This window comes from Myripristis murdjan, chromosome 3 (genome assembly GCF_902150065.1).
Source record: "Myripristis murdjan chromosome 3, fMyrMur1.1, whole genome shotgun sequence".
Classification (NCBI taxonomy): domain Eukaryota; kingdom Metazoa; phylum Chordata; class Actinopteri; order Holocentriformes; family Holocentridae; genus Myripristis; species Myripristis murdjan.
In genome coordinates, this window is record NC_043982.1 from 4,170,464 (window position 1) to 4,242,552 (window position 72,089).

The 72,089-nt window shown below is 40.2% G+C and overlaps 1 long non-coding RNA gene across 1 annotated transcript; it reads left to right on the forward strand.

Moving 5' to 3' along the window:
* Positions 1 to 4,208: 4,208 nt before the first annotated feature.
* LOC115356918 (uncharacterized) lies at positions 4,209 to 52,637 on the forward strand. The gene is made up of 3 exons (XR_003928041.1): positions 4,209 to 4,312; positions 5,135 to 5,262; positions 52,536 to 52,637. It is a non-coding gene; the product is annotated as an uncharacterized LOC115356918 (long non-coding RNA).
* Positions 52,638 to 72,089: the final 19,452 nt, after the last annotated feature.

The window sequence follows — 72,089 nt, forward strand, 5'->3', positions numbered from 1 at the left end:
ATATGCCAGTGGATCCTGATTAGCATAGGTAAACCTTCCGTCAATCCCCATAAAAGGGAATGAGAATGCAGGTCCATGTGCACACAACAACAACAACAACAACAAAAAACTTCAACAACTCTGAAATGGATGTACCGCTGCGTGTTTTTTTTTTTTTTTTTTTTTTTTTAGAAGAAATTTCTTAAGAATGAACTGATAATGAAGTTGTAGTTGTGCATGTATGGGATGATGCAATCTTATGTAATTGAAAATTCCAAAAAGTGAATGTGGTGTAGTATGATCGACGTGAAGGAGGATTGCAGAATTCATCTCATCGGAGTTCTTTAGGTTTACGTGATTTTGAAATAATTTTATCTGTGCCACAGTTTTCTTGTTGAAGCCTTGCTGAGCACTTAATACTGTTGCAGTTCTATTCCCTTCATTTAAAAACATTAAATATGGAAATAGATTCAGCACTATTGTATTGCAAATGTGAAATTTGCAAAAGCGTAGCCAGATTTGCACATTTATTGACATCTGAGCCCACGGACTGTCATGTGGTCTGCTGATAAAAACAAGAGTAAACTACTCACCCTTGTAGTGATACCCATAAGACAAACTATAGCCCATGTGAATGTAAATATTTTTTTTTTTTTTTAAAAAAGCATTTATTCATGTTTCCCCCATTTCCCCTTTGTCCTCAGATAACTTCATATGTTATTGATGATACTCTGATGTGTGCTGGGAATGACATGATAAAGACTTGTCAGCTTCTACAAGTAAACAGATTGAGTCAATGTGGGTTTACCATGCAGTCATGTCTTGAGCTGTGAGAAAGAAGAAGAAGTCTTGTAATGGCTTGAGTTTCTTGATGTTGAATAAAAGGAAAGATAATGCTCAGATTCTCTTCTGCTGTTATCATCACTCTGTGATGTTCAGCACATTCCGTGAGTTATTTTGTGATGAAGCACTGTAATTAGCTTTGGCGTACCCACTTTGCTTCAGCCTGTCTGATCTACTTGTAGTTAAGTGAGTGACTTCCTGCTTTTCCCAGAACACCTTTTTTTCAGCCCCCAGAGAACAGATCTTTACTTGTTTTATTCAGCTGTGGGTTTTCACTTGTAGGTGGACAGAATGATAGTGATAGTAAAACCAGCGGTAGTAGTGGAGTGAGTCACCCCTTACTCATAACACAACATGTCTTGTGGCAGCATTGCATTCTGGACTGCGGAGGCTGCTGTCCGTGGGGAACTTGGTATCTGTGCCTCTTCTACACTGGATTTCTCTGTGTGTAATTGTTGAATGCCAGGGCAAAATTGCATCTCAAAGCCCTAGCTCTTTGATTATGGGGGACTGACACAAAAACCTGACATTTAGTGTGATTATTATTATTATTTTTTTTTTACATTCAATTCAATTCAATTTTATTTGTATTGCATCAAATCATAAGAGAGGTTATCTCAAGGCGCTTTACAAAAACCCAACAGATATTCACCAAATCCATGGACCAAAATCTCCACCAAGAGCAAACACAGGGCGACAGTGGTGAGGAAAAAAAACGTTTTAACAGGACCAAAAACCTCAAGCAGAACATCAGCCCACTGATTTGATGCATTGTTCCCTAGTTTGAACCATTGCTAGAAACATCTGTGGATATATCCCTGTCCCCCTTTTCACACTTAGCCCTATGCTTAGCCTAAGGCTAACCTAAGACCCTGGGCTCTCGTTAACCTTGATTCATGCTTAAGGATTCACATTGGAAAATCAAAGCTCAGGGTTAATGTCTTCAGAGCACTTGTAGCACCATTTTGATTGGACAACAAAAGTTCTGTTGCTTCTGTTGCTGTTGTTCGAACCTTGAGTCTAACCTCGATTCCCACAACAGACCTTAGCCCTAACTTTTTGGGGATGTCCCCAAAAATCAGTGCTAATCCTGCTCTAGAGGGGGGTTGAGTAAGCCCTTGGCTATGAGTGGGGATGTCCAACATTCTAAGTGTAATGACTGTGAGCCAGTGGCTATCAGGGGTCCTAGCCCAGGGCAACTTGTGTTATGGAAAGTGTTAAGTTTTCCTTTCAGTTCCTAACTGGCCACTGCACTCTGCTACAGTGAAGGTGAGCTATGAGCATGTGGCAGGTGGACTGCTGCTGGGGGAAATAAAAGTTACATGCTTCCTTTTGTAAAATAAACTGCAAGCAATTCAGAGCTGGAAGACAGATACTATAAATTTGTAGACTGCCTTGAAGGTAGTAGGAAATTAGATGTGTTTGCAACTTTGGCCCCCTTTTCTCCAGAACAAACTGCCTGGAAAGGTGAGACCTGTCTGGCTCTCTGGATGGGGGTTAGTAAATGGACTGCATTTCTATAGTGGTTTTCTAGTCTCCTGACCACACAAAGCACTTTTTTTCTGCCCATCAGGAGTGGCTGTGGGGATACAGGGTCTTGCTCAAAAACACGGACATGCACTCTGAAAGAGCCAGCGATCAAATCATTATTATGATTATTATCACCAAACAACAAAATGGACCCAATGCATCATGCATCACCAATAGCTATTTTTGTTTTAGGGTGGATTTTTCCTTTAATGCACACTAGAGGTTGCAGTCAGTGTACAATCCCACACTGATCTACCTATGCGGCATAAAGCCTGCCAAAGAATACCAGGAATATACCAGAAGTTAAGTGATTTTGTCTTCAAAATAAGATCATGAAGTCAATATAGTAATGCATCCTTTCCTGTTGTCCGGTATTTTGTGGCAGTTTGTTTTTGCACTTTTGCAAAACCAGTTTGGCATTCTGAACAGAGCTATGTGCAGAATGCCAGGCTGCGAATTAAACACCCAGCAGCATATGATCAGAGAAGTTCTGGGTTTCTATGTTTCCCTCAAAGCTGAGAGCCTCGTGACCTGTGTGAAATTAGAAAATGTACAAAAAAGTTTTGGAAGCAACTGATATGATGCAGGACCACAGCTCAGTTTTGTGAACTAAAAGGATAATATGGGAAATCCCTTATAAAAATCTCTCAGTGGTTTTATTATGTTTTTTGGCAGAAAGTTAAAAGGTTAGTGAATATATGTCTAATTTTAATTCAGAATATTTAATCCAATTTCATTTACATTTTGCAGTCATTATTGAAAGATGACTCTTCATGAGTTTAAAAACCTATTACTTACATTTTAAGATATTTCACGTAAGTTATTATACTGTATATGATTGTGCAGTGACAATAAAGATCTATCTATCTATCTATCTATCTATCTATAAGTACCATAATAAAAAGCCTACATAAAAACTGTGGGAGACCATGGTGAATTTTTTTTGTAAGGCATTTTAAATATGTTTATTTTTCATGCAGTTTTTTCTTTTCTTTGATTCAGTCACTGATTTTTCTATGTGTTTGGAAGGTGTAAGCTATTTTTGCTGAGCACAAAAGAAGTGCTCTGTATCTCAGTGGTTAGACTTGTAAAGGTATTTAATTTATTGAAAAACTGTCCTGTGTCAAAGGATTTGACACAGGAAGCCAGTGAGGTGATTTAAAGACCTCTGGAATGTGCTTCACTTTCTTGGTGTTGGTGAAGACTTGGTGTTCTGGACAAGGTGTTGCTGCCTATTTGATTTTTTTTTTTTTCCTAAAACATGGGAAGACACCATTACAATAGTCTGGCCTGCTGCCAATAAACACATGAACAAGTTTTCATGCATCTTGTTTCGACAGAAATCCTTTAATTGTTGCTGCCTTTCTGAAGTGGTTGATGTTGTAGGCGTCTTTATGTGGCCGTCGAAGTTTCGAGTCCATAATTAGGCAATACCAGTATTTCTGGATTTATTTGTAGATTTTAGAGGGATGGGTTCAGTGTGAGCACTGAACATTTAATCTTTCTTTCTGGGACCAAAAACAATAATTTCAGTAACAATTATTCAAATATTGACTCCATGTCCTTGTTGCCTGCCAGCTAGTAGCCTTCATTATTAAACATGTACATACTTTAAATAGCAACAGCCTACAAAGCTATTTTTATGTCTTTCATTAATTGTATTTGTATGTTTTTACATGATTTTGTCCCTACCCTACTACCTGTTGCTGTCATTATACAACAGAGGTGTCTGTCCAAGCGATCTGATTGGTCAAAAGCTGTGCGTTATTAGGTATGACATCATCACTTGAGTGTTACCTCATTACAACAGATGTCAGGTGATTATCTATCACCTCCAGGTGTGTCTGCTGCAGTGAAACAAACTGAAGCAACCGACTAAAGCCATGCTGTTGGCAAAAACATCTTTCCAAATATAACTTTTGGTTTATATTATGAGTCTGAAGAAGAGAACGAAAACAAGGTAAATGTTACTGTTCATGAAATTATGGATTAGTTAAAATCCTGGTCATGTAGCGGTCACAGAGGATGAGCTGAACAAACTGCAGAAGAAACCCTACATATGACTAGACAGTAACACTGTGACAGATGTAACGCTGCACAAACTGGACACCTCTCATGTTGCTAGCTAACGTTAAACAAGTTTCAGTTTGGGGAACTATTAGTTTTGGCATAGCATTAAAATGGTAATGCTATGCCAATGCTATGCTTGTAACCTGTTGTGTTAGCTCACAATGTCAATGACTGCTTAATGAAGTGCATATCTTTAGTTTTTCACTGAGCAGTTAAGTTAGCAATGTTACAGACTGATTGGAGATCAGGCAAATCAGTGAAATTCAACATAAAACAGTTGTCGCCCCAAAGTGGAATCTTTGGACAGCTTTTTCCTATACCTGAGATAATACATTAACAATATATATGCCCAAATATTGATATATCTTAATGGAAGTTTGTTTTTATCTTCTCAAATAGGTGCAATTGAACATTACTAAACTTGAAACTGCGACCGTTGAAAGTACAATTTCAAAAAATGGCCAGCAGTTGTGTGAGTGATTGTTTGGCCAGAACTGGATACAGTGTCCGTAATGCTGATTATTCCTTACATCTACCCCAACTCATTTACTACAGCACACGGCCTTTCCAGTTCTATTGCTTAATTATGTCACTGTCTACACTGTTGTTTGACTGCTTACGGTTTACACATTTATGCAACATTTCATATAAAAAAAAAAAAAAAAAAAAAAAAAAAAAGTTATGGTCTAATGTTGGTGTTTTATTTTGAAAGCCATGGCCGGAAGCTTGGTGTTGCCTGCTGTGCAGCTTGACGGCGGAGCAGTCCAGCGGGTCGCGGAGCGCTCACACGCCACGGGCCGGATCCGCAGCTGGGCGAGCCGTTGGACGGTACCGGGGACGGTGAGTAGACTCAACGCATCAGAGAAGACCTGAAACTGAGACTTAACACATTTAAAGGGAATTCACTGAGGAGATTTATAGTATCATTCTGTAATTAAAGTGTTACTGAATTCCCTCCCGAAATATCAGTATAATGATCCTATAATATTCCTTTAGAGAATTATAATTTATTTGCGGCGAGCAGTGCTGTTTATAGTGATCTTAAAATACTTCATAGTGTTTTTTAATCTTTCATGGCGTCTCCATGCATTATGTGCGTTTACCAGGCTATTTCTGTTGGAAGTTATACTTTTTTTTTTGTTGTGATATGAACAGCCCTAATATCTTTCCCCTATTTTGTCCCCCTTTAGTGGATAACTACAGTGCTTTTTCATAAGAGTTGCTTCATAGGCAGGCTGGTCTCTATTTATAGTATGTATGAGTTTCTGAATGCCCATATAATAAGCTAATTAATATTTCTATAATATCCCTACATGGCACTCAGTTGTCAGTTTACAGTGATGTTGTCATACCTTAGGTATTTTAAATCTATGATATCACTATAATATTCCTAAAGTGGTTCATATTCCATAAGGTTCCTGCAGAACTGACTGATGTTCCTCTAACATTGTAAAACAACATGAAAGCACAGTTAGTATGTTGGATTATTTAAAACTTGCTGTCCACATGCTTGACTCTGAATGTGAAGTCGTCCCTTTGGCTCTTAAAGTAGATTTGGCTCCCTGCTGTTCTCCTGTACCTCTGTATTGTTCCGTGGATTGCTGCCCAGACTCCATAAACTCATATCTATTTAGTGTCTTTCTCGCTTTACTGTGCAACAAAAAATGGTTTGAGTCAGCAGTTTGAGTCGCTTATGTGTGTGCATGGGCAAATGGTAGCTTTTTACACAGGTCTAAAATGGTGATATGAATTGTGGTCAATGGAAACACAAGTTCTTCTGCACAATTTATTGTTCAGGAAATGAGAAGGAAACATGACAGATGTTTGTGGTGGGATGTGAGGTTCTCATGCTTTGGATTAGGGCTGGGCAATTATAATTCAGTGTTACTGCCCAAGTCTTTCACTAGAATCATATTGTGATGCAATACGATCAGCTGTTACGTTTGAATGAATTATAGAAAAAGTAAATGCTAAATGAAATCTTTCACAAAGTAAGGTCTTAAATTAAAGGGGGTCTTTCTTTTTTGTGTGTTACTATGCAGTTCAGTGTGATGAACATCAAATAGATGAGTGAATATAAGTTTACATTTGATGCCAAATGTATGTGGATGTAAAAATCTGTTCTGAGCATAATGTACCATTTTGTACATATTGCTCAGCTCTACTTAGGATGTTGTTTGTGTGCAGTGGCCAATATTGTCTCGTATCTCTGAAATGTCAGTTTTCAGAAACTTAAAAAAAGAAATGGTTTTACATTGATGACACTGTATTTTTCACATTATGCGATATTATGTGATAGCTTTTGAAAGAGTTCAATGATTGCAAGGGGTCAGTTACTTCTCTCATTCCATAAAGAAGCATGGATGAAAACATGAACTGAGCATGCAAATTTCGGCTGATGATACCAATATGCACCATGATTGTCATCAGAAATCATGCGACACGATTGTTATATTGCATATTGCATATTATATTGCATATGCTATTCTACAAACCAGCAGAATACTGACTTTTACGAGCGTTTTCAAAAACCTTTTGTGATTTCATTTTTCTTTATCCAGTCTACTCATCTGTGACTCATGAAGAAATGATTTGTTTTCCCACAAAAGAAATTCCAGCTGTAAAAAAAAAAAACCCTTTGAGTAATGTGACAGTAATTAGTGAATGTGTGCATGTGTGTGATGCTGAAAGAAGTGAGGTGCTCACGTACTGTGTTGACACCAAGATATGAATAGTTATGTTTGTTCCACTGACTGAAGGTTATTATCAAAGTTTGCTGTGCCCATTCTCCTTCATGGACAAATGACAAGACTACGCACTTTTCTTGTTTTGCTACATCCCTTTTCTTCTCTGTTTTGCTGTCTCTCTCCTTTCCACTGTTTTTTCTCCTTCTTGACTCGCCATCACTTCATCTCACTCTGTGTCTTACTCTCTGGTCCCAGAGGGGTTGAGTGGGCAGATTTTCTCATCTCCATTTCTCTTGTTCCCCCTCTCTCTCTCTCTCTGGAGGGATAGAAGGCAGTGGGGGTGGAGACTGAAGTAGACACAATCTAAAATGCTGCAAATAGGTTTTTGATGTGCTGGTGAGGGGCTGGACCAGATTTAGGGGACAAACATTAAAGGAAAGAGCTGCCTTCTTCCACTGTTACCATCAGCCTGTGATGTTCAATGCAGACGTCTGTCAGTGAAGAACTTGCGGTCTCTGCATTTCTCTATGATAGATTTGTCCCTGTGTATAGTTGAACATGGGGGCAAAATGACTCTTGACAGAAACCTTTACTCTTTATTTCTGAGGGATGGCAGGGTGAGGTGCTCGCACTGCCGGCATCACGTCAGTGCATCAAGCAGTAAATGATATCTTTTCCACTTTAAATAGCAGGTGTGTTCACGCTATTTGCGTCCATCAAACACTTGACGCTGACTCTTGCTTTGACCTGCCTTTGACAGACATGCCTGCTCTATTTTTTGACATGATGCCTAGGGTTTGTGGGACTGTTACTTAGTTACTTACTGTTACTACTGCTGCTTTGCTAGCATCATCCAGCTATTCAAAGGCAACACTGCATTGTTGAGGTAAAATGGGAAGTGGCTGGTGTAATAATCAATCACAGAATTATTAAAGGTGCTGTAACATCGTGTGAAACTTGAGCTTGCACCAATGGTGTGATTAGCTTCATTATAAGACTTCACTTAATATTACTCTTAACAAGATTAACCTATGTTATGATAAACTGATGGAGTAAGAGGCAAGTAATAATCCAAGTGAAACTCAACTGCCTCCAACTTTGAATGGCAAATCTCTTGCAGTCTGTGTTTTGGCTGCATATTACCAGGTTTTTAATGGCAAAATCAGAAATCTGACAGATTGGAATCTGGTTTTAAAGTCTGTTGTTTTACCTATTGAGTAGCCCTGCCCAGAGTATGCATAAATCACAGTTATAGCATGTTATTAAGAGGGAACTGCCAGAAACTGCTGCCATTACAAAAAGATAGTATGCCACTGTCTAATAATCTTTTGATAGCCTAAATAACTTTAACAGAAAATGCCTCTAGCAACACAAACAGGGATACTGTGTTTTTAGGGTCTACATTACCTTAGCAGAGGATGCTGCTAAAACCCAACCCAAGCACATTCAAAATGTGCTTGGGTTGATTCCCTCCCAGCTTCAGAGCTGCTGCTCTGCAGCTGACCCTGACCTTTGACCTCCCTGTGGAAGGCAGCAAAAAGAGAAGAGAATTTCCCTGCAGGGGATTAAATGATGAGGTCACTGGGGAAATCCAGCTCAATGGCAGGAGGCTAACAGTTAGCATTTGGAGCATCCAGCCAGTATCCAGCACTCAGTAACAATGAGAGGAAGATAGAGCCACTACTGCACTACAGAACAGCTAGAGGGCAGGTGAGATAATGACAAATGCTTCAAAATGAATGAAGTGAACTATGCCTTTAAGCAGAGTGGCTGTTTGATCCCAGGTCCTGTAGTTGGAAGGATATGTCCATTATCATATGCTTCCCAACACTACATGTGCACTCCGACAGCAACTTCATCCTATCCTCCCTACTTCTTCACAGCTCAGTGCTTTCTAAGCCAACAGATGCGTGAGCCTGCCCTATCTTCACGGATGCTCTCATCTCATCGCCTCTCTGCAGTTTACAAGTAGATTCCTGGTGACGCTCCGATCCCATGGGGCACCACTGATTGGCAGGGCCCCTAATTGTGACCACCTCTTTGTGAATAATAGATGCTCGTCTAGCTAAATGGAGTGATGAAATATTAAGAGGCTGAGAACATGCCACGCAAGTCTATTTTTGAATACTACACAACCAGGAAACAAACTTGGGCTGGAAGGGAAATCAAAGAACCCTCTGTGCTTGCTATCTGTGGGAGTTTATGTTGTTTTTACTTGGCTCGAGGCTGTCAGATTAGCACGCTTGTCTCGTGAAAGAAACTCCTGCTGGAAAACTCTCATGTCTTTGCTTTGGCAGATGTTTGACACTTATTTCCTCGTGTCTTTCTGATAAACAGAAATTCACTCTGAAGCAAATTGCAGTGTCAAAAAATGGATAACAATCTGGTCAAAGTGATGCATAGAAAAGTGCAGTCCACAATGGTCATATCAAAACCTCTCTCTCTATCTCTGTCACATTTTTCATCAAAACTCTCTTCTCTCAGTTATCAATATCAGTTTTCAATTTTACATGCTTTAGTAATCATTTGATCTTCTCTGCATGCCTTTCTGAAATTGTTCTTTCTTTAATTCTATAATTTCTCCTCTCTTGTCCTTATTAGATCATTTCCATCTCTCCCGCCACACATTGAGCCTTTATCTTCATCTGTATCATTGTCCATGTGTTTTCTTTCTCTTGCTATCTCCACTGATGCAGTGTATGCGTATTTATTCTGCTTTTTATCATTGAACAGGTAATTGGAAATCATTGTTAATATGAGGAGAGATTATAAATTCATTAACAAAGTAAATGTTAAGAACCTCCCATCTTTGAAATTGGAGTATATTATGACTGTAGTGTAGCGTGGGTGCATATGTGTGTGTGTGTGTGTGTGTGTGTGTGTGTGTGTGTGTGTGTGTCAGTAAACCATTTCTAGTGTAATGAAAGCAACAAGATTGTTCTCAGCTCTCCCACACCTGGTACAGGACAGAAATAGATGCCATGGCGACAACTAGACTGAGTGTATGTGACAGCCATATTGAAATACGCTATACTGTGTGTATGTTTGTGTGTGTGTGTGTGTGTGTGTGTGTGTGTGTGTGTGTGTGTGTGTGTGTTCAAGAGTGAACTGGCCAATCTCAACTAGTGTAGCCTGTGGTGAGTCGGTGTATGCAGGCCACTGTCGCTGTGTCTTTTTCACTGAACAGTAAATTGGATCTGGGAGTGGATGTGCTTGTTCACGTTGGATTTGTCAACCAGCTTAAGATATCAGCCCTTTGTAATTAATTAATTAATTATATTATATATTTGGTTTGGTTTTCCACTGAAATGAAGTGAAATATTATTTATTGTTTAAATATTTGTGCATAAATATTGTTTATTCATAGGTATATTTGATTTCTGCCGCTTGAAAATGACCAAAATAAACATTCATTCATTCAAAAGACCATGCCAGTGATGCTGCCTGTTTAGGGTAACATCCACAAAATGTATAGAGTTCATGTCTCTACTAATCTTTTTCCAAAGCAAGTCGTCCACATGAGTTTTCCTAAAAGCAGCAGCACTGGTGTGTTTTGATGACTTGATGTTGGGCGGAGTGAAACGGTCTCTCCACCAGAAAATAGTTCCTGGGGAAATGTTTGCTCTACGCAGCCAATTATCAGTTCTGTGGCTTATGAATGCTGATGACTTTGTTTGTCGCAGGCGCAGATTATAAGGTGACTGTTCATTGGCTGTTCAATTCAAATTAGATATTTGAGTCATATTGAATTTGTGATTTGAAATCTTCAGTACCCCCGGATGATTTGCAAAATGTTTTCTTGCAATGTAAAATGTGGGTAAATTGTAGTAAATAGGTCGAACATTCAAGATCACTGGTGGTCCTTTCAGATATTAGCTCTATGTAATTAAATCTGTTGTCTCCCTAGCAGTTTTGTGCTGCCTTCATACTCACTACAATGAGGCATTGTGTTGTGGCAGGTGGTCTAATTATATATTATCTCCATAAAAACATCGGAAAGCTTTTAAAGACCTACAAAATGATATAACAGAGAAAGCTGTGGGAGTCCTGCTATACCTGTTAGCAAATGGAAGCAAGACAAAAGGAAGGATGAAACTGCTGTCGTGTTTTGCATCCGTAATGAGGCTTGTTGCACAGAAAGCATTGATATTTGGGAAAAGAGTGATGTTAACCCATTTGCTTTTTCTCCACCAAAGGCAGAGAGGCGCTTCCTAGTGGGAGGGTGAGTTCACAAAAATAACTCACTATGCTTTTCCAGAAGCCAGAGCAAAGCATTAGCATGCTCCTGATGATGCGGGAGACCTTTGTGGTATTCATATAGATGTCCCATTAGTGGGAAACCTGCAGCGCCACGACAAGCGCTGCTCCGCTCACCACAACAGGCAGGAGCTCAGTGATTCAAGGCAAGCAGTCCTCTGAGTAACAGTGGTGTGGTGCATTTGAGGAGATTAAAGGAACCATTCTTGAATGGTACACAACCTGTGCTAAAAAAAAATATATATTGCTGCATTTCTAATCTGCATTCTTAAAATGATGACGATAATAATGATAATAATAATAATGAACTTTGTATAGCACTTTTCAAAACAAAAGTTAAAGTGCATCATAAAAATAAAAAAATAAAATGATCAATCAGGAATAAAATAAAATAAAATAGTGGTTAGTAAAAATGGTATGACAGGTTAAAAGAAATTATCAAAATGCATTGTGTAAAGGTGAGTTTTAGGCATACATTTAAAATGCAACACCGAATCAGCCAACCTGGTTTCCTCAGGCAGGACAGTCCAGAGCCTAGGGGCCTTTACTGCAAAAGCCCTGTTGCCCTCAGACCTTTGCCAGGACTCTGGAATAACCCCGAGGGCCCTGCCTGAGGATCGCGGCTCACAGGGGGTCAAGAGATCTGAAATGTAGCCAGGAGCCAGACCTGTCATTGCTTTAAAAGTAAGATCTTAAAATCAATTATAAAACAGACAGGTAGCCAGTGCAGGAATCAAAGGCAGTCAAAATAAATGCTGACAGGGCGATTAAAGCAAGAGTCATATCCTGTGTGCTGGTAGTTGGAAATATAGGCACTTTATGACCCATTTCTGTGTAAAAGGTTCGCCCGCACCTCGCCTAACAAATACAAATAGAAGACTGGTCTATTTTTACGTGTGTAGAGTGGATCCTCGTGGTGCATATGCAGCACTTACATGCAGTGCACTCTCACGCCTGAGGTAGCCAGTTCCATTAATTATACTGGAAACAGAGAATTGCAGCATCCGCTCCACAAATGCTCTGCATATGTTAAGCGTTAAAGAGTGTTTTCTAATGCCTTGGCTTCATTTAACATCAAAGAGCAGTCATTATCAGGAAACAAGGCCTGATGTGATGTGACTGTTTTTGTAAGTGTGTTACGAGGTTTCTTTGTGTCACGTAGACAGGGTGTATTTTCTACTCTTTTCTTTCAAACTACTTTCAAAAATAGCATAACGATTAATAGTCTGTAACCACTCTCAAAACGGTGTGAGAGAGCAGTGAGAGGGTTGCGGGGTCTGGTAAATGAGAAATGAACAGTGTAAAGAATGTGAAAAGAGGGCCCGTCTTTGCTCCTCCAGGCCCTCTGCACTCTGTCAACGGAGCAGATTTTAATCAACTGTAGCCGTAAAGGTTATGCTTGCCATGCTAAATATATTTGACAGGGTTTTGACTAACTATGTCTCCCAAATAGCCATGGCTAGTGTAATATCAGGCTTATAAACCTCTCCACGGGAGTCAAAGAAAAGGATTTGGTCCAAATTTTTTATATATTCAACCCTCCTGGCAAGAATATTGACACAGCATATTGTGCGTGTTTTTTTTTTTGTTTTTTTTTTTTGAGAGAGAGAGAGAGAGAGAAATGTGTATATATGTGTGTGCCTCTTGCTTGTATGTGTTTTACTGCAAGATAAAAGCAACAGCACATGGAAGATATTGAGCTGAGGTACAGCAGATAGGACATATTCCACCCACAAGAATAAGTGAGGCCACCTCCAGGGGGTGACTTTAAGTGCTAAAACTGGGCTGCAGCTCGGACTTTTCCAGAAACTCAGCTCTCTAAATCAGTCCAACCAAGTCTGCAAGGACCCCCTGTCCTGCAGGGTTTTGTTTCAGCTCTGATCTTTCACACTTGATCAATTTAAGGGCTTTATGCTGATTGGTTGAAACAGATCCACCTGAGCAGGGTGTGCATGAAGGTGCACAGGCCTGAACTGTGTCAAGTGAGCAAGAGTAGAGCTGGAACTAAAGCCCACTGGACGGGGGTTCCTTGAGGATTGGGTTGGGAACCACTGCTGTAAATTATAATAGAGTTTATAATACAGTGCTATTGTAAATCAGTCTAACTTAGCAGCTTTAGTCATATACAAACATCAGGAAGTCAGGCTAATTGTCGCTCTGTGCAGGGCCTCCAACTGGCAAGCTATTAAAACTAACTCTGAGGATCAGAGCTAGGTAAATTCTTCAGACTGGGGGTTCTTTCCAGCAGGGCTCACTGATAAATGAAACTTTAGCCAGATCCCACTGTCAGAAAACAAAACACATCTGCCCCTCTTAGAAATGCCTTCAGCACACAACATTGCTCTGGACTGAGTGTTTTTGAGTTGTTTTGTAGTTAGCAGTCAACAGTAGCGTCTATAACTTCTCTCTATGGCTCTTATCACGTCCTTACAATGCTGCTGATTGGCCTGGTTAGTTTTCAACTGAGAAATCACACCTGAATTGGGCAACACCAGACGTGGAAGCAGGCTGGTGATCTGTGTTTGGTGCAGTGCAGGACCACTATAGCTATGTATGAGAGCTTAGCATCAAAGATAGAGACAAAAAAAATATCTATGTGTGTATGTGTGTGTGTGGGAGAAAATAGTTATGTTTTCCTTGATGCAGCATAGGCCTATATGGTCAACCTCACAGAGGAGTTCAAATGCACTAAAGTGAGAGTGGAGATGAGCCTGGTAATAAAGGGACAGTGTGATTTCAGCCACTGTCCTAACCCTGACAACAGAAAAGAAATGGACAGCTAAAACAGGAGAGTGTGGAAAAATGGAACATCAGCTGAAAGAACACGTGGGAGATGGAGACGAGCAGGATATCTTTCCACATTTAAGCAGTCAGTGATGTCCTCCTACCACTACAAATCTAAGCCAATGGCTTGGTGAAGATTCATCATGCCCCCTGTGTTCAACAGCTACAGTTAGACACATCCTCACTGGCTGTAACGTGAGCCTCTCCCAAGGAAGGTACACCTGGAGACATAATCAAATGCTCAAGTTCCTGGCAGTGACTCTGGGAAGCAAGAGAACAACCAACAATGCCTTGTAGCCCAGAATAACCAACCCTGTTATGCCAATTGCCTTTGGTTCAGTAGAATAAAGACAATGGAAAATGCCACCAAGGACCAGGTTTGGACAGCTGGCAGCCCAGGGCTGGCAGATGCTGGTGGAAGTGGAACAACAGCTTATGGCTGCCACCAACTTGAGGGCTGATCTGGTCTTGCGGTCCAGCTCTCAGTGCATCGTGTATTTTGTGGAGCACACAGTCCCTTGGTAGGTGCTGAGCAGGAGGCCTTGGAAAGATAGAAACTGTGATATAAAGAGGTTGTAGCAGACACAGAACAGCAGGGCTGGAGAGCAAAGATCAGCCCAGTAGAAGTTGGATGAGGGGGCTTTGTGGCAACATCAGCTGTAAGACTGCTGAGGGACCTGGGCATCAGCGGACAAGCCCTACGCCAGGCCATCAAGGAAATATCAGGGATGGCAGAGTGGAGTAGTCAGTGGCTCTGGCTGAAGAGGAAAGACCCCAGCTGGTCTCCTAAACAAGCCGTCAAGGGAGATGCAGATCAGCCTGGTTTTTGGGACACCAGACTGCACCACTGAGTCCACTGGAGACGTTGTGGGACCAGTCAGCAAAATGTTGGTGAAAGTAGAAGCCCACTTGACGAGCCCAGTAACATCTCTGCCCAGCCTTTCTCAACATTGGAGTATCACAGGTGAGCGCTCAAGTCTTCCATTACCACCGGGAGCATGGACGTTTAATACACAGTAAAAAATGGGGTGTCAATATTTCAGTGTAAACCTATTTTAACCTAGATAGAGTATTTACAACTATATGGAGAGTAAACCAACTCCAAGAGTATAGTTAAAAGTCAGTGTAAAATCCTGCAGACCTGCAGTGAAAAATTCAACTCTACAGAGTGCTTCCAACCGCCAGTAGACCTACGAAGAAGCAGCAGAACTCTACAGAGTGTTGATTAGGCGCCTGTCTGCACGAGGGGCTCGACGCTCCGCTAGCATAAGGAGAGAGTAGTGCCACTGTCGGGTAAGTAACGTTATCATTCCTATGTTGGCAACATGGTTTAATAATTGTTTTTCAACTAAACAGGCGTTTATAGTTTAATAGATGTCGACTTAGGATATGTTGGCAATATGTGCGTTCTGTTTGATATTGTCGAGTAGCTATAGGCTATGCTAACAGTTCAGAAGTTCGACATGTTCTCATTGAGTTAAGATACACCTATCTGTAAAATGTTAACAGCATATTTTTTTCTGAATGCTGCTGGGATATGGATACATACTGCTTGTCTTATGGCAACGTTTTAGCAACTAAATTATTGTTTATTAGTATGCTAATCGCTAGCCAAGCTAATCGCTAATTCGCTTGAAGAAAATGGATTATATCACGGCATAGCGGCAATTAATTAGCTTGTGCCAGAGACGGTTGATAAGATAAGATAAGATAAGTGGATGAATAAAGTTATTCTGCTGCTTGTTCTGCTGCTACAATAATTTGCTAGCACTAGCAGCTACCTGTTACTGTATTGTCTTCATACGGCAGCAGCAAAGTAATATTAACTTTGAAGTAAAAAATAACGTAACTTCTGAAGCACATTAAAAGGTAACTCTTGGTCTAACTATTTTTTTTTCTTGGTTGTTATTTTTTTCCCTTTGTTTATTTTAACAGAATATGCTGCTGCGTGTTTTGTTTGGCGGGGAGCAGAAGTATGTTAGGCTGTCTGACCTAACATTTGATGCCTTCAAGACAGAGGGTTAGTTAGTACATCAGGATAAAACAATATCACAACTTTTTACTTGGTTAATACACCTAATTCATCATACGAATTCATCATAAAACCTTTCCATCTGAACTACTTAAGTTGATAATTGTTTCTGCTGTGCCTTAAAATGGATGGGAATGACCTATTGACTTGAGCTTCAACTCAACAGCATTTTGTGAAGACATGAGGCTTACTTAGTTGGTGCTTTGATTCTCATCAAAGGAAATGGTCTTTCAAAATTTGTAACAATTTCTGTCATATCTTCTTTTCCTTTTACTTAAGTGTGCCTAAAATTTAAGATACCAGAAGGCAGGCAGCTAGATATGAAGGTGTATGACCAATCTCACACAGAGGTTGACGAAGACGTTTTTGAAGAAATAGTGAAGGAGTCACCTGGAACCTTCCAAGTCATGTTGAGCAACGAAGAACTTGGTAATCACTGACAGTTCACAAATGTGTTCATATTAAACTTAAAGGTGTGGATTGGAGGATTAGCAGTTCCATTTAATATGCTTCTGTTTTGTTCATATGCCTTAATGCACAGATGCTTCTCTATCATCATCATCATCATCATGCTCAGCAGCATCTGACGATACAGTCATTCTGAACTTCACCATGTGTGACCCTCCGGAAGAAGTAGCCGCTGCTGCTGAAGGAAGTCAGCCTAAAAGGCCATGCCACATAAACTATGAGGCAAAAGCGGTGGGTAGTGGACATTTTTGTTAAGTCTAATCTGGATGTTGTTCCATTTGATGGGAAGTGTTTTTATGTAATTATTTTCCAGTCTTGCGTATGGTTTAAAATTTTCTGTCTGCATATTTTATTTCCATTTAAGTTGATTGAAAATATCCTAACAACAAAGCCCGGTGGTGAACACATCATGCAAGAGTATGCAAGAACCAAATCTCTGAAAGATGCTACCAGAAGACAGATGATAAACATACTTGCTGCTGAGATGACACAAACACATGGGTAAGAATCATACAGCACATGTAGGCTGTAAAGAAACATAGTTAGTTTTTGATTGTTTTTAATTGTCTCTAATTGAGTGTCATCATTGAATTCATACATTAGGACATCCCCCCCTAAAAGTGTCAGAGTGAAGTATGCGCAGGGGATAGTTGCTCTGTTTCCATATCTGGAAGACCCATATTCACAACATGGATATGTAAGTAAAAAAGGTCCTTACAACATTAAACACATAATTGCCCTTAAAAATGTTGATGGCATAATCAGTCTGCATGTATTTAATTACATAGGAACATTTCTACGATCCAGAGAGCGGTTCAGGATACCTTGCATGGCGGCTGAAGACCATTCAAAGAAAAACCGCAGAAGAAAGAGGTGCCTCAGTTAGCAAATCTCCCAAAAGTAAGTTTACTTATCAGTTACATATGATATTGATTAAATGTGTAGTCAGGAGTCACTAAAATTGTGTTTTCTCTTAAGTTGGGGGGCCAGGCCATGGTCAACCCAGACCCTTCACCGCTGACAAAGTGTTATCTGATGAGGATGTGGAAGCAGCTATTGCTGTTTTGAAACACTCTGCTGATGAAGACACTGTCCGTGAGAAGATGAAAGCTACCTTCATGTATCGTCATACACTGGTCAATGATGAAAAGAAAGCAGCAGATGTCTTCTCAGTCTTTCCACGGTTTCTGGACACACCAGGACTGGTAAGACATCTTTATTTGTTGAATCACTGAAATATCCCATGCAGCATGCAGTTTCACTCATCACTCCTTTCTATGCACTGTATTTTTGCATTACAGATAGAACAAGATTTCAGGCTCCTGTTTGGTGAGGTCACTGCCAACAAATTCTTGGAAAGGTGGCCCACCAATTTCAAAGCAAAAGTTATAAAGGAAAGCCATGGACTGGTGCCCACCACAGAGCTCTTGGAATTAATGCGCAGTGCTGAGTCAGCTGCTGAAGTTGAGAATGGTATGACTGGAGCTGTTTTTAATTGCTGTTGTTGGTTATATAGGTAATTGTGCCAATTTAATGTACATGTAGCATACCTCTAACCTGATGTTTGTTTTTCAGTAGGCTGGGACAGTGACATGTGTGCTATCTTGCTGCTGCTACATCTGTTACCACCATCTGCACAAGGACGAAAGAGGCCAGGAAAGATGTCTGCATCACAAGCTGTAGATCACCTCATCAGATTCATCAAAGTAAGAATAAGAATTACTTTATTTATCCCGAAAGGGAAATTCAAAAGTCTCTCAGCTCATCTATTTAACAAAGATTCAGAGCTACCACTTTGCTGCTACCAGTTGATGTGCATGTTCCGGAAAAGAATGCTGAGAAGAATGAAAAAAAGATAAGAATGCTGAGAAGAGTGCTGAACAGTTGTTCAAATTATACTTTCCATCACCCCAATTTCATGCACAGTTTGAGGTGATCTGATCTATTGTCAGAGGTTTGTTACTAAATACTGCTGTTGAATGTGTTCTAGGCTGGAACCAGTGTACAGCAGCATCTTGATGACATCACCCAAAGCAGTCAGCCCTACCTTCTTGCTCAGGGACCCACAAGAAGCAGCATTCACACCTTCTTCATTGTGATTGACAAGCATGGACTTCCATGTAAGGCGACAGGTTCAGTGGGAGCCCTTGACGAACTCTTTAAGGCCCATTATGTCTTTGGTACGTCATACAGTTCTTCCCTGACCAACTTTTTCACTTTTCTGCAAACAACCATTTATAACATTGATGTTGGAGAAACAAAGGAAAATCCCAGAGTTGCAGAGTTGCGAGCAAGAATGGTGCGTTAGTATCTGGTGAGATCAAACAATGAAGTGTTTCCTTTGCAAAAGTGACCATGGTAGACCAAACAGCCTTATAAAGCACCTTAAGGTAATTCATGGTCTCTGTACTGGCAGGACTCTTCATCTTAAATGTGGCCAAGTGGGATGCTCACGTTCTTTTGGTAGCTTTTCTGGCTTTAGGAAGCATCTAAACAAGTGTCATGTAAGCAGTTCATTTGAGTCTGTTGAAGAAGGTGATTTTTCACCTCGTCAAAGTGTTCTTGACACAAGTAATGCCACTGATGTTGACAAGTCGTCTGAAAATTTAGAGGCTGAGTCAGAATTATCTTCAGCAAACCTTGTAAATAGTTGTGCAGCTGTAATTTCTGATTTAAAGGCAGCAGGTGTAGGCCAAAGTGTAGTGAATTCTTTAGTTATTTCCATGGAAGAGATTGTTCAAGATATCCAGCAGCATGCTAAAGAAACTGTCATTAAGCATGTATTTCGTGATGAAAGAGAAACTGAAATGTGCAAGAAAGTTGAAGCATGTTTTGAGGAGTTAGAGAATCCTTTCACAATTCTTAATTCAGAATACAAGCGCTCAAAATTTTTCTCAGGCAAGTGTGAAACTGTAGAACCAGTTGAATGTGTAATTGGCTCAAGATTTGACACAAGGCGAAATAAAGAGACTGGAACATATGATCAGACAATTGTTCAAGATAAATTCATGTATGTTCCAATTTTATCTACATTGGAGTCAGTATTTAAAAGTCAGTATATTGCAGAAATGTTGAAAAGCTCAGCAACTGACAACTCAGGACTCAGAGATATTTGTGATGGGTCTTTATTTAAGACTCATCCTCTGTTTTCAACTGAAAAGCACACAGTGCAGATCCAGATGTTCTATGATGACTTCGAGGTTGCAAATCCTCTTGGTTCCAAGCGAGGTATTCATAAACTGGGTGCAATATATTTTACTTTAAGAAACTTATCTCCAAAATGGAATTCTTTTTTGGCCAACATACACCTGTGTGCCTTATTTCATGCACAAGATCTTAAACGGTACGGTTTTAGTGAAATTCTTGCTCCTATTGTTCGAGATATTAAAGTGTTAGAGACTGATGGTATTGAGATTCCACTATATGGTGGCCGTGTTCGTGGTAGTGTGGTACAGGTTACTGGGGATAATTTGGGCTTACATAGCTTGTTTGGTCTGGTGGAGTCTTTCAGTGCCAGGTACTGTTGCAGGTTTTGTTTAGCTGAAAAAGATGACTTTCAAACAGAATTCTCTGAAGATTCTTCCAAAATCGTGTTACGCACCAAAGACATCCACGCTGCTCACTGTCAAGAAATGGCTCGTAATCCATCTCTTCCTTACGTTTTTGGCGTGAAGAGTTCATGCTTATTGAATTCACTGACATATTTTCACACAGCTGAGAACTTCTCAGTTGATGTGATGCATGACATTTTGGAAGGGGTGGCCCAGTACGAATTGAAGCTATTGTTTTTGTATTTTAAAGAACAACACATTACACTGGGGGAGCTTAATTCGAGAATACAAAGTTTTGATTATGGATTCATGGAGAGAAATAATAGGCCAGTGGCTGTGAATTTAGGTGGAGAGTCTAATGATCTGGGACTGAATGCAGTTCAGTCATGGTGCTTATTGAGGAATGTTCCACTCATCTTTGGAGATTTGGTAACCTCTACTGACCAACATTGGGGCCTACTTCTTTTATTACTACAAATAATAAACATTGTATTTTCTCCCATGTTATCTCAAGGTCTGTGTGTATATTTAAAACATTTGATTGTTGAACACCACAAACTGTTCAAGTTGTTGTATCCCCAGAAAAAACTTTTACCAAAGCACCATTTTCTTATCCACTATCCCCGCTGCATTCAGAAAATAGGACCTGTACTTCATAGCTGGTGCATGCGCTATGAAGGTAAGCACAACTTTTTCAAGAAACAGCTCAAATCATTTAAAAATATCACCAAAACGCTGGCCAAAAAACATCAGTATCATATGGCATACATTTGGCGATCTTCAGCAACGTTTAGTCGGTTAGACATTGGTCCAGGAAAAATGGTGTCTTTAGAAATGGTAAAAGGAGGTTCTGGAATTGCCATGTCAATGCAACTGCCCAGTAATGTTCAAGTTATGAAAGTGAATTGGGCTAAACACAATGGCTTTGTTTACCGCCCACATCTGGTTATTTGTGGCAAAGTTGAATCTGAAATGCCTCTTTTTTACCAGATTGAGTCAGTTCTGATAATGCATGCAAAATTGTTGCTGCTCACTTCACCTTTATTTACAGTAACTTTTCAAGAACATTTCCATGCATATGAAGTGACCAGGACAAGGCAAGATTTTGTTGTCTTTCATGTTGACAACCTGCATTATCCAAGGCCTTTTGACATACAAATGTCATATGGAGTGAATGACACAGCTCTCTTTGTTGTCCCATATTGTTTTCTCTGGTGAGCACTGTGTTGTAAAAATGACATTATAGTCAAGGCAAGTATGGGTAACTGTTATGTTAATTCACTGACAAAAACATAATAAATGCTGTTACTGTAACATTGTATGTTTGTGTTTATTTCCATTTGATAGGTTGGATCACAGCAATTCAGTAATATAGCATAATAGTAAATAGCATCATATGACCTAGATGTAAAAAAAAAAAAAAAAATACACTGTAGAGAAATAACAATTAAATATTATTACACATTAGAGTGTCACTTGAAAAACTAAATTTGGAGTAAAATTAACTATGTGTAAGTGTAATCATATTACTCTGAACAGTGTGAACAAACCACAGTGTTAAATATTTTTACACATTTCATTGTTAATTTCGACACTGAATTGAGTAGAATTAACTCTGAAAATTTGACACTGGCCATAGAGTAAATTTTACTCTATTTTTGAGTGGGACCAAATGTTATCTGAAACGGAGTTAAATTCAACTCTCTAAGAGTTAAATTGACACTCTGTTTTTTACTGTGTAGGTGGCACTTTGGAGTTAAACATCATGTCTTGTGTATTGTGAAACACATTTATGTAAAATGCATCAAACTTCAACTATCCAAACCCCTCGCCACTCGAAATTACAAAGAGCTGAAATTTTGGATAATTGAAACATACATGAAAACGCACCGAACCTGTTGGGAAAAATCGATTAATATTAATTAAATATATTATTAAAATTTTACTAAAATAAAAACAGGAAAATGCCGTGTGGTCAATGACTCATTCTGTATATTCGGGGTCTGCATAGTTGAGGGCCTCCTGCAAATTAGCACTGAACGTATTCATTAGGGATATGTGAAGGTCTGCTTTTGGAGAATTGACTTCTCTTCCTATTTCTTTGACTATTGCATGCATTACAAACCATGTAAATGATCAAAATAATAATTAGCAATTGTCACTAAAAGCCAGGTAGCTATCCCCTGGCTCCATGCAGAGCTTTTGAAGGCACTTTTGAAGTTACCTCTGTTCCTCACATCTCAAGCTTGCTTTCACATTCAATAATTGTAATTAGACGTCAAAGGGCTGCTTTGTTTTAAATGCTCCGCGCATACATTTGAACTTGGCAATTCTACTTTCTGGTACTTAGAAGCTTTTTAATGGAACAGACTACAAAACATTGTGAAATAAGTTATTCTCATTCCACTCAGTGGTTTAAAGCAGTGTTTCACCTTGCCTTTGTCTTTTATGATTTGTATGTATTCATATGTTGCTCAGTGTTTCAATACTGGGATGTGGGGTTAGAACAATAAACCGATAATGAAATCTGTTGTGATACTTCCTCATGTGATATACTATTGAAATTATCAATACTTCAGTCTTCATGTGCATTTGCACAGATGGACATGTGAGGTCCAATGAGGCGTATTTGTTCCCTGCCTTTAGGTGTTTTACCTGCAGCTGTTCTGTCATATTCATGTTGCAGTCGCTGTGCAGATTAAAATGCTGAAAAGCATGATTGATCCCTGCTTATTGATTCTTTTTTTCCTTTTCCAGGGTGTTTTCATGATGTATCATAGCTGATTATGTATATTATATTGCATATCGCAGAGTCTTTTATATTGTATGGGTTAAATATTGTGACAGCGTTGTATCGCTAGTTACCCAGTCATTCTTATTCCTACTGGGAAATGTGACTGAGTGGAATTTTTGTTTAGGGTTAGGATTTATTCGGGACGGAAAAAAAAGCACATGCAATCTGTTTTCATGAGTGTTTACTTGTGTGTGGACCATTTAAAACATTTTTTGTGGTTATCCAGTCACAATTAACTGGATCCTGAGTGTGTTTTCTAAAGCATTTCAAGTTAAACTGACAGATTTCAAGTTCACCACAAGCCTCAACTTCCAGCACATCTCTCTCTCTCTCTCTCTCTCTCTCTCTCTCTCTCATGTGATGAGGTAGTTCCTTTGATGGCCATGTTAAAGGTAGCTCTGTATCTGATAAAGCCCTTCTACAGGCTGCCGGTCCCTGGAGACAGCTCCCATCACATTGGAGAGAGCTCAGGGGAGGCACAAAATGCCTTCTTATGAGAATTGAAAAGCATGAATATTAATGTCATGGCTTAATGTTTAACCCCACCGCTGTAGCGGATCAATGGTGTGGGGCCTGTATTTCACTTTTCGCTAGCTCCAGAGGAACGTGAAGTCAAAGTGGGGAACGAGTGAGATCAATGAGCAGCCTGGATGTAATTGGGTGATTTACTTAGCTCCCTGGGGATTCTGTCCATGAATTGATGAAATGGCAAAGGCAGTAAAACACAGTGTGGAGAATCCGCAGGGAGTCATCAATCATGAACTGAGAACCCTGAATCATTCGTAAGGATGTCTGAGTCAGTTTGCTTTGGTGTGAATCAGTAGAGTAGATCGGTTTGGTTTGGTTTCGCACAGCAAAAAATTTGAATCATTCAACAGGTATCAATGAAATGTTGCTGCATGGGATCTGACAGCCCACTCATTGGTCAGGTTCAGAAAAATATTGTGCGATTGAGGGGTGGAGAAAATAAACCTCTTTTGGAATCATTTAGGTTACTTTATTGTCAGAGGAACTGAATTTTGTCTTGTGTCCCAAGACACATTGTTTAAATAAAAGCATGATGCACATAAACATTACAGGCAACAAATAAACAGTTGTTAAAATATTGCACCTCAATATCGATTGTGGAACAAAGGAGTTGCACATTCTGCCTGACCTGCCAAAAGACAGTATTCCTCAAATTAAACATGTCAGGTGTAATATGAGCAGCCACAGTCAGGTTTCTCTTAGTGCAGGATATGCAGCTTGAAACCCTGCCTCCAGCGCTGGACCAATAATCTTTTGAACATATACACAATAATCTGGACATTTTAGTTTTCATTCAAACAGAGAAACAGCCGTACTAAGCAGAGCCCCCATATTGCATTACACTCTATAATTACTGAATGAAAAAAAAGATAGCGTTAGAATCTGTTTGCACCACTTGACCTCAAAGAAAATGCAGTGCACTTTGCAAGTATGTGCAGATGCTGCAGATCTACATGCCTGTTCCAAGATGAAGAAGCCTCATGAATTCCCAAGTATTTATTGGAGGTGACTTGTTCAGTCTCAGTATTATGAATTGAATCTGGTGCAGGCCAAGACTCAGCTGGAAGACAGAATATTAGATATTGTTTGTTTCTTCTCTCACTTAAATCCACAAACAAATTTGACCAATACAATATCCAACGTCAGCGTCAACGTACCCTCAGTTCATTTTGTCTCTATGTTGCTAGCTGCCTAACAGTGTTAATTTTACAGCAAATTTTGATTTAGTCTTAGACTTTTGACTAAATTGCCATTTCATTTTACACATATTCAAGCTATCTGATTTTTTTTTCAGTATAGTTTTATTCGGCAAAAATGGAAACACAGGTTTTGTCAGTGTATTTTTGATTAGCCATTTTCTTTGGAATTTCAAATAAATTTTCTGGATTCATGCACAGATTTCTCCACAGCCTCTTTGCAGATTTCTTGAGGAAAATTAAGCTTTTATTGTGGCATAGTATTTAATTTTGAGCAAACAGTCTAACTCTCTCCCTCTCTCTCTCTCTCCCTCTCTCTCTCCTACAGATACACACACACACACACACACTGCTCCTCTCCTGTTATCTTTGTAGCTTAAGTTTCTACAGTATGTCAATGTGGCTCTGAGAGCCCTAGGTAACTATGCACTCTTTTTTTTTTGCCACATGTTACACCTGTGAGGAGTGTGCAGCAGCTTACACTTAGCGTTTCAAGCGTTCTTTTCATTTATGATCTAAGCGTAGCAACTCTAGTTGGACAGCTGTGTGAGCTGTTTCTTCTGTTGTGTTTCAAGTTTAGTGAAAACACGTCGGTGAGTTGGTTCAGCTGGTAAGATAATGTTTGCTTGTATTAAAACAATTATCACTAGGTATGCTTACTTTAGCATGAATTTCAGGATGACACAGCAGCTTTTCCCTCCACACATTGTTTGATCAGGTCTTATTTTCCTTGATATCAAATTTCTTTCCTCCAAAAGCTGGCTGTGGCAAAAACATAGCTGCAGTTTAGTTTGCTTATCAGCTGGAAAATATATGACTTTGTGGTTTTCGTTTCGTTTTTGTTTGTTGACAAAAACATTACATATCATTAGTTTTTGTCATCATAGATTAATTTTTAGTTAATCGTCTCGTTTTTGTCAGAAAAAATGTTGTTGACAAATAATTTTTGTCATACTTTTCGTCAGCGAAATTGTTTATGAGCCCATATTGCGCAGGGGAGCTTCTTTTCAAAATGTATGATGCTTCCAGTAGTGAGGCTGGAACAAGGTCGGTTCATGTTCACATCACAAACAAACCGCTCTACAGTTGGTGTGCAAGCAGACCGAGAGACTTCCTCAACAGGGTCGTGGTCTGGCTGTTTTTGTCTGCACCCGAGTGTGATTGCTGTTTTGACCCGTGCCCAAACAAAGCGCACCAAGGGGGCAAACGCAGCAGGGCTCGGGCTAAACAAAACAGGTGTGAAAGCGCCCTGACACAGCGGAGAGAGTGAGGGTTGGGGTTAGGAGACAGAGAGAGAGAAACAGCAATCTGTGTCGAGCTAATGCCTTGTCGTTCCCTGTGGATCCCCTCCGTGATTCTCCGTGCATCCTCCTGACATCCAATCCTGTGGCTTTTTCCACAAATGTGAAAGGGTGACGCGAGGAGTAGTGTGTTTGTCGCCCCTGGCCCTGCTTGGGCTGCGGGTTAATTATCTCAGAGGTTTTTTAGATGTGCCGCCCCCAGCCTGTTTGAGTGACAGCATCAGGACCTGAAATGACATCCAGGGAATGGGAACAGCTAATTATTTCATGAACACTTGACACACAGAGGACTTTCTGCTTCATTCTCTGTCGTTTCTCCCTGTTTTTTCCCTTGCCTCCTGTTTTTCTCTCTCTCTCTTGCAAACAACACAAGCACACAATATTGTATGTTCGTGTAAGGTAGTGTAAGGCACAGCTGCATTGGGCATCTAAGGTTAGTCTATATGTGTAAGGAGTGAAATGCCCCTCAACCGAGCATCTCCTCTGTAATGGTTTAGTTACCTCACGGCACTTTGGGAGGGAGAGATAAGCATTAATCCTTCCCCGTGAAGGTGAGAAGGTGAGAGTTCTTATTTACAGATTCAGAGATTTCAACATCTGTTCATTGCACTGCGCTCTTGTCAGCTTTGCTATCTCCCAACTGGCAGGACTGTATCACAGTCTCAGGTAGGGGTGTTTTTTATGGCATTGCCAGTGGCTTACTCCTCCAACCTAATGAGCCATCTGGGCCTGGCGGTGCACATTTGCACCAGACTCATGAATGTCCCACATGACCTGGCAGAGCTGCAGGGGCAAGCCTAGCCCCAATGGCCTCAGACCCAAAAAAAATAGCTGCATGTGCAGCAGGGTTAATAATGTTTCCACTTGCAGCTGCGTCAGATGTGCACGGGTATATTTATGAAGCCTGCACCCTGTGCTGCTTCCCAGGTTTATTTAAAGTCACATTACAACACCATGCAAGCATATTACTTGTAAAAGGCAACACTCTGAAACTCTGGAGCCCATGGGTGTGCATTATTGAAAGGTTTTATCCAACCAAATTAATTTGCTTTGTTCTTTATTTGAATTTTTTTTTTCTTTTTTTTTTTTGCAATGTACATTTTTTTTTTTTTTGTCATTTCATGTTCATTTTCAGGTAATCAAATTTTAAGCATAAGAATTATAAATATTGTTTTTGTGATTTTCTAATTTCTCACTAGGTTTATGATAATTTCCACTGTTTTCTAATTTTATGGTAATTTCTTTGTAATTTTTACTACATAATAAATACGCAAGTAAATGAATGAATACATTACAAGAAAACTGACTTTATCTATTTCTTTTCCAGTAATTTTGTGGCAATTTTTTTACACAATGTTTTTGAAAAAAAATGTTGTCATATTCCTTATACATGTGTTACTGTTACTAATGAATATTTTAATCTATCATTTCATCTATAAAATGTTAAACATAATGACTAATTGCCGTGATCATCAAACAGTTGGTTAAACAGCTGATCTTTTGCGTGGTAAATGACATCGGTTTATTATCATTTGATCGGCTGTGCCAGGTGTCACAGATCATAACATCAAGATTATTTCATGTATACCAGACAAAGCTCTCTGGCTGAAAGACTGCAGTTCTTTTGGGAATGAAATTGGAAAGTTTTGGCAGTTAGAGCAGCGTGTGGAACTGCCTCTTTTCTACATTTCATCTATTTTTGTTTCTTTGCAGATGACTCCGCTGTGCAAAAGTTGTTTGTGCACATTTTGTGATGATTTGAAACAGAGTAGCAAGTGATTCTTAGCATTAGTATTTTACTTGATAAATGACTGGGTAATTGATATCAGAATTACAATTGATTAAGTTTTAAATTTGTCTTTTCTGTTGACTAATCAATTAATTGACTAATTGTGTTCACCTCTGTATATTTGCTGTTAATAGAGTGGCTTAAGACAAACTTTGAGAACGTGAACTTTAAAAGGAAAACTCTGACACATTTGAGGCTTTAGGGATTGACAGTCCCTGTTCTACAAAATGGTGCAACGACTGTTTTTAACTGAACTAGCCACGTATCCAGCTGTGTACATGCGTGTACTTGTGCATGTGTGTGTGTGAATGTGCCATTGTATTTTGTTTCACACCAGAAGAGTGTTTCACAGAGAGGTTTTACTGACTTAACTTGCATTTTCTTTGGAGTTAAAATAGCTTTTTACCAATCCATCATCTGGCTGTGATGTTTCAACATGGCCCGTGATGTAGTATTAAATTTATTTGGACCACTGATCTCGAGTGCGTTTACCTTTTTTTTTTTTTAAACGTATGCAGGGTTTCCCCCAGGATTTTTTGAAACTGTGGTGCTGAGGTGGACCAACCCCCCCCCCCCCCCCCCCAGAATGTAACAGAAACACAAAGTTTGGTTCGGACCAATACACACTTTATTTACATTGCTACATTGCAAGACTGTATTATTGGCAGTGTGCAGCCTGGCTGAGAGCACTTCATCTTTCTTTTTTTTTTGAAAAAGAGCTCTGAGGCTCTATTGTAGTTCAACTCAGCCAGAGGTGGCCCATTGATGCTGAGCAGCATGCATGCTGCCAGATGGTCCCCCTGCAGCCTGTTCCTCAGGTCTGTCTTCACCTACACATAAATACAATTTAAAGTGAGTGGAACTTGGTAAATTGAGAAAAACCAAACCTGGGTGGGGCTTGGGGTTTACTTGGTGCTGACTGGATTTACTCACGGCGCGATGTGCTGTCAACAGAAAGCAAACAGCCGGGCGCTAGGCGTCCCTAGCAACATGGCCAACACTACCAAGCTAACGCTAACGTGCTAACTAACGTTAGCTAACAGTAACAACACACTTCTTAGCCGGCATTTTTAGGGACGCTAACCTTTGCTTTAGGGGACGTTAGCTAACGCTAACAACAGGCTTTTTTAATAACACGCATTTTGATGCCCCGGTCATGGTCGCTCAGCCGCCCGGTGACTTTACAGGAACCTTCCTCCTCCTCGGCCTCTCAGTGGAGACACGGCAGGTGCATACCTGTCAACATTTAAGTAGTAAAATCCGGGAGATTTTTGTGGCTGCGGGGAGAGGGGGGGGGGGGGGGGGGGGGGGGGGGGGGGATCGTTATAGTTCAAATACATTCATCATGTCTTCCATTTAACTAAAAAACATTTTTGTTCCTTTTAATCAGACATGGGGTGTTTATTAAATATATATATAAATATATATAAACCGACTTTTGTTTATCCGCGGTTGCAGCAGCACAACGGACAGTAACACAGACAACATGGTTGATTATTGATTGCGCAACACGGCCATTCGCCGGTAATCACACTGCGCACATTAAACAGTTTTGCAGAGGCAGGAGGAAAGTTGCATGATTTACGTCCGCGCACTGCGTGCGTGACCGTGCATGTGCTCGTGTATGCGCCCGTACCGCGCTGAAGCACACCCCCTCCAACCGTGCCAGAGCAGAGGAAGTGTACTGTATTCAAGCACGGAACGGAGCGATCACACCAGACGGGGTATTATTATTATTTTTAATAAATGCAGGTTAAATACGGGAAATTTACGGGAAAATACTAATACGGGAGGGGGCCGGGAAAGGAGGGTAAATACGGGAAAATCCCGGCCAAAACGGGATACTTGACAGGTATGGGCAGGTGAGAGGGCAGAGCCAGAGGACGATCCTGTAGCAGCCCCTGCCCCCCAGATACTACCAGGAACACTGCAGAAGCCCCAGCCGCAAGCCATCCACAACCCAAAAAAGCTCCAGCCCCGTCATGTCATATTTGGCTTTGACTTTGACTGAACATTTGCTCTCACTTTAAGGAAAAAAATTCGGGATATATATCGTATATCAATATTCAGCCAAAATATATCGGGATATGACTTTTGGTCCATATCGCCCAGCCCTACTGTCGGTCGCAATGCAATGTTAACATGAATAACATTAGGGTCGTTTTCACAGGCTTGAACAAAAAATGGATTAAACTTAATCTTGCTTAGGTACCTTGCTCTCGCCCTTTTCTCTCCCTCTGCTTCTTACCACCTCCACTCTTGAGCGCGCAGCAGTAGCACAAAGCAGGCGGGTGATAACTCCGGTGCGTTTTCAAAATAAAATTAATTGCGGCGTAGTGTAACATGTCGTGATATTTAATTTATCATTTAAAACTCTGATCATAGTAAGTATATGTGCGCAAATATATGCTATGTGTGTATGTAGGGTCGTTTTCACAGGTCATTCATACAATATACTTTAGATTGTGTTAACACTCGAAAAAAAAAAAAAAAAAAATCATCATTCCCAAGCCGTGGCGGCTTTTATTTAGCCGTGGCGGTGCGCCACGATCAATTACATGTAGCGGAAACCCTGGTATGTCTTTACTGCTTTGTGCCTGGCAAGTGTTGGGGTATGCATGTATTACTCTCCTTTTTCACCACGGAGATACCACAGTGTCACTGGATTGACAAAGTTTTTCATATCACAAATAATTTTCTTTATGTTACTTCTATGCCAACAGAGGTGCAATAATTCACTTTTTTATATTTTATCTCTTTATGTTTAGCGTCTTTATGGGTTCTACTAGTATTTCAATAGTTGTTTATTTAGACATAAAAAAGCACAACGCTCACAGCTGGCAGTATTATGCCTGAGCTCTAACTGCTCCTTTAGAAAGCATAAATCTGTCTGCCGGGATGTTTAAACAGTCGTCTCACAGCACTGTTTTTCCCAGCAAGCTCCGTGCCTGCTGGATGATTTACATTAGGTCACTGTAAGCACAGGGATAATTTCAGGTGATTTTTCCTCCAATGGGTTTGACTTGTTCTCCACCTCCCCTCCAGCCCACATCCCCCCGTGCTCTCTCCTCCTCTCCCTGTCGCTCACTCTGTCTCCCTCGCTCGCTCTCTCACTCACTCATTTCCTCGCTCCCTCGACGTGCATGTGTTTATTTACTGGAGCGATGTATTACATTTGTTCAATCATGCAAATAACATGACTCTGCCATGTTTTGTAGACCTATAATTTGCATAGTAATCTCGGTACAGGTTATTCTCAGCTAATGCACGGTGCACGGGTGGATGAGCCTCAGATTGGCCCCTTAGCTGTTGGAAAGAAATATATATATTTTTTTGTTTTATTTTTTCAAAGAGACAAGGACGTTCTTCTCCACATCTAGCTGTTCTATATGTAGATGCATGCTGCTGACTGCTGCTGATAAACATGTTTCTGGTCCCCTCTTGCAGTAGTTACACAACAGATGCTATTTCACAAGGCGAACAGTGCACCTCCATTCATTGTATATGAGAAGCAAATGGGCATGTATAAACGGAGGAAATGCAGACAGATGGTGATGCAAACCAGGCCTGTGATCACAACCGATCACAAGCGAGCAAAATCTGGAGCTTGTTGGTCTGGCCCCGCATTCTTCAGCAGCTTAACAAGTAACCAAATTCAGCAAATACTATAGTCATCCTGGAAAGTTCCTACTCAGGAGTTCAGAAGTCATCAGGAGGACATGATGTGTGTCCAAGTGATTTTGCTTAGGAACAATACAGAAACTAGGGGGAAATTTGTTTTTTATTGTATCGCCCAGACAAAGTCCCATGGCTACTATTTGCAATTGTCACATGTCCGCTGCTGCATCCATTGTCTTGTAAATGCTCCTGAGGCTACAATTATTGACCAGCTCTTCCAGTATTTGGTATGGTTATTGTTAGGCCACAACACTTACCAACTGTATTGCCAGATTAAAGTTCGATTTTATCGCTATTCTTCACAATACCAGGACAGAATTGCATGCAAAATGCATAAAAGCCACAATTGCATCATCAACACACAAATTTCTAATTAATACTAACCAACAACAAGTCTTACTGCCGTAGACACACTGTCTGTTTCAGCTTAAAGCTCAGAGAATATTCTAACTGGGGTGCTGATCGTACTCATTCCGTATTATATCCCAGATATAAGGCAGAGATAAATTATGTTTGGGCAAGTGAAAGGGGAGATTTTCTTCACAACAAAACTATTCATACTGGGTCTGACACTATATTTTCATCATTTTCAGAAAAGGCTTGGATACTCTGAAGATAGCTTGCCAGCACTGTTATCATCACTAGCCGAGGAGTGCTGATAAAAACTTACAGTTTGCAGCAGAAATTCATCATTATAGATTCACATTTTGTCAGCAATTGATTGCCATAGTAGTTTTTTTTGTCCCACTTGTCTGTAGTGATTATGGCTTTTATCATATATGTCTCTATTCCCCCATTCTCCTGCATCTTTTCTCAGCCTTTGACAACAAAAATTTTAGCCTGGTCTCTTTCTGACTCAGTAGGAAAATGTTAATAGAGATGCATTATTTCTTTTTAAAATGTTGTGCATGTGTTTTTCATGCAGAAAACTCAGTCTCCTTAAACAGTAACTGTTGAACAATGCAATGACCTCTGACAGAGCAAAGTGACGCAGAGTGGTCATGCTTTGTGTGCATGTGCTCCAGGTAACTGGAAGGGCAAGGGCGTGTCATCAACTGAAGCTAATGCTAACAACATATTCCAGCCTCATCCTCTTGGAGCCCAACATGGACATTTTAATAAAGCCACATAATTGCAGGTTAGCAGGAGAGGCCAAGGGGTCTCTGTCATGTCATGTGTCCATGAGGAAGAGTAGCTTTAATTAGAGTTATGCTGCGGTGGCGCCGGTCCAAGTGGATTTCTAGACTCTAAATCAACCACAGCAAGGTCGCCACAGCCTGAATACAAGATAAAAAAAACCCCACACCAAACATCTGAGGTTGACATTTTGCTGCAGTGGTTCCATGCCTGTCTTTGGCGAGCGGAAAAGGCCTTGATGGATTTGTGTTTGTGTCAGTCAGGCTCATCTACGTCTGAAAGCTGCTTTTGAATCACTGACTGTAATCTTGAAAGGGCAGCTGTTTTCAGGTAGTATGTTTTTGGGCAGAGCTGCAGAGGTAGCTTTAAAATGGATTCATTACTTAATAACAATGTCATCAAAATCCACTGGATTTGAGTAATTGGAATATTTCAGTAATCCAGTTGATTACTCCAATGGAATGCATTCATGCATTCAGATTTCTCTGAAGTTACTCTCTTATAAAGAAATAAGACAGCCGCCACTGTTTAAATGGCTTTTTGAGTCTCTCACTTTCACTTAGGGCTGCACTATTATGGCAAAAATTAAATTAATCACGTTTATTTTGATCAATTCTGAGACACTGCCTTCTTAACACAGTTACTCACACTTTTATTGTACTTTTTGCCCCATTCACTACAGTTTCCCCACATTTTACACAACAACAAACCATTTTGCAAATCATGCGGGGGTACTAAAGATCACAACATATAATCAAAATCCCTTGATTTTCAAATTTGAAGTATTAGTTGAAAAAGCCACCGTATAGTGTTTTGATTCTGCGGGTAACACTGTTGTCAACATGCATAAACCACAGAACTGATTATTGGTTGTGGAAAGCAAACGTTTCATTGCGCCTAATTTCAAGTCATCATAACAAAACAGTGCTGCTGCTTTTAGGAAAACTAGGAGGAAGGAGGAAACCAGGAGGAAAAATGATATGGCAGTTCTAAAAAACGACTGTGTTGGGAACAGATCAGCAGAAAAATGACTTATATACATATATATTTTGGAGACATTACACTATGGTTCTTTTTTAAGTGGTCAAATACATTAGTAATACTTCCTTGGAGTTTCCCCATTAATATATTAAACTGGGCCTGTCACCCATTTTCTGGTATTTGTGATTCTGGGAAGCCAAAATTCCAACTGAACACAATCATTTCCAGAGATATTGGAGTAATTTCTCACAACTATCTGTAATCAGAACTCATATTTTTATGTAGGGTGAAAGACTTGTTCCTTTTTTTTTTTTTGTATTTACAATTTAGATAGATAGATATGCTGTTTACAAAGTACACGGAAGACTGGCTTTTTGCTGGAAAAACTCAGAAGGAAAACAATATCCACCGCTTCTGCCTCTGAGCTGAAAAAGCTGAAATAGCAAATACCACTCCTTTAGGAACTCTCATACAAATAGCAAGAGACAACCCATGTAATATTTATCTGTGTCTGTCTGTGCAAAACAGGCAAACACTAACACTGGCTCTCAGGTTATTGGTCTCTTTTCTCTGCACATATAGGATGCTCTTCCTCGGGTGCAGACATTTTAGATGTGTGCCGTTCCCTCTGCTTTTGCCAGCAGCTCAGCCAGTTGACTTCACACTGAGGGCATGACTCTGTCTCAGGTGGCGCTTGATGTTGAGCTGAGACAGAGGGATGTTGAGGTCCCGAAAACGTTTTGCCCTCAAATCACGGTGAAGGGATAAATGTCTTTTCCAGCTTGTTAGCTAAATCTATCATAACTATATACCTGTTAAACAGTAATTTCAAAAACAAATACTTTCTCATAGTTTCATACCAAAAAATCCATTTCTTTTACCTCCAAAATAAAACTTGAAACTTAACAACTTTCAAAGTGACAGACAGTGAAACAGGAATGTTTTATTTGTCACCTCTGAACTTTTGAGCGCTTATGAGTGTGGCAGTGTAATGCATTCACTCAAGAAAAACAAATTTTGCCCTGTTTTAGAATCCTAGAATTCTGAGAAATGTTTTCATGAAAAATTCTGTCCTGTTTTTGTGAATAATGGAAATAATTATCACAAAAATCTGAGATAATTATCTCAGCAATTCAGAAAAACAGGGCAGTTCTTTTTTTTTTTTTTTTATGCATTACGCTTCCATATCTGAAAATAGTCCCTCACCTGAGCTCTGTCCTGTTCCAGCGTCCAGTTTCAGAAGCCAGAAACACATCAAAGTCTGCACCCAGTTCTAATTACAGCCACCAAAGCAAGGCTTTTCTTCCCCTGTTGTGCAGCTAGTGATGTTTTTTAAAGTCTTACGAGTCCAAGACATGATGTGCACGGCTCAAATCGTCATGTGTCTGATTCATTGAAGACCATGGGGGTAATGAATGAGCTCAAAAGGGTTAAAAGAACCAAGCATAACAGGAGGGAGATTCTCATTTAAAAAGTGGCAAAGATAATAATAATAATAATAATAATAATAATAATGATAAGTCTATGAGGCAAATGAGCAAAAATATTTATCTACAACTCTGATGCCCCAGTTTCGTTCCCCAACTTATGACAGGCTGTCTGTTGAGAGGGAGGCTTGCATTGACCAATAGTTTAACCTAACCTTAGCCTGAGCTGCCTTACTATATTGATAGATTATGCAGGTGGCCATGATTTTTCTGACTAATATGGACCCAGTATCCATTATCGGAATCCGGATGATATATAATGATCTATGCTGGCATGAGCCTTTCTGACAGCCTGGCTGCCTTTAAAGATCAATGCAGCCTGTACGATAAAGGCTAAACAAAGTGCAAAAAAAGGAGAGAGCAGATGCTCTTAGCTGAAGCCACATTCCTACCTAACTCAGTGTACCTCATGCAGTTTTTTGGGACTTGAAATGCACAAATAGATGGCCACACCCGTTGCCAGTATATTTTTTTAATCTTCAGTATTCTTCTAACGGCTGTCAGGTTAGAGTGGGGAATGTAATAAATTTTATGGATGCTGTGGCTCTGTTAATATCCAGCTCTGTGGACAAAGAGTGGGAAGAAAACAGTGAAGAAAGACACATTTATAAGCAAGATAAAGATTAGAACACTTGCAAAAAAAAAAAAAATAAATAAATAATGTTAATAATATGGAAAGTGGAAAACAACAAAAAACCAGGTGACAGAGGCCAAGTGGAAGCACTGAAAAACTCCGTTCCGCTGCAGCACTGGAGGATAATCTGTGTGTTGTGTTCGACTGCTATGTATCTTCATGAAAACCGGCCAGCTGATAAAGCTGTTGGTTGGACGCATGATGGAATGGGAAGAGACAGAGAGGAGATTGGCTGCACCGGGCCTGCCACGATGATGGATACAGAGGTAGCCAGGAAGACCCGAGCGAGCCCGACAATCTCCAGCTACCTTCGCTTAGCAACCACACACGCACGCACACACACACACACACACACACACACCTGCTACATGCCATTACATCTCTATTTAACCATAATAAAACATGATAATGCTGTACAGTTTAATTTACATCGAATCATAACCACAGGCATTCATCTTGAGTGTGCGGGGACTGTTTGGTAGGAGCGAGCGTGCAACATGATGAGAATCAGATGAAGAAATCCCCTGCTTCTTCAGAGGGTATTTTTTTACCCCTTTGATTTGTTTTTCAAGCCATTTGGTCCCCTGCAGGAGACAATTTGTTGAACTGTGGCTAGTGACAGTCGGCATAGGGAGATATTCCACCTCCACGACTATGTGAGACCACCTCCAGGGGGCGATGTAGAGCTCAATAGAATGAAATGAACAGCGGTCAGATAAGATAAGATATTCCTTTATTAGTCCCACGGTGGGGAAATTTCACGTATTACAGCAGCAAAGTCGATAGCAAGATATGAAGCATAATTAACACTATAAACAGTATATACAGATAATAAGTACCAAAGAGCAATATAAACATTATAAACAAGGAATGTAGAAAAATACTATATGAGTTTGTGCTTTTTTTTTTTTTTTTTTTTTTTTTTCCTGTGTGTTGGTGAAAACTACCAGATGGTGATGAGGAAATAAAATGTTTTTCCTCTGGTAATGGAACCAGTCAACACCAAATAGCCTCAGTGCAGGTGGAAATCGTTTGAAAGTCGATTTCACATCAGCTTATAATTATGTCTTCATTATAAATATTGGGCTCTTATCCCCAATGACCTCTATGCATTTTATTCTGTTCAGCAAGTGCTCAGCACTGCCTTTGATGGCCAAATCGTGCACTGCACTCTTTTCCTCTGTCTCACAGAAGTCAGTGACCATGGCTCAGCTTTCTCTTTGCTGTGATGTTTGTACCACCAAGATTTGCATCATTTTAATAGTTTTGACTTCCTCAGATGCCTGCAAACATAGTTGTTTTCTGTACAGTAACCACGCTGTTTAACTCAGAATGCACTGTTACAGGCTGCCATGTTGGTCTCTGGGGTGGGGCGGCAAGTTGCATTCTTTGTTTTTCCTTTTGAAAACAACAACAACAAAACAAAACTTTAACTAGGCAAGTCATTAAAAAAGTAACTGTCTTTTACAATGACACGAGATAAAAAAGAAGGGCGGAATGCCATGAAGGGTATTCCGATTAATGAGGGTCATATTTTTCTCCTCCAAGTTTAAATTATATGGACATTTTATGAACTTCCACAGGCATTTTTTCCCTGAGTTCTCATTAATTTTTGACCTCGATGAAAATAGATTTTGTCATCAGCTCCAGCAGGAAGCGTCAAGGTCATCTTCAGCATGAGTCAGCTGATAGAATCATCTGGATTAATACCCGCTGGTCTAGATTTTCTACGTATAATGTGTATAATGTGAGTCAATCAGTTGATTAGTCAGCTATATATAGAACTGTGTTGTGTTTGCTGTGGTGGTGTGTTAGTGCAGCTGCCAGTGTCAGATCATGGTGGTGATACACACACTCACACACAAACACACACACACACACACACCCAAAACACACACTCAAGTGCACTCTTATATGCACATGCACACACATAGCCACGCACTCAGGAATACACACTCAAATTTTCTTTTAAGTGAGCGCATGATTGTGCTTTAATGAGCTGCCATTTGTGCTAATATGTTGGTGTTTTCTATAATTGGCTCTGTCATGTTGTGTTTTTGAGCATCATCACGTTTAATTACAGTTCACACGTGTCAGACTGCTAATTTTCAACATCTATGTTTGCCTTAGTGATGTGCAATCCAAATTCTGCATGTGGGAGAGACAAGAAAGAGAAGTGTGTGTGCATGTGTGTGTGTGTGTGTGTGTCTCCAGGGCTTGGTATAAAGGTCAGACAGTCAGCTGGAGGAGTCCTTCAAAGCCCATAGGTGATCTGCCTGCTGACCCTGATGACACCTTCATTTAATAACACCCCTTGGCACTGGTTTAGTGTGTGTGTGTGTGTGTGTGTGTGTGTGTGTGTGTGTGTGTGTGTGTGGGTGTGGGTGCACATGTGCATCAGTTTTTTTTTTTTTTTTTTTTTTTTTTGTATAGTCATCTACAACAGCTGTGACCAGCAATGCCCCAGAATGCCATGCGGTAGGTGTGCTCTCATATGCTGGAGCATTTGTGTGTGTGTGTGTGTATGTGTGTTATCACCTGTTGTCTCACAGCAGGATTTCATTCCCACTGGATTTGATAGAGATTTCTTCTGGATTCCGTATGGTCTCAAATGCCTCTCGCTCTCCGTCTGTCAAAGTGCTGGAGGAAACCTCGTCCTCCTCCCATGTCGACCCCAGGCGTCACACTACCCGGGTCTCACCAACAGGGGGCGATCAGTCCCCTTTGACAGGCAGTGAGGAGAGGCAGAACTCACTCACATGCAAAATTGTGCGCGTAGACACACACACACACGGATGCTTTGTGTAGAAGTTGGGAGCGAAATCCAAACGGGATGTTTCTTTATTTATTTATTTATTTATTTATTTATTTGAATCTGAACCAGCATCAGGAATACTTTATTGATCCCCGAGGGTCAGTTGCAGTTGCTCAATTTTCAGGAGAAGAATTAAATTATAAAAAAAGAGCAAAACACTCTAGCTTTTTACCTCCGTGCCCTCCTTGTCTTTACACCCCACCGCCTCTTGACGGATGACGGCTGGAATTTGGGTCTGTCTGCCAGCAGCATCATCCACTATCTCATTTGTCTGGAATGAGGCACTTTGGGAGGTGAAGCCTGTTATTAGAGGGTCAGGGCACTTTCAGTCTGAGCCATTCGTGGATTTCTAAAAAAAAAAAAAAAAAAAAAACAGGCAGTATGGCTAGGGGTCAGTGAGAAAGATTGATGCATGTATAATGACGTGCAAAATTTGGTAAACCACGAAAAAAACAACGGCGTTCAGTGAGAGCTTTCTCAGCTTTTTGTTGCAGACACTAAGCTGGGATTTGCACTAAATATGCAGGAAAAGAGCTTTATGAAATATAGTGTTGAGATGACAGCCAGGAAACTGACACAAACTTTGATTAACAGTTGGAAAAAAAAAGCAAGGTGAAGGATTCACACTCCTTTAAGGCAAGCTGTACTGCGGCTTTCTCCTATCTGTTCATCTGATGAGGGGGAAGGACAGAGAACAACTCATTTAGCTAAATGCAGTTAGTCTCTCGCTCTCTCTCTCTCTTGCTCTCACACTTTCTCTCCCTCAGTCCCCTTTCTGTCTCTCTGCTTTCTTATTTTCCCCTCTGCTGTTTTGATGTAAGATTTTTCATCACCAAACACCAAAAACGAGTCACACCCAGATGGCAAACACCCACTGAATCAATGTTAAATGAATGCTGAAGCATCGATGTAAATTTCATTGAATCGATGTTACATTCTCATCTTGTTTTAACGTTACTTTTGCACTCTGGTTTGATATTGAAACAGTGTTGGAAGTTGATCAAAAAATTCAACAGAAAATCCGTGTGAAGCAAATTTTCAGTCCCTTTGAAATTGTATTAGCCTGCTTTATCGCCAGCCATGATCATATTGTGAAAAGCCAGCTGAGAAACAATGGAACTACTTGGCATAGACGGATATATATAAGAGACAAGTGGAGGAATCATGGATGTGAAATAAGGGGATGCACCGCATGTTTTCGGCTGGATGGATTCCACTTCACCTAACCTGTCTAAGTTGTGCTAGACAAGATATATATTTAGTCTCTTCTTTCTACTTTACAATTTACAGCCACTCTGTTGTGATGTCTCTTCTTGATTGTTTTGCCAGTTCATGATAGGATATGTAACATTCTGCCATCACACCATATGAAAGCATATTCTCCTCACTCACACACGGTGACATAAAGTTCAAGCAGGACACAGTAATCCTACCTGTTCTACATACACCCAGTGCATAAAAGACAAGTCTTTCAAGAATTTTTTTTTTTTTGTTTGTTTTTGGCAAAGTCGGAGAGGAATCCCCCATCAGGACGCCTGAGTGTGCAGACAGAAGCACTGCGTTCACGTTGTGAATCCTGATATTGATTTGAGGTGGCTAGCAAGCGTAGCTGGAGGAGAATGGAAAAAGCAAGGAGCTTGTGCTTATCGAGATCTACGTCTCTGTGTTTTAGCGTTGGGTCATTTGTGATTGTGAGCATTGTTCACAAACAAGGGTCTTTGAATGGCTCTTTTTGGTGAACATAGGGAAGTAGGGGTGTAACGGTACAAGTATTTGTATTGAAAATTTTCGATACAGGGCGTTGGGTTCGGTACAGGACATTGGGTTCGGTACAGAGGTGTGCAGCACGGCTGAGTTACCACACAAGTATAATAGGTGGCGGAACATAAGTTTCATTTTCATTTATCCATATCCACCTGCAGTACACGTGGGAAACAGTAGAGGGCAGCAGTACGCCATGGAAGTGTGTAGTCTCTCGAAGAAGAAGCATAATAAGCTACACCTGAAGCCTGAGCTGTCATGGCTACGGCTAATGCTACCGAAACCGGCACCAGCGAGAAACTAGAGCTTGAAGAGCGTCCCTTGTCGTTAAAATCTCCTGTTTGGGATCACTTTGGCTTCCTGGTCAAATCTTGCAAGGGACAAAGACAAGTGGATAAAACGAAGGCAGTGTGCCGACATTGCTCAGCTGAGATCGGGTACGTTCATGGCAACACGACAAACATGCTGTTTCATTTGAAACGGCGTCATCCGAGTGTGAATATAAAATGCCCTAGTGCAGACACGGCTGACTACGGCATTCAAGCAGCCTCTCCCTAGGAGTTCAGCCAAAGCTATAACAACTGCCATCGAGTTTTTATAAATATATATTTTGTTTATTTGAGAATATTTTATTTATTGGAAAACCTATTTTATATATATTTTTGTTAATCTCAGAAAATTTTACCCATTGGAAAACTTATTTTATATATCACTGATTCTTGAGAATTTGGATAAATCACGTCCAACTAAGAAAAAAGCTATTTCTGCTGGAAATTTACAACATTTTAATGAATAAAAAGAATCAAGGGCATAATCAGGGGTCCTTTGCACATTTGTGAGGTTCTTTTATAGGTTTATTTTTAATTTGTATTAATTTAACGATTATATGTTGGCCCATGGCCTACAAAAGCAGTTGTCCTCGGATAGGAGATAATCATTTCAACTTGATTAAAACAACAAAAAGTAATAATTTCATTGAATAATATATTCACCACATGAAAGAGTACATCATATTATGTATTAAAAACTACAAACGATGGGTTTTGAACAATATTTACTATTATTTTGTGGTTGCTCAAAATGTGTCCCAGATATTCATCACCACCGTCAGATATTTATTTAAAAAATAATAATAAAAAAACTACAAGGTCAATTACATTCCTGAGGAGCCCTTTTCAAACCTTCAGCTCTACTGCATGCTTCAAGACCGCTCAGGCTCCTGGAAGTTTTCTATTTTCTCTTAAATCTCTTCATATTTTTGGACACTGCTACTGTCACAACCATAAATTGTCAACACCGTCACTTCTGTATAAAAAAATATTAAATTAGATTATGGAATAAATGTATACTTTTTAAGAAGAGGTCTGATGCAGGTAGCAACAGGGCGAAAACAAGCTGGCTAATGTGAACAACTCATGCTTATCATGTGAAAGAGCAGGTTTTTGTCACCACCGTCAGACGTCACCACCGTCAGGTTCTCTGTGTGACGGTGGTGACTGAAGTCTGAAAAATGCTTATAACAGTGCTCAGGATCGTTATTTTTTGTACCAAATAGTTAAATAAAGTTGTTAAGCAAGAAGCCATTGACTTGAGTGGTATAAATTTTGGAAATGTATGTTTTAATGAGGCCACTGTCACCACCGTCAGATTAGTGTCCCCACCGTCAGAGGCAGTTATATTTGTTTTAAATGAATATGCTTGCAATATGTTTCTTTGGTGCTGTTGAGTTATTAAAGTAATAAAAGTAATACAAAAATATGTTTTTCAAATAAAAAAAAAAACATTAAGGTGACGGTGTTGACAAAAACAAAGTAGCCTAATAACTGGAAAAACCTATTTTATGAAAAAAATGCAAAATGAGGAGGTTGCACCGGTACATTGCTGAACAGCCAAGACCTTGGCCTATAATGATATACCTTCAGATTTTGTAATTTAACTCACTTTTTTTTTTTTTCAAAATTAAAACCTGTTTTATCCAAATTCCCAAGAATCAGTGATATATTTGTTTATAATGAGAATATTTATTAGAAAACTTATTACCAGCACTCGGCAGCAGTTTTCTATTTTTATTCTATATTTTGTATAATGTTACAATAAAATTCCTAACAAACATAAAATTGCTTGTTTAAAGCAATTTTATGTTTTGCATTTTGTTGTCATACTGTACCGAAAATGTACCGAATCGAGACCTCAAAACCGAGGTACGTACCGAACCGTGATTTTTGTGTATCGTTACCCACTATAGGGAAGCCATGCCTTGTCAGTAAATGAGCCCTTTTGTTACTGTTTGTGCTCAGTAGTTCCAGTGATAGTTTGGATTCTGATCCATATAGTGGTATTATTTGTGACTCAGATCCTCTAAGTTTCACCTGTCAACTCCTTCCCTTATCGTGAGAACAAGTGCTTCAGAGGAGTGTTCTCCAAAATGCAAGCAGTGAGGACTGGAAAAAGCATCAATAATGAATCCCAAACAAACATGTTACATTCATCCCTCAAAACAGTTTTTTTTTTTTTTTTCAGTTTTGGGTTGCTGCTCAAAATCATGTTTGCTTGGCGAGATCTATTCCATTAATTTTGGAGAAGATCAGTTCCGGTGAAATGCTCATTCTTGTGAGAGGGAAGGAGCCGACAGGTCAAACGTGGAGGATCTATTACGCTCATATTGACTATATGAGTAAGAGCCCCAGCGATCACATTATGCACACTCATGAATATTTGGTAACAAAAGCTTAGAGGTTTATTTCAGCAATTCTGGCCAAAGACAGTAATTATCGTGTTTACTGTGTTGCACCGAGGTTCATGAGAAACAGCAGTGGACCTATTCAGGGACTACAAAAGCATGAAAGCAATCCAGGTCTGTATGTGCATAATGCATGTATGTTATGATGGATAGACAGAATAAGAGACCACCAAAAGCTGAATCCCGCTGTCTTTGTGCTTGTAAGCTTTGGACTTACTACTAAATCACCACCTGGATTTTGTTTGAAAATCCGGAAATCTGAACAAAGAGCAAAATGATTGTTCTTTTTAGTAAACCAGGAGGGGCTAAAGGCACGGGCTCCTTGAAAAGACTCGTGCCTTGTTCATTCGAAAGCAAACCAGATCTGTTTCTCAAATGAGATCTTTAACACTGCCGTGGTAACAGCATAGGTGCCAGTAACTACGTGATGAGGCATGAAAAATGTATAGAAGCCTCCCCCCAAAGTGCCTGCAGATAATTTAGTTCAGCGTCTGTTGTTCTGTGTTCACCTCAGCTGCTCTGATGCTCCTCCCTCACTCTGGATTTGGCGTCACCAGTTTGCAATCCGATTTTAGTCTCTAGGGTGTCCGGACTGAGATGCATCTGTAGAAGTCTGATTGGAATTTCATTTCAAAACGCCTCCAAATGTGGCTTGGATCAGATTTGCAAAAAATCACATTTTCACATTTCTTGTGGTTCTTGGCTGTCCAGACATTGTAAAGTCAACCTGCATCCAAGCTGCATATGCCAAAAAAATGGATTTGGGCAGGCAATTTGAAAGAGGCCTAGGAATGCCCACCCTTGCCATGTATGGAATAACTGCGTGTGTGATTCTTTAAAAACACAGGTTTTATAAGCTTGCCTTCAAAAAAAAAAAAAGATCTGTTTGCACAAAGACGAGTGATGGATCCATATACAAATTTCATAAGTTTCGTCCATTTCTGTCTGGCCACTGTGTTACTCTCTCTCTTGCTGTCTTGCACACATACACACACTACAACCACCATAAGCGTGTGATGAACTGTACGATTAAAGGTTAATGGAATTTTACAGCTGTGAGAGTTTGCCTTAATCGTGTCCTAATTAGAGTTCATTCAAATTGGCTCCTTCAGTGCCTCTCTTGACAATTAGCCTCCTGCTTTCTCGGCTGAGTGGGTCTTTTCTCCCGTGTGGCAGGAAAGTAGGGCGGTCGGAGTCACGTTGCGGTCAAGCCCTGGTAGGGAACGTATCCCTCCTCCCTGTCAGGACCCGAATGTTCTGTCTGTTGAGTCACTCTGCTAGATTTATTAATACCCAGTCACTAAGGGGAACTGAGGCTCTCGCTGTCTGATGAAACCTGACCAGAGGGGAGAGGGGGAGGAAATCAGGATTTCTGTGGAATCAGCCGGCAAACTGATGCCAGATCCCACAGCTGATCACATCCAATCACATCACAGCCAGGACTGGGCAGGTTGTTTTAACTCTTGGAAACCGGAGCAAATTCACTTGATTTCTTTGAAATCCATGTGGAACAGGAAATTAGCAAATTATCAGAAAGTTACAAGAATATTGGTAAACAATCGGGGGTGGGAAGGGGGGTACAAAAAAGATAATTATACAATTCTTAAAATGATATATTTAAGCGTTAGGTCAGTGACGCTGGATCAACATCAAGATTCTATGAAATGCTTGTGAAAGGCCTTTCACAAGCATTTAAGCCTTTGAAACTTGGAGAAAAACATGGGAAAAAGGTGACCTGAAGAAATTGCCTGAAAATTAGCAAGATGCAAGTAAAAGGTTACAAGCAAAGTACTAGAAATTTATTTAAAAAAGAAAGAAAAACTAGAAAAAGAAAGAACTATCAGAAAATTAGCAAGCCAAAAAAAAGTTTAACATTATCAGAAAATTAGCAAAAAATGTAAACAATAATATAACAAATATAAACTGACCAAATTGCCAACAAATAAAGAAAAAAGTGATTGTTTTTTAAGATGGTTAAATAGTGCGACCACAGGCATAACCCTGGGTTTCAAAGACTTAAAGACTATAGCAATCTTTTCAAAGCATTTTTTAGATATCTGAATACTTGCACAACAATGTTTAACTATGTTTAAAAATTTCAATGTTCAGGGTAAAAAATGTACCGTAAATTCTCTGCTGCTCCAGCTGACATTAGTGCCTAGGTAAGCTGATTAACTACAGGCCCAGGGCCCATGTTAACAGTACAACTGTAGCAGAAAATGGTTCAGCAATCTAAAACAGTGATGCTGTTGGTCAGGTTTCAGTGTCTGTCCGTCAGTCAGAGAGCATCAGCTTCTTTCTAAAGCCACCATTTTTCACTGACGTTCAGTGATCATACTGAGAGGAAGCCCTCATAGAAGAGACTGATGCTACCCTCAGTGGACAAGAACAAGGCAGCTACAAGAATGTGGTTCTGTTTCTTAAACAGAAAATCTCTCTTTGCTCTCTCACTCACACTGTATATTTCTCTCTCAACCCCCACATATTCACAATTTCACTCAACAGAGAATGTAGAGAGGCATTCTCGGAAGTGTAGGAAATCATTGACTGAAGTAGACATGGTAGGTTGAGCGAAAGTGTGTATATGAAAAAGTAATTTACAGCACTCACAACATCACTCCTCAAATGTGTTGAACATCACAGACTACCGAGACCTGACGGTGGAAGAGTAAAGTGAGTGAGTGACTGTGTGTGTCCTGTTACTCTACAATCCCTTAAGTGAATCTGAGCTTTACTGAGAAAGAAGATTACCTATAGGAGGAGAGCAGGGCCTTAGGGAGGAGCGCAGAGCTCGAGGAGAATGCTTAGCGACAGTGAGCAGGGGGATGAGTGGGAAAGATGAAAGGATACGTTAGCATGCTTAATTTACCCCTTCCTTTCCTTCTCTCCATGGCTATCTCTCTAAACTTCCTGTGAGAGTTGTATTTCATCTTTGCACCACCCACTCTGCCTCCTCCTCCCACCCCACCCACCCCCACAATCTGCTGCTAGGCAAATCCGATGCTGTAATAACATCACAAATGGAATTAATGTTGCAATAATATCCGATACACAGGGGTTGGTGCAGTGGAGTGTGAGTCTGCTCACCCATGTAAGAGTGTGTGTGTGTTTACTGCCAGCTGTCCTGCATGAGTGACTTGAGTGCACTAGGGGTGTGCAATTTCACCCACAGAGATCCATCTGCATTTCGATACATCTTCCACGATATGATGCATATTGTTATATTGTCACGGGGGCTGGAAGGTGGAGGACCCAAAAGCAGGAGCCGCAGGCAACAATGCACAATGGAAACCAAAAATTTAATAAATGACAGGGAAGACAATAAACTAAGGCAGAAAGCAACAGGACACAAACAATGAACCAACAAGGAACAGAACTCAAGACAGGACTTAAATACACAAGAACTAATGATAAAACAAGACACACCTGGGGAAGGGGCTGGAGCACAAGACAGGAGTACACAGAGGATAGGCTGAGGTTAAACACTGGGAGGGATCAGAACAATCAGGGATAATTGACAGACGCAGGACAGGTGTGGCACTGGGAGGGGCAAACAAGACTAACCAGACACAGGTGAAAATACTAATGGGAAACATGACAAGAGACCACAGGTAAACAGAAAAACAAGTGTCCAACCAAAGTACAAAAACACAGAAAACACCAAACCATGACATATATTCTCCATGACCAACAGGTCGGTGCGACTGGAAGCAGTCCTGTCTTAATCCGCCATGATGCAAAGCAGCAGTTTGAATCTTTATATTTTGAGACAAAAAGGAGACTTGCTGAAGCGACACAATCTGTCTTAGACGTAAGTTGTGATAAAGGTGCAAAAAAAAAAAAAAAAAAAAAAAAAAAAAAAATCACAATGGGACTTGTGTTTTGATGCTGGCTGCATCTTTATCAGAGTCAACAAGTAACAGTGGTCCAAGCAAGATTAAATAGATCCTCTCCTCCCCATACACAGAAGAGAGGAGACAGGGCAATCAACCAATCACTTGATCACTTGTCAGTCGATCCATCAACACAGCTGGAGGCTGAATATCAGCCAGTTTAATAAATAAACAGGAGCCATGTATTATACAATACATAATCTCTATGTCACATACAAATATATTAATTTGATATGCTAACTTTAAAAGAACCAATCAAAATATAAATGTTATTTATATAACAATCACAGTGGAGAGACCCAGATGCAGCAGGAGGGAAAGCAATTCACTTCCAGCTTTGTACAGAGAGCGGCCATCTGCATCATAGCTGCACCTTAAAGATTAAGCCTGATGCATCTCGATGCATTGGTGACTCATCACACCCCTAGTGACAAGTGCTGGGGCCAGATTGTGACCAAGTGTAGAGGGGGATGATGAGACTAATACCCTTCCTATCTCAAGGATAAAAGTTATGCCTTTCATTCTGGGGAGCAAAAAATGCTCCACAAAACTACCTCAGTCACTATGCTTCCCTCAGTAGAGTCAGAGATTTGTCTCTGTGTCACGCGGTCATGTACTCCACTGGCACGATCTGAGTGCTGGCCTTGGTTCTGTTTCTTGCTCCTTTACATGTCAGCACTGATGGACACATTGGGTATTGTATCTATTGAACCTGTGGCCAGTGCAGTGTGCGGTGATTAGAAGTCTCTAACCACTTCACCCCACTTTCGCTATCTTTTATACCTCAAATACAGTGTATGGCTTGGTTTTATGTCCTTACAGAAGTTCCTCTTTAATCCAGTGTGTCAGAATGCATGTCCCCAGTGTAACAGCAATAACTGCTATCAGTCTGTGAGCTGGGTAGCAGTTTTTTTCACCCCTTGCCTGGAATAGGCACAACATATATCATCTGTGTGTGTATTCACACATCCCCAACAGCTGAGAGACAGGGAGGGAATAGCCTTTTAAAAGCATTCCCTTTGGTGGTTTAGTGAAAGGGCAGTTCCTCAGTCGGTTGTGATTTCCCCAACTGCTCATATGACAACATTCTCAGATCAATGGAGCTAATCTTAAACCTTGTTCACGATTTTCACTCTCTCTCAATCTCTGAGGTGGCTATGTAGAGCAAACAGGACCAAGAGGAGGAATGTCAGAGTCGTGTCATGAGAGAGTGTTGTGGCCTTATCTCTTTCTCCCAGTTTTCCCCCTCACTCCACTGACTGTCTCTCTCCCTCTCTCCTCTCTCTGCTGATTAGTAGAGCTTGTCTACTGATCTGCATAGTCACAATGATAAATATAAATAAATTAATACATTTTTAATGATTTTGTCTCTGTCAGCAGTTCCTAAGGACACAACAACATGGTCGGATTAATTTACCTGAACTCTATAGTATTTCCTCTTTTAGTTCAGTTTATTTGGCCAGGGGAGAAAGTCTTGTGAAAAAGGCTTTATGGTAAGTTTGAAGAAGAAATTGAAAATATTGATTCTGCTAATCTGAGTTCTTGGGCAGGTCATTCCAAAGCTGCAGAGCCTTGGCAGCAAAAGCCCACTCTCATTTGGTTTTTAACCTAGACGCAGGAACAGGCTGAATGTTTCTAGTTGAGTATCTCAGGTTGTGCACAGGCTTACCAAAAAACAAGAGAATTCAAAGCAATTTTATTATTGTGAATGATTTGATTGATTGGCATCACTGATCTGTACAATGGTGTATCATCTGCATAAGGAGATATGCAGATGATACACGTTGCCACCCAGAGGCAGTACATGCAAGGAAAAAGAATTGGCATAAGAATTCTTGATCTCCATTATCAAGGACTGTGAGGAGAAAAAACATAAACTTTACGTCCAATAAAGAGATATAAAACCTGAGCAGCAAGATGAACATTTACTCAGCTTTGTTTCTCGCTGGTCACTATATAACGGCAGCACTAGTTGCATGATAAGTAGATTTAGTCTTATTCTTTGGAAATGTGTTTCTTTTGAAAACTCATTAAAATTATGCAGTCCTGTTTCATTACTGGTCTACATTTATGTCACTTCGGTCCCACCATGTTAGAAGGCCACAAGTTAGAAGGCAACAACCTGTGCATGAAACAAAACGATAAGCAGCTTCAACGCTGTCAAGATGGACAAGATTGATTCTGTAGTTTTATGTATTTTATTTTATTTTGACTTCGTGAAGATGGCGGAAATTAAGATAATTGGTACACCTCACAAATTGCAAGACTATCCCAATTAAAGTAATTGTACACATGGCTACATTGTAACGTACCTGATGTGCTGATGGTTGCTATGGAAACATCATGCAAAATGCCTATCTAACTCATCTAATTAAACTTGCATTTACAGGCGTTGTTCGGATACAGTTAACAGCTAAACCGAATCTATGGTGGTAATTATAGGCGTGAAAACTTATTAAAACATCATTATATAAACATTAAGACGGTCTAAAACAGACTTTCATAATTCCAGCAATGGTGGCTGATCCAGAAATTGAACTGGACCGAAAGGTACCCTGGGAAGTAGGCTGTGATGTCGGCCGTGAAGCATCGTGGAGGTGTATCCTGCAAATTAGTCAAAAATAGGCTGGATCGGTCGGCTGCATTTGCAGGACCCTGCGCGGTAAAATTGAATTGGGACAGCACTTGTCGCGCTGCCGCGATGTAAGCAGCCTATAAATATGACCCGGGTAGCGTACAGCCTTTGAAGTAGGACAGAGCCTGTGACTATGCCCTGTAAGGCTCTACTGGCTGGCACCTTTGTTTATGTCAGACCACTTCTCATTTCTTTCTTTAATCCACACAGTGCTATAAATGAGGTCCCTGATCAGCTTTAGATTTCAGTCTAGACTTTGGAAATGCTGAAAGGCCCTCGCATTCATCTAATCTCAGCATGGCACCACACTGATGCAATCCAAAGTTTTGAAGATAAATCATATTTACTTAAATCAGGAGAGGCACTCGGGTAAGAAATGTTTTTTTTTTTTTTTTTTCTTTTTTTTTTTCATTCTAAAGTGCTGCTGTGTCTCCATGAAGGACAAATATGTTCCTACATTTATTTAGCAAGACACAGTGAAAGTGAGAAAAATGACTTATGTTGATATTCTTCATTATCTCCTGTCCTATAGATAACCCAGGAACTCTCAATCAATTTAATTCTTGGTATTCTTAAAATTTTATTTATTTATTGTACAGTTTTTTTTTTTTTTTTTTTTGGTAATTTATGGTAATTTTATGATGACTGTGAAGTAAATTAAATATGTAATTATTCATTCATTCATTCATTTTCCAAACTGTTTATCCTCGTAAGGGTCGCGGTGGGTGCTGGAGCCTATCCCAACGCTCATGGGGTGGAAAGCCCTGGACAGGTCGCCAGTCCATCAATATGTAATTACAATAAGTTTTTGTTATATTTGCTATATTCTTTTTTTGGGTCATTGCTCAGTAAATCACCTTTTCCCCATGTTTTTGAAATAAAATGAATTTGCTGATTTTTTTTCAAGGCTTAAAATCTATGGTTTAACTGGACCTATGCTCTTGCTATAACTAAATTTAATTTTGAGTTATGACTTTTGAAAACACAAACTAGTTTATGGCTCATATTTTTTAAAATGCAAAAAAAAATTGAACTGAATAAGATTCAGTTCAATAATCAATCAATAATAGTCAGTTTTTTCATCAGGATGGCAGCAGTGTTTCTAATATTCAAACGCTGGACACAGCTCCTCACACATACAGTGTTTGACCTTCTCCCATGCAATTTACATGAATCTGTAAGATGAAGGCAGTTCATGAATATTGTGTGTTCTCTGAGGCTAAGATGTGAATGTGATCGCGGAGCCTTTTGTGCCGTGTGTGTCTGATGATGTGACTCAGTGACAGCCACGTCGCTCATGTCTGCTTGGGATCAAAGCCGGCCCATTTGTCCTGTTTCTCTCTCTGCTTCTGGCCATTCATTATTCTTTGCCTGCACCTCCTGTCTGCCAGGAGGCGTGTTGGATCCATTATGCTCATTGTGCTCCTCCTAAGGCGCTTGCTCCCCTGCTGTGATGCATGTGTATGTGTGTGTCTGTGTGTATTTGTGTGTAACTAAGTACATTTACTGCATTTATTTTGTGCTCCGTCTTTTTCTGATCTCATTCTAATGGGCTACTTTCCCCACAATTAAAGATCATTACCACGCACTCGTCACAAATGGATACAGATTGAGACACAATCAATCTACACACACACACACACACACACACACACACACACACACAATTCCCATGCTGCTGCATCAGATCTTGCTGCCTAGCTCTCTCTGTAATTTGCTCTTTTGTGGTTTGTCTCCATGTTAATTATCTCTGTTAATTAGCTATGTTGCTTGTAAAACTATATTTGTCGCTCCTTCTTCACAACATCCTAGGTGTTTTGTCATTAAATGTTCACCTTCAGATGTTGAAAATAGAAAAAAAGAAAAAAAAAAAAACAGTGACAATAAATAGATAAATAAATAAAAGGTCCAACTGATGGATGCATGATTAGTGCACATCTGGAAATTCTCCATTCAGAAAAGCTTCACCAACAAATGTTAGTCCTTATTAAACAGATGAACAGATAATACATATGTGAAGTAGTCATTTCATTTTGACAGTACCTGGTTCTTTCTGTGTTCACATGAACGGGCTGATGACGAGGCTTTCATCATCCTCTCGTTAGTGCTCTTGTTGCTTTGTCAGAAATCACGCTCAAACTTCCTGTTACATTTTCATTCCTATTTTTCAACCATTTTGAAACATGAGAAAAATTCACTTGATTCATTTCAAAAATGGGGAATAAAGGAGATTACCCAAATAATAATAATAAAAAAAAAATACCATAAAATTATAAAGAAACACCCCGCCACCCCAGAAACATTTCATTGAAACCTTACAGGAAAACTTACTCATAATTGTTAAAATTATACATTTCAACCTCAGATCAGTGAATGCTGATTCACCTCTTGAGCAAATTCACTTGGTTACTTTCAACAGCATGGGAAAAAGGTGATGAACCAGTTACAAGAAAATCACTATAAAATTCATTCCACCAAAAATGTATAAAAATCAAAATTGCAATACAATTACCATATTACAGTGAATATTGTTTAAGGGTGAAATAAAACCATTCAAAATATAAGGTCCCTCCGGTTCAAAGAGTTAGACAACGGTTTCATTTATCATTCAGAGTCTGATTCACATCTGTCTTTCTCAAAACAATAATTCAGAGACCATATATTGTGTAATCACAATATGTGTGTGACAGTAAATCACCCTGGGTGTTTGGAGTGTCTGCTAAGTTGATCCCCTGTTGGTCAAAGCTCCAAAAAAATTGCTGTGTCTGATGATTGTGACAGACTAAAATCAAGGCTCTCGGTCTTTGTTCATGTCCACAAATGCAGCCCGTGCTGTCTGTGCTGTCCGTAATTACATGAATAACATATGGCAGGGACTTTTTTCATTTGAAGCTATAATTTTCTAGAAATTTGAATGCAAACGCTGGTGTCCATTTCTCGCTGACTCAGTGCGTCTTTTGCCCAGGTCTGAATGCCGTGCCAGAGGACAAACCCACAAACTGACTCTTTCACTTACTCGCCAATCAGTCAGGCCAGTCAATCCCCAAGGCCATCAAGACACCCAACAACTCGTGCAGGTACGTGGGATTTTTCTAATTTATTGCTCTTAATTGTTGTGCCGCTAAAGACAAATTATGATCTTCTGGCTGCATCACACTGCAGCACACTATTTTAAACTCCAGAGAAAGCAGGTAAGCGTTGTCACACAGCACACACACAAATTTCCACCTCGGTTCAGTTTCATTATCAAGCACACAGGACATAGGTATATCCTGCAGTCACACAAACAGATGCGTGTACAAATGCCGACACACATACGCAGGCTCAAGGTGGCATTGAGATAACATGCGCTAAGAATAGCATACATTAGTCAGGTGCACACAGACATAACCTTACTAAGCAAACCCTCCTCCGTCTCAGTGTCCTGTCCTGTCCTGTCCTGTGTTGCGTGTCCTGTCCCGTGCTGTTTTATCCTGTTCTGCTTTGTCTGGTGGTCCCGTCCCGTCCTGTCAAGTCTGGTCACGTCGCGCCTCACCTTGTCATGTCCCACACCGTGCTGCACCGCACCACGCACACGTCACATCACATCAAGTCACGTCTCATCATCAGTCACGCCTCATCACGTCACGTCACGCCACATCATGCTGTTCTTTGTCAGGCCACACTGCGTAGATCACATCATGTGACACGACCTTGCACCTTGTTATGCCATGATAGGCCTTGCCATGCCACATCATGTCATATCATGTCACGCCATGTCACACCACACCTTGTCTATGCCATGCCATGCCTTGTCTCGCCCTGCCACTCAATGTCACGTGGCATCATGTCATTTTACAATGTGCTGTGCCTTGTCATATCAAGCTCTGTCGCACCGTGCCTCGTCGCACCGCGTTGCGTCATGTTACATCATTTTACACCTTGCCACATCACGTCATGCCATGTCACATTATGCCACACCCCATCGTGACATGCCACTCCACGCCACATCATGTCAATCATGCCCTGTCACGCCACACCTAATCACACCACGTCATGACCAAGGCTGACTTACTCCTGCATTTCTGAACCATATTTGTTTGCATTTGTACAGGTGCTTCTAGATTAGGTGTAATGTGTTACCAGTGACTGCCAAGCAGCGCGGCTGCTTCAGCTTTGTTGCTGTCAGCATGACAAATCGCTCGCCCATCTCTGCTGGTTTCCAACTAACACTTTCCCCGGGATTCAGCGGGACATGAGTCATTTAGGTAACAAATTGGCCTGATTACCATCCAGATTGCTGCTGAAGTGACTCTCTGTCATATACTGTCTAAGACTACTGCACAAGCATTTTAACAACACCGCCAGAGCTTCTGTCCTCCACCACTCACAGCGCTCTTTAGCCATTTTCTGGATCTCCCGTGTTCTTTCCTCTCCTGCACAACACTTCTGTTGTCCTCTTCGCTCCTCCCACATTCTCTCTCTTTACCTACTCTTTCTTCCCCTGATGCCCTCCCTTCACCTCATTTCTTTCTTTTAGCTGACACTACACAAGGTGTTAATTGTTGTGTTCACCCATACAGAAATATCTTCTCATCCTCTAGTGGGCTTCTCAAGAAAGAAAAAATGTGCTATGTAAGCAAAATACAAAGACGCAGTTTGATGTTGAAATAATTGACTCAATTCCCTGATTAAAGTGCCATTGTCACCAGGCTTTATGGATAGAACAGATGCATACGTACACTTCGTACATAGACAGTTAATTCTCAAGGATGACACTGGTATGTTGCAAATTCTGCATTTCACACTGAGATATAGAAACTGTAAATCTGCTGATATTACAGAACAAATGAAAGGTCCTTGTCGATCAGTAGTTGGCGGGTGTCTGCAGCCCACATAAGTCTGTGCCTGCATTTGAATGTGGCTACTGTTCCTAATCCATCTTGGAAACCCTGTGTGGGAATGTCCTCACCACCGCTGATAAACAACAGCTGGCACTCTGAGTCATTCAGACCCAAGGCTACATTTTTCACATTGTCAAGAACATCAACTTGTATTATTACTGTACACATTTTCAAAGCCATTCTGTTACTTAAAGAATCTGTTTGTGGCACTTAATTAGTCATTGCTCTGCTTGCTTGTTAGTAACTATTGATTGTTAGCAAACGGTGGTTCTGTGTGTGCTGTGTGCAAAATTGCAGACTCATTTATCATTAATTGACTGCACAGATCTCAGGTCAGGTGATTTATGGCAGCTTTGTAGTGGGCGTCCTCTTGCTTGTGCCACCCTGTTAAAGTAGTGAAGTAATATCTCGTTAGAGATTAGCTCTGATTGGCCAATCAGTACATTCAGAGGTCTGTTATTTCAAAATGCAACTTTTATTGTTACTGTTTAACGTACTTTTATGACTTCTGTCCAGAATTGGGACGTTTTGTTGATTCCTAATCAAAAAGCACCTGTTAGTGGCAGTGGCACCTTATTCCCTAGTTACTGCAGACAAATACCACTCTGTAACAGTGGAACTATGGATGCTAGCTACATTTCCATGGTTACTGATGTACTATTTCATAGTGGCAGCATGTAAGTCAAGGAACTTTCCACTGATGCACACTGGTTTTATTGTTTTTTTGCACATTGTTTTTTTTGCACATTGGGTACTTAGATCTTTAGATCTCGAGGGTCATCTTTTATTCTTTATTTTTGATTTACTTAATCTTGTACTCTGTGGATACTGCTGAAAACTGTGAATTTCCTTCGGGATGAATAAAGTATCTATCTATCTATCTATCTATCTATCTATCTGAACTTGGAACAGGGGTAATTCGGACGTCCTGTCTGGAGAAGTGCAGAGGAATGGTAGTAAAGTTAGATAAGATAAGATAAGATAAGATAAGATGAGATATTCCTTTATTAGTCCCACGGTGGGGAAATTTCACGTATTACAGCAGCAAAGTGGATAGCAAGATATGAAGCATAATGTACACTATAAACAGTATATACAGATAATAAGTACCAAAGAGTTAGAATGCAAAGGTGGAATTATGGAGACTATCTGACAAAATATGTCAAAATATCCATATATGATGTCACAACAAATGGCAGTAACACCGTCAGTGATAAACAAATGTTGCCACTGACTGGATATTTTCTTGAAAAATCACATTCAACTTCAATCTAATGTCCTCTCTAGTCTGTATTTTAGCGTGGTATAGATAGCATTGTATTCTTTCAATTTGATGAATGGACTTCATCAGTGTTTTTCTCTCTTCTTGCATGTGTCCATGTCAGTTGCAACAGTGCAGATTCAGTATGGAAGCGTGGAGCTCAAACTTTGGAAGCTGGAACACCAGACAGTCAGTGGAAAATGTAATGACTGGAATCAATATCTGGTGTCCGACAGTGAATGTCTCTGATAGCTGTGTTATAAGATTAATGTGCAGTGAGTCTCAGCTCCACGTTTGGATGTTGCATATGCTGGTCAGAATTTTGTGATAATAAGCGGTTCGATGCACTGTCCTTTTATCATTCAATACACAGAGTACAGCCATTAAAGAGTAACTAAACCCCAGAGCCATGTCTCTGTGAAACGTGAAAAGTAATGTGCCTGTTCTTTGGTGGCAGGGGATGTCATCACCCACAGAGAACAACAGGTGTTGAAATCACCCTACTTTCCACCATTATCAGTCCGGCTCCACAAAGATCAGGGTTTGGGCTTTAGCTACTCTTTAAAGTTAACCTGAGGCAGATAACAGTAAAACATATGTGACTTGTGTGCGTCTGTGTGGCTGTTTGCCTGTGTGGTCGATCCTTTTCCCTGTGTGCCATTTTTAACTGGTAATGTTGCACTGCACTAATGTCAGTCATCCGGCGTTGCTTTTTCTGAGTGTGGTTGTTTATTGACGCTGGAGGCCCGGCTGAGTGTCTCTCCATAGTCAGTCAACACACTTATAGCTCAAATTGTTCTTATTATAATCAGCACAAAACACTGCCAGAACTCATTTTCTGTGGAGAGCCTACAGCCAGCGCTCTTTGCTGACCCCAGTGTTGTGGTGCTGCTAGATAGTGTGGCATGCCATGATTAGAAACCCATCTTTGAACATGACTCTGCCATCTGAAACCTGTCTGCCAGTCAGTATACAGTAACCCCCCTCCCAACCGCCCCAGGGAAACTGGCAGGCGGCACTGGAGGATAAGCCAAGATTTCCACAGCTGGCACATTGAAATGTACAGTTATCTCGTCACGCTATTCTCTCACTCTCTCTAGGCATGTAGAAAAAACAAAAAAAAAACTTTATTTTCTTTCTATTTGCACTGTTCAGATCCAGCAAAAGGCCAACTAAGTTAGTATGTGTGATGGGACAGACTGAGTCATTTTGTTTTCTCATATACTTTAGTTTGGTGGTGTCACGCAGTGTCAGCAGCCCCTGCAACTCTGAACACTCACCCTCTCTCTGCTTCTGCGTGCGGCACACTGAGGTAACCCCAGGCTGTGGTGTGGATCTGTTTGTGTTTCAACAGAGCAAATATAGGAGCACAGCATGTCAGGAGTGTTTACCGTCTTGTCGTCTTTAATAGCGACAGGGATTTGGAGACATAGGAGGCCGCTGAAAGGTTGCTTACTAAAGTATCATCCTCAGCCCAAATACATCCCAGCTGATTCTCATTTCACGAGCCGTTGAGAGCAGTACATATCTGGAGCAGCTTTCTGCTTTATTGCTAGTCATTTGGACTCGGTTGTGTGAGTTTTTATGGATGTATTACATGATAGCCTTGATGATAGGCAGGCCAGCTCAGTGTTTTGAATTCTCTCTGTCTCTCTGACTCATCCACATCCCTCTCCACAACCTCTCTCCCCCAAGACAAAAGTCAACCTGATATTGGTCGCATGCTTTGCATTCCTGAGTCTATTTTGTTGTCTGGCATATTTTCCTCCTTTGAAATGGCCACATGGAGACATTGTGCCATCACTGCCAAGCATTTCCAGCAGCTACAGTGGAGTTTGATCGCAGAAAATGTGGCAGCAATCTAAAATATTAGTGGTAAACATCCGGTTTGGGTGTCAGCCCCTCAATCAGAGAGCAAGAGCGTCTTTCTAGAGACATCGTTTTGAAAGAAAATGTCACAGACAAGACAGAGCGACCAATGACAACAGCAGAAATTAGAGCAGATGTCAGTGCAGCCACAAAATGTGTTTGGAACAAGTCTTGCCAAAGTTGCTTCTTCTCAATGTCTTCTTTCAAGTTTACGAACCTTCTCTGGAGGCTGTTGAAAGGCATTCTGGGAATTGCAGGAAATCACAAGCAGACGTAAAAGTAGATCATGCAGGTTGAGGGAAAGTGGGTGCACCAAAAACAGTAAATTGCAGCATTTCATCACAAAATGACTCCTGGAATGCACTGAACATCTGAAATTGATCGTTTATTGCAGTGACAGAATGTGCGAGGGCAGATTTTCCTTCACGTGCAAGAGGTGTTTCATCAGTATTCTCCTCTGTGGCACAACCATCTCTGCCAAGAGCGCTGCATTCAGTTTGGATTTCAGTGATGCTTTCAGAAATCATTTGAGCCCTCAGTCTAGAAGAAATTATACTCTTAACAGGGATCATCACTCAAATTAAGAATTAATGTTGCTCCAATGTTCAAAGACAGTGCACAGAATATTGATGAATAGGAGCTCCTCTTGCAGAGCCTGAAGCTAGAAAACTGAGACTCCAACTGAAACTCAATTTATCCACCTTTTTCAGCTGCTGTACATCCACAGGACTTTATTGTAAGCAGTACCAAACTCATTATGCAAGGAATGGAAGAAATCATGAATTACTGCCTTTCTGAAAACATAATTGATTTTGTTTATATTAGTGTTTGTTATCCACCTTTACACTGGAGCATATACAGAGCATAAACCATTAAAGGGATATTTCACCCATTTTAAAAAAGTTGTAATATCTGCCGTGTTCAGAAAAGTTGACTGGATGATCTTCCATCAGTAGAAGAACTTACGTAATCTTAAAAACAGTATTGTCCTTAAACAAGGCGTAGCTTCTAAATTTATGATTTTTTTTTTAAGCTGCTGTAAAATTTACATATTTGTTTTGTATTGTGTGATTGCAGTTATGGTTAATAAAACCCATTATCCTTTATGTGCTTGCTTCCAGAGATCCACACATACACCGTATTCAAAAAACGATTCTGTATGTCTCGGTTCTGACTTGGGAGCTCAGCCTGTGTTGCACAGAGAGCTGAAATGTCAAATGTCAGATCAAATGCCGTTACTCTAGTAACAGAAGCAGCTCGCTCGCCTCCAACTGCAAGTTGCAATCTCTTCTGCAACTATGAAACTATATTTCTGATATTTACAGGTCGCAGAGCTCCAAGAAACACACAAGATACACAAGGCTGGTCTCTCTGGATGCCCGTTCGGTTCATGATGCTGTTCATTCCTGCCATCTTTTACAGCCTTTTTACAAGTGGAAATGTCGATGTGGGGAACTTCATGATAGGGGTAACATAAATAGCACATAAATGTTAGGTTTGCTTTCCCAAAATATCAAATTGCATGATTTGGATGGGGTTATTGGAGCTTGTGTCCTGCTCGTATTTCCGAGTTAGTTTCTTTTAGTGCATTTCTTTTCCTTTGGTGTGTATGTATTGCCTTGGTGAGTGCTTTAATACACAACATGTGGGAGTCAGCAGAGGATGTTTTTGTAATATGACATGCATTTTGAGAACTCCTTCTGAAACATCCTGTTTGTATGACATTTTCATTTTCCTGCAGAAACGTCTCAATATAACAGTGATCTTCCACGTTCTGTTGCCTCAGCGCTTTGACTCACCAAAAGCATTCTTTTTTTTTTGTGTCATATTGTAATATCACCCATGTTATTGGCAAACAAATTTCTTATTTATTTCAACTTAAATTATCCAGGGATGTTTGCTGAGGCAGCATTTTTTTTTTATTTTTCACCATCCCGCCTCATATTACTCATGCAGTCACTCACAATAGCACCCATGGCATTCTGGTACATCTGTAATCTCAGCTGTACCTCACATATATTTTTAATTAGCTCTTCAAAATACAAGCAAACAAGCAAATATCTCCTCCTAAATTATCATGTAGAAGCAAATTCCACCATGATGTTTGACGGCAATTTGAATTTATGAGTTAAAGTTATGTATCCCTGGAAACTGCTCTTCTGTGTGTGTGTTTGAATAGGTGGGTGGCAGTATTTTGTTAATGTCTGTTATTTTTAACAGACATTAACAACAGAGTTTACAGGCATAAGTGGCAAATAAGCCCTGCCGGTGACAAGCTCCGAACGACATGTGAAAGTGAAACCCGAAATGATCTCATGACTCATTAATGACCCGATTATGAAAACGCTCTCATAATTAAAACAGTAATTTAGTCGAACAGACGATAGACCAAGTTGTATTTTTGATGTTTTCTGGTATTGCTTATTTCGGGTCATTTTGACCTCTGACTCCCTTGCAGACCACAGTTCTCAGCTCTCATGCTCTTCAGTTTTACTTTGAAAACACTGAGAACGTTTCGAGCCACCCTCTTCTAACGGCGCATCAGTTTCACTCTCCGTCATTTCGAGAGCCCAGCTGGAAGGACTAAAGCTCAAACGCTTTTCCTCTCAATGACATGGCAGTCAATTTTATCTGACCTGTTTTTTTTTTTTTTTTTTTTTTTAATTTTTAATTTTTAGTTTAGTTTTTAATGTGACATGCGGCATCACATTAGCGAGACACCACAGGTCCCAAGCTGGCATTAAAGCTCATTCTCACTGACACAGTTGTTCTAAAGGGGGGCAACAGCAGGCTAATTGGAGCTGTGCGGAGCGAGTGCTATTTTCAGCTAAAGCAGCTAGCGCTAGTTTTGGCCTTTCATCATGAGCAGGATCTAATGTCAGCTGATGAAAGAGACTGTCAGTATCTTAATGCGGAGAGAGGAAAAGGCTCAGAATATCCAGATGAGCGGGCAGCCCCCGGTTTCAGAAGTGCTAGCTGAGCCGTCTGAGGACTGGACTGGATCAGCGCCAAGACCTGCTGCTGCCGTGACAGCCGTGACCAAAGTGAGCCAGTTTGGACCGGCTGATTACTGTATGTGTTTGCAAGACATTTCACATTTGTAAATGAGGGAAAACCATAAATGTCTCTCACACTCACACAAAAATATCTAGTTGAGAACAGAGATGTTAAGTGCAGACTAAGAACCAAACACAACATTACAATACAATACAATAAAAAAAGTCATTTGATAACATCATTGGAAGAGCGTGGACCGTCAGTGAAGCCACTCTAGATTTCGGGACGTGTTTACATGTTCGGCTAATCAGGTGAATTGCACAATTACTGTAACTGGCTTATTTTTTTCCTCATTTTTTTTCTGATATCAGAGGCATCTATTACTGGACTTGGCTATTCAACTAGCAGGATGTACGATGCTTTCTATTCTCCCCTGCACCGAAAGGACTGAGCCCTAATTTCGTTGCATTATTATACGTATATGATTGTGCAATGACAATAAAAATCTATCTATCTATCTATCTATCTATCTATCTATCTATCTATCTATCTATTTAGCTATCTAGCGTTTAAAAAGTTAACCTGGATTATGGTAATGTCTTTAGTTGTACACACAGTTTTAATTTTACATGAGCGAAACTGTGCATGAGTCGGCACAGCTGCATTTTTCTAACGTTTTCTCAGTTGTAACGAAGCCGATCGAATATTAGACTTACAGGAATTCAGAAGCTTTGAGAGACATCGATGTTTTATCATGTCAGGAATGTGGAAAATGCTTGATAACTACTGCAATGAACAATAGTGCCAGATAAATGAATTGCTTTTAGCAGTTGTATTGATCCTCGCAACTGAACAAATTAACATTTAGTTGGTGTTTAGGCACGGCACTTGAAGGTGAGGTGAGAGCGGGGCTTTTAACGCTCCAATGGAAAGTCCCTGGTGGAAGAAGTAAAAAGTCAATACATCTCCATCTAGAGATAGGGCCTAGCTGACGTTAGCAAGCTGAGAAGCTAATTATTTTACCTGGGATGAGTCTGCATCCACCAGTCCAACGTGGCCTTCTTTTCAAATGTTCCTGCATGATCGATGTGCTCTGTGATACACAAGGTCCGCTTCACAAATCTTGCAGCCATTCCTCTTTTTTGCAGGGTTTAGGGTGAAATACCCCCACTACTAACTGTTGCACCCCTTGTGTCGTGTTAGTCTGATTACTTAAAAGCCAGTTTACGTCAGTCAGTCAGTGCTCAGATTGCCCCGCACCCACAACATATGCTGCTGTTTCAGAATCAGAATCAGAATACTTTATTGATCCCCAGGGGGAAATTACTTTTTGTTACAATAACAACTCCCACTCAAAGCGTAAAGTAAAAAGAGCAAATAGTCAAGAAAAATAAAGAAAGGAATATAAATATAAATATACATATATATAGAATAAAAAGAAAGAAAAAATATATGTACAAGTGCAAACATGGACAGGAGTTATTGCACTATAGGTTATTGCACATAAGTATGGTATTGAATATGGATTATTGCAAAGAGGGAATTTGCACAAGAGAGTTTGTTGTGTCACTTTCCTTATCCTCTTTTTCCAGGCACATGCACAGATTAAAAAAAAAAAAAAAAAAAAGATAGCAGACTAACAGGATTGTATACATGCCTAAAATAAACCAGAATATGGGGTAAAGATCTAGTTGTGTTTATCCGATTTCTCATAACACATATTTGCTATAGCATGCAGTTTGGAGGGAGACATTTTCATCTGCTGAGCCTGCGTTTAGTTTATATGGCATATTAACTAAACATGCAACATGTTGAAGAGCTCCATCAGTGTGCATAGTGTGTGTAGGTAAAAAGCCCAACTCCGCAAGAGTCCTGAGTAATTATCAGATCTGCTAATTTGTGACCCCCACAGGCATGATGATGCGCAACATCCTAAGCTCCCAGTAACTTTAACCCATATCACATGATAAATGACTAATAACATCCCAGCTTTTGCACCGCACTCTAACTTCTGTTTATAACATGGTTGTAATTAGATGTGGAACTTCAGAGTAAAAGCATCATTTCAGTGGAGGTGGAAGATTCTGAGAAATAAAAATAAAAACAAAATAAAAATAAAAACATGAAATTACTGCAAAATTACTAAAAAAAAAAAAAAAAAAAAAGAATAATGCAAGAAAATGACCTTTTTTTGTATCACAAAATAAATAAATACACAAAAAACAAAGTCACTTCCTGTTTTTCAGTGGGTAATCCCAGTTAAGAAAAAAAAAAAAAAACTGCTTGCTTGTTTGGTGTAAAAGGCGTATATGTCATAATATGCCTTCCTTGTAAAGCAAGTTACAGTGGGCTATTTGCATAATTTAGTTGTCCTGGGAACAATGTATTTTGCTGCTTTTTCACTGCAAACCTATATTTAGCCCTGTTACTTATAGCACAGGTCTTCAAACATGGCATTTCTCATAAAAAGTATTATTTTCCCATCCAACTCCAGTTATCGTAGTTTAGCATGAGCCTTGCACATTTGAGATTTGAGTGTAATTTCAGTTCAGAAAACTAAAAGAAAAATATAGGTTGAGCTCCTTTGCACATCATCACAGAAAATGATGATATATAGATTTTTTTTTTGATGGGAAGTAGTTATGGAAATCTCATTTTGCTATCCATTTGGTGACACTTGAGCTATTCTTGCTGGAAAAACAAAGCAGAGGATTGTCTGTTGACAATCCTCACTCAACAGAAATTCTTGATTGCTCAATTACATTGGTTGAGCAAGACTCATTTCGATGTATAGTTGCCATGGAGCCACAATGGCCTCACGACTGCAGACAATGAAGCCGGAAAACGTACAACAGAGAGAGAGAGACACTTGAGTTTGGGCTTTGAAATTAAACGTGTGAGCTTTGATGTCACGAGACGTTGTCGTGCACGAGCGTGTACACTTGGAAAACGAACACGTCCTTGGAAACGTCCTCTGTGTGCCTGCTGTGTCTGTGTTTATCTGACCCGCGTCCGCAACACTTTCCCTCGCTCCTCTTTTCCATCTCTTTACACTGCTCGCTCTCTCGGTGTGCGTATATTCCAGTGAATTACCTCCTGTCTCTACAAGGCTGATTATAATGCAAGTCTGAGCCCCTCTAAATCATTTCGAGTCTGATAGCAGCGCGAGCAAAATGCAATTTTTCTGCGTCTACAGCTGTTACTTAAATGGATCTCAGTGTGACAACAATCACATGGAAGGAACAGATATATCTTCTCAGTGAGGGAGAAAAAGAAGAAAGACAGATAGACGGAAAGAAAGAGAGAGACAAAGTGGGCCAGAGAGACTGAAAGAAACAAAGAGACAGAGACAAAGAGACTTACCACGTCAGTTATGGTGAATGTTTGGCCCATTCACTAGAATTTAGACACATTTTACATCGCAACAAACCATTTTGCAAATCTTGCGGGGCTACTAAATAATTCACAACATGTGATCAAAATCCCTCCATTTTCAAATGTGAATTTGTGGTTGAAACAGCTACCTTATAATGTTCTGCTTCTGCGGCTAACAAAGTCGTCACCATTCATAAACCACAGAACTCATAGTCGGCTGGGTTTCTCCAGGGACTATTTTCCCTGGTGGAGGGACCGTTTCTCTCCGCCCCAATGTCAAGTCATCAAACCACAACAGTGCTGCTGCTTTTAGGAAAACTAATGTGGACGACTTTATCACAGTGATGGAATACTGAATCTGAATGGAAACCAATGGCTGGATAAAAGGCAGGAAAAATTATATTGGAATGCTAAAATACAACTACTTCCTTTAGTAAAAGTTAGCAGAATTCTCCATAATTCTGACTTGGGGTTCCAACTCAGCTGCTCCCTTGCACTTTTCCATGTCGGTCTTAGGCCTTGTTCAGACTGCAGACACATCAGATTTGTTTCTCAAATCAGATTTTTAAGACAGGCTGTCCGCACTGTTATTTGCAAGTGATCAGATTGGATTTGTGTGGTCCAGATGTCACCGACCGATCTGCATGGGTTGCTATGGTAACGATGTAGACGTCAGTTGCTACACACTGGAGGCGCGGTTTATCAACACAAGACAAATTTGACAGCGCAGGAGGCTGATGAATTAACGTATCCATGGTAACAGCTGCTGCTATCACGCACTTGAGTCACTTTGAAATGACATTGTTGTGTGTCGCGTTGCAAGTGACATAACAGACAGTAATAATCCTATTTGAGTATCCAGAATGTCCGGACTGCGGTGCATCTGTACAAATCTGACTGGAATCGCATTTCAAAACACTTCCAAATGTGGTTTGGATCTAATTTGTCAAAAATCACATTCTGTGTTTTTTTTTTTTTTTTTATCTTCTCATATGATGAAAAATGGATTTGGGCTAGCAGGCTGAACAAGCCCATAGGGAAAGCTCCATTATATCCAGGAACAGGACAAAATTGGGCTGCCAAGCTAACAAGCTAGGTGGAAACTAACAGGTGCAGTGTCAATCAAATGAGGGAGGGAGCAATTAAAACTAAGGCTGTGCTCTGATTGGATCAATCCACTCTCACTTGTGAAAGCAGCTTCTAATCCCCAGCAAGACCACTGGTGTGAGTCAGGAGAAATCAGGGCTTTCAGATTCTCGCAGTTTGGTGATGTTTTCAACTCCCAGTAATGACAATAAAAACATTTTAACGAAAAAAATCCACAAAAAATGACCATCCTTTGAAGGAATGCTTGCGTAAAATGTTTGTGTAAAATTGCTTTGTGGGAATTTCCAAATATTTGTGAGCGAAAAAAATGTCTGAAGAAAATATATTGCCCAAATATTTGTTATATACATAGAAATGCACATTTGTAGCTAGCGATCCCGCAGGCTTAACATTTTAGAGTTTGAACAAAAAACTTTGTAACACAACCCACACTTCCATCTGCTCAGCTCTGGTACACTACACTGTCAATGCACTGCTCAGAAATGCTAACACTGTTTTTAACTTCTCAAGTGCTTTTTACAGCAGTATGTACTTCTTTTGGCAGCTTTGTGGATTTAAATCAAACCCTGTTCAAAACCAGAGCGGCTTGAAATAAAAGTGTAAAATATTTATAAGTGTACACTTGAGGACCACAAAAGGCATTTTAGTTCAAACACTTAAGGGGCGCTGGGTAGTCGGCATGCCTATTCTCTTGAGTATGACACCCCAGCTGGAGAGACATCCCTCCAAAAAAGTAAAATACAAGCTAAAACAAAAGCAGAGTGTGTGCACACTGGCCAAAACCAACACATTCTGGTTGTGAAATAGCCTACCTACTCAGCATGATTTCATTGTGGACATGAATGGTGTGCAAATTACATAACTTCCATGAGATGGAAGGAGTTGTTATGCCAATAGGACTTCCATTTTACCACAATAAGCATTTGCATTTAAAAAAAAAAAGAAAAAAAAAAAAAATTAGAGGGCTAACCATGCATTAGTGACTCTCCTGCAGCCCACACAGGCCAGCCCTAACCTTTCTTCCTACTGCCCGGTCCGTCCCAGACCACCTACTGGCTGGTTTCAGTTTCAGTTCCACTAAACAGAAAATAAGCACTTCCTTAAATAGGTGGACACACATACTTCAGACAGCCTCACAGACATACATAGACATACATACATTTATATACCTAAGTAGGGATGGGACTCAGTGGTCCGAATCCTTGGACTCGTTTGCGTAACGTGCGTAACAATTCTGCTATCGAGTCCGCTGCGCATGTGCTATGATGTCATACACACGCTGAGTTGCTATAGAGTCAGTGTGGCGTCGAGGCAGAGCCGTTCAAAAGTCAACGCGGGGTCAACAAACCTTGCTAATAAGACAATCCGAGGGTCCCTTCAGCAACCATTATTCTTACCTTCATTATGTTATCCAGCTCTTCTTCTTCTTTTGAGAAGTTTTGGCAGAAAAGACCACATCAGGGTCGACATCAGGTATTCAAACGTCATTGGTGTAGACACCTGTCACTCAAACATGTCTGACCAATGGGGAAGCATCCGCCCACTGCGTGACGTTTGTGTCAAAATGATTCAGTCAAAAAAAAAAAAGACAAATCCAAAACTTTTTTCATTTCAATCAAAAAAACAACAACTTTTCAATCAAAGAAAAAAAGAGTGCTATTTTGCTATAATGCTATTTTTTGGGTCCCAACTATTTTTTTTCTTTGATTGAAATTTTTTTTTGATTGAAGTGAAGTTTTTTTTTTTGATTGAAAATATTTTTTTTTCGATTGAAGCAACTTTTTTTTTTTTATTTAATAATAAAGACACACATGTCCTACCCATAATATGGCCCAAACACAAAAAAGATTACTTAAATCAGAAACATTTTTCCAATCAAATAATAACTCACTTCAATCAAAAAAAAAACAACAAAAAAAAACTTTTCAATCAAAAAAAAAAGTTCAAATGCAATTTTTTGGGTCTCAAATATTTTTTTGCATTGAAACTCTTTTTTTCTTTTATTGAAATTTTGTTTTTGATTGAAGTGAAGTTTTTTTATTGATTTTTTTTTTTTTTTTTTTTTTTTTTTATTGAATAATAGACACAAATCTACCCTCATACCAGGTAGCATCAGAAGTTCTCCAGTCAAATGCTACTTGTATCTGATCCTTCTGTACCCAGATTGAGAAAAAAATGAATTTTTGTTTTGTGTAGTTTTTTGTTATTTAATAAATATTTAAATAATTTGAACACTCAAATGTAGTTGTGTAAAAGTCATTTGGATGGACAGGAGTGGTGGCATTTTAACAACACAATGATATAAAAGAAAGTTAATACAAATAAACCCATTTGTACCTTTTTTCCTTCCCCTTACCCAGTGAGATTTGATAAGAACATCATTAAAGAATCGAATCGATAAGCAGATTTGATGGAATCAGAATCACTAAAATCTTATCAAATCCCATCCCTACTACATGCAGTGTAAACAAGGCATAAAAAGTTAATCGATCATAATAACTAGAAAATGTGCTCAGTAGAGTTCAGCAAGGATGCAAATCAGATACTGCATAATTAAACATTAAACAATTTTTTTTTTTTTTTTTTTGCTGTCGTCCCAGCAGAAAATAGTTTCTTCCCATGAACTGAAAGAGCTAGTGTTGAGCCAGTGTTCAAAAAAAAAAAAAATGTGGCGGGCAAGGAATCAAAATGCCATTTTGCATTTAAACATATAGTGCTTCATTTACACAGCTACATTACTACAGTGCAGACTTGAGCACACAATCATGGGGCGCAGTACTGTAGATGGATGTCGGGTGGGCCTGTAAATCAGGCAGGACAGATAGAGAGTGAGAGTACGTCTGTTCTGATGGAATGACATTACTCTAAGTTTGGACTAAACTTAGAACATGCCTCCATCTATTTCTGTCCAGAGCTGGATTAGTCTCTGCTCTCTTGGTGTATCCATAACGCCCTGACACAGAATATGAGGGTCTTTTCCGGCGCCACCATCAGGATGCCAAACATCACCCCCAAACAGGCACCAGTGGCCAACCTGTCAAGCACAACATCCAGAGCTCTCATTTTGAACTATAACATTAGTGTGAAATGTCGATTTGTCCAAACTTATTTTGGTTTTGAAATTTGTGTTTCCTCACCATTTCATTAGCACACCTTTGTGTGTCTAATTTCAAGCTGCTGATGTTGTTCATATGTATTTCATGTGTACCGTATTTCCCCAATTAATCGCCGGGCTGCAAATGGCTGCCTGGTTCTTTTAAACGCCTGGGGTCTGCACCCATTTTGCGTATTAAACGCCCACCCGAATAACCGCCGGGGCGATTATTTGCATTATACTGAGGTAACCCAAAATAAGGCTATTCACCTTATTTTTTGCAGAAGTAAACAGTTAGCCGCACAATAACTGTGCAGCACTTCCGTTTTCTGTCAAAACAAGAGCTAGCTAAAGTTAGAAAAAAGGGTGTACCATAATCTTAAATCGACCGACTGTAAATATGCTGGACAGTAACTGTCATCACCATAATGGCCTGGTGCAGGGGTCTATTTCACAAAGGGTTGATTAAATAAGCCAGGATATAAGCCAAATCTAGGTTTCATGAAATAGGCCCCAGGTCTGTGTAAAAATAAATCAAGGTCTGCAGCGAATAGCCGCCTGGTTCTTTTAAACACCTGGGGTCCAAGTTGATTTTGCATATTAAACGCCCGGGCTATTAATTGGGGAAATATGGTATTTCATCTATTTCAAGTTTTGTGAATGGTGTAGAAAAGTGCATGAGGTGGTGTATTCAAGAACAGTGACAAATTTGACTTTCTGTAACGTAATGATTCTGTGTGATTGTCATTTGCTGGGTTTGGGATATTTAAGGTGCCCACCCCTGGAGTGAGGAAGGTGAGGGCCTAATCAGCGTAACAAGAGTTATGTCAGTATAAATTCAGTCGTCTCGGGGAAGCCGGGGAGAGAAGATGAGGCAAAGCAGAAGCCAGGGCTTGTACCGTTATTTTGATTTTGTGCTGTTATGAGTTGATTTATCCTCAGTTTCTTATGTCAGTAGTTTTGCTCTTTTAATAAATGAGCTACAAATAACCTAAGCCATAGACACAGCTCATTAGCAGTGGCTTTCGTTTAATTACTAACACTCACTAGTTGATTAACACCTTATTTTTTAAAAGACATTTTTCTTTTAAATTTTGTATAATGAGTAAATTGACCGGTTTAAATATGTGGCCACCCACTGCCACAAACTTAATGTAGCGAGAAGATCGGGGCGTTTCAACACAGTCGGATCATTAATCTCCATCAACTTATGCTCTGTGCTTTAGTGTGTTGTGCAGCAAGTGAACTACAATGACCCTGAAGAAACAAACCCACAGGCAGGATCTAGCACTTACCACACACACACACACACACATGCATGCATGCATGCGTGCACATACAAGTACACATTTTCCTTTCCTGCTCCAGATGCCTCCTTGCTTATTAGTATGGCCATAGGGTACATTGCACAGATAGAAACCTGCCTATCCAAATCAATTTTACACACACACACACACACACACACATGCACGCACACAAACACACACAGACAAAGTATATAAAGCATATATAGTGAAAGATCAGGGGGTGAAGGGATATATTTTTTCTTTCTCTCTACTGTTTTCTCTCTGTCTTCCTCTCTCTGGAAATAATGAGTCAGTTATGTTGCTGTGATTGCACGGTCAGGTCGAGAGAAGGTCAGCGAATGATTCAAATTGCTGACATCATCATCATCTTCACACTCCTGCTCATCAATAACAGTTAGCAGCAGCAGAGTCCAAGCCTCTGTCCCCCTGCTGTCGGGCCGCGGCGCTCTTTACTAACCCTGGAGCTGCTTTCCCATTTAGGAGACTCTGAAGGGGAGACTGCTTGGAAATGGCTTTGGCTTTGATGCAAAGCTCTGTGGATTTGTGTCAAATTGGGCTGTGTTGATGTGGCTCCTCGCAGGCGTCCATCTTAGCAGGCTCGCACATACAGTACTCCAGGCCATTTATCTTATCCAATGCTCTAATGAGCAAAATGTGGTTTATCCTCTTCTGGAGCACCATTTAGTGCATGTGCCAGGCCGGCACACACACACACATGAGAATGAAATATGAAAGCTTGGCTCAGTCAGGTCATAGGGAGTTTTAACAGAGGTATACACACACACACACACATACACACACAGTTGTAGCATCATGATGGCATGTCCTATTAGCTCAGCTGTAGGGAAAGTGTCTTTGTAAAGGGCCTCAGTTCCCAGAGGGGAGTGCTGCCCTCACCGCTTTTCTACAGCCAGACAGAGACAGAGAGAGAGAAGAGGAGGAAGAAGATGGTTGCAAAGTGTGGTGCAAGAGTGAAACAGCCCACTTGGGTTCAGACATTCAAGCAGCCAGCTGAAATGCCACATGCCTGTAAACAAAGTGACTGAGAGCTTTCTCTCTTTTCCTCTCCTGACTTACAGACTGTAGACTTTATTTAACCTTGGCCATGGTCAAGAGATCACCATGGACCCTCCATTCCCCTGGGAGCACACAGTAATTTAATTAGAGTTGGACTGATCAAGGGACAGACGGACAGACAGAGAGAGAGAGAGAGAGAGGGAGAGAAAAAGAGGAGGGAGGAGCTGGGTCGAGGAGGAGAGAGAACAAGGGTTCTCTGCCCATCCAATTACCCTGCTCTCTTGCTTTATACGCCTTTTCACTTATTACTACGGCCAATAGAGACATTAAATAGACAGAGCCTGGCAAAATACATGTGCACGTATATACACACGCCCCCGCGCGCGCACACACACACACACACACACACACAGCAGAGTAGTCATTGTTTCTGAGGCATCTGCCATTCAGGGCCGAGCTGACATCAACTATCACAGTAAATGGTGATTGGATGGGGAGCTGTGACCTCTGTGTGACTCTGCCCGCTAACTGTAAACCACACAGCCACTGCAAGTGATAATCAGCACAGGCTTACTACTGCCATTAAAATGCTATGGTAATATATATATAATAGATCATTTTTAGAATAAGTGTAAATTTGTGCTTTATATCCTTGGGATATCAAAGAGACAGATATTTTTTTAAAACATTTAAAAATGCTGTTTTATACTGATATGTGATGTCTCCCCACACTATATTTCACCAAATACTATTATCATATAGGACAGGAACTGAAATTTATTTAACAGGCTGGAAAGAGTACTCCAACATAAAGTATAAGTACCATTGCTGATATTTTACATAAGTAGAAATAAACTTGTGTAAAACTCCACTCAAGTAAATGTAAAAGAGCTCAAAATATACTGAGGAAAGGTTACTATTAATTATCCTCCGTGCGCACTATGTAATCATATGTTCATTTGAGTAGATTAAGGTGGTTATTTTGAAGAATGTGACTCAGCTTAATGTTAGTTCCCACCTCAGTGGCTGGAGGCTAACCGTTAGCATTCGGTGCATGCAGCCAGTAGGTTGATTGTTGGTATGAGAATGAAGATAGATAATAAGCAAATGAATAATATGGCTAGGGCTCAGCATGTATAAAGAAAAGAGTATTAGTTCAAAAACTGAGCCATGAGGCACAGCACACATAGTGACTCAAAAGGAACAAAGAAGATCACCATTTGGGACCTTTTTTTAAAAATACAAAGGCAGATACAAACCAGTGTGGGCCAGTCTCCGAGTTCAGGCCCTCGATCAATCCATCAGAACAGAATGTTCAGTCTTTTCAAATGAAAAAAATGAAAACAGTGTACTATTGCATTTAAGAAGGGCCAGGCTCATTTTTACTTTTTGAGAAGCATCCTTCTCTGGAGAGCCTTGCATAATGAGTCTTGGGGTTGTGAGGATTGACACCAGTAGTCTTGCGAAAAGTGCCAGAAGGCAGAATATGCAGTACGGTTTGGATGGGATAAACAGCTGTGCCTGAGGTCAAAACAAAAGGCCGCAAATCGCCCAAACCGCCAATACACAAGGCTTTCTCTGCTTATCCACAAATGTTAAACCAGGCCCA